This window comes from Vulpes lagopus, chromosome X, assembly GCF_018345385.1.
Source record: "Vulpes lagopus strain Blue_001 chromosome X, ASM1834538v1, whole genome shotgun sequence".
In the NCBI taxonomy this organism is placed as follows: domain Eukaryota; kingdom Metazoa; phylum Chordata; class Mammalia; order Carnivora; family Canidae; genus Vulpes; species Vulpes lagopus.
In genome coordinates this window covers 88,874,893-88,943,212 of record NC_054848.1, presented here as the reverse complement: position 1 = coordinate 88,943,212, position 68,320 = coordinate 88,874,893, and the positions used below count along the sequence as shown (strand labels likewise).

General features: G+C 37.6%; 2 protein-coding genes across 4 annotated transcripts; one reads left to right on the top strand and one right to left on the bottom strand.

Moving 5' to 3' along the window:
• Positions 1-21,953: 21,953 nt before the first annotated feature.
• On the top strand, positions 21,954-38,459 carry CT83 (cancer/testis antigen 83). 2 transcript variants are annotated; one of them, XR_005985592.1, is made up of 3 exons: positions 22,059-22,142; positions 23,204-23,248; positions 38,191-38,459. XR_005985592.1 is itself a non-coding variant. In XM_041740223.1 (2 exons), exons 1-2 carry the CDS (start codon positions 22,074-22,076, stop codon positions 23,480-23,482), a joined length of 348 nt encoding a protein of 115 aa, XP_041596157.1. In that variant the 5' UTR covers positions 21,954-22,073; the 3' UTR covers positions 23,483-24,628. The 2 variants fall into 2 exon arrangements, 1 of the variants encoding a protein (XP_041596157.1); XM_041740223.1 differs by lacking the exon at positions 38,191-38,459 and having other exon boundaries at positions 21,954-22,142; positions 23,204-24,628.
• On the bottom strand, positions 25,131-51,163 carry SLC6A14 (solute carrier family 6 member 14). 2 transcript variants are annotated; one of them, XM_041740221.1, is made up of 14 exons: positions 50,557-51,159; positions 49,353-49,518; positions 45,998-46,129; positions 44,509-44,670; positions 43,042-43,180; positions 41,783-41,915; positions 39,708-39,848; positions 34,381-34,609; positions 32,413-32,538; positions 31,130-31,248; positions 30,321-30,420; positions 29,972-30,081; positions 27,470-27,637; positions 25,135-26,302 (listed from the first exon to the last, which is right to left on the bottom strand). In XM_041740221.1, the coding sequence occupies exons 1-14, from the start codon at positions 50,602-50,604 to the stop codon at positions 26,156-26,158; spliced, it is 1,920 nt and encodes a 639-aa protein (XP_041596155.1). In that variant the 5' UTR covers positions 50,605-51,159; the 3' UTR covers positions 25,135-26,155. The 2 variants fall into 2 exon arrangements, with proteins under 2 accessions (XP_041596156.1, XP_041596155.1); XM_041740222.1 differs by lacking the exon at positions 27,470-27,637 and having other exon boundaries at positions 25,131-26,302; positions 50,557-51,163.
• Positions 51,164-68,320: the final 17,157 nt, after the last annotated feature.

The following is a 68,320-nucleotide window of genomic DNA, read 5'->3' as shown; positions in this document are numbered from 1 at the left end:
TGAGCAATGGCAGAAGCTCCATACCACAACTAAAAAGGGGCAAACAATTTAAATTACATCAACACTATCTTAATATCATTTGATATCCCCTCTGTCAATTTCACAACTAGAGAGATAATGAGTTACTTGTTAATGGACCTGATGGTGAACATTGAAAGATTTACTATGTATAGTAAACTGCTGCCGAGATATCTCAATTTATTCACCTTCTTAACATAGGAACAGAAAATTAATACCATAGACTATTTAACTTGTGATTCTTCTCTATTTGGGGATAAACATATGGAGACAGTATGATGAGAGGACCCCAAGTTAAGAGACCTGGTTCCTGGTTCCCAGTTAACTGGGACTATTTTTTTTTTAACTGGGACTTGTTTTGTTAAAAAAAATTATTTTTATTTGAGAGAGAGTGAGCAAGAGAGAGCACAAGCAGGGGAAGGGGCAGAAGGAGAGAGAAGCAGACTCCTCTGCTGAACAGGGGGCTCAATGGGGGGGGTGAATGGAGAGCTTGATCCAAGGACCCTGGGATCATGACCTGAGCCAAAGGCAGACGCTTAACCAACTGAACTACCCAGGCGACCCTGATTCTGAGACATTAAGCAAAGCAATTAAATTACATCAGCTTCCTCTGCCGTAAAATGGGAATTACACTTGTCACAGCGACCACACAGGATTGTTGGGAGGGATTAAATGAAATCATGTAAATGAAGATGCTATGGAAATCATAGAAACGGTAACCAAATGTAAGAGCACTACCTTTTTATCCAGGTTATTAGAGATAGCAAACTGTTTTCATGAATAAATTGATCATGTAACAAAATACACTTATCCAACTTCGATCACCATAGAAAGCACTGTCAGTGCTCCTACTAGAATGTAAAAATCACACCTATTCAAACACCAGCCTTGGAAACACTCATCAATCAAATATTTCATAATAATATACAAAGGGCTAAGGAATCTGGTATGTTCAAGTTTAATATTGTATGACATATATGTCAGGACTTGGGGAAAATTTTAACAGAATTTATACATGATGTCCTCAATATCCTTTTTTTCCTTGATTCTATCCTATTCCCTACCCTCACACAACTGTTAAACTTATTTTCTCATTATACCTCCTTCCACGAGCAGAAACCCATCAAATAACTAAGGTAATCCAAGTATTTTTTAAAAAATGATGTCATGTACATCTTGGCATAAAATAAATTCTTTGGGGGCACCTGGGTGGCTCAGTCAATTAAGCATCAGCCTTCAACTTAGGTCGTGAACCCCAGGGTCCTGGGATTGAGTCCCACATCTGGCTCTCTGCTCAGCGAGGAGCCCGCTTCTCCCTCTCCCCACTGCTTGTGCTGTCTCTCAATCTCTTCCTCTCTCTCTTCCTCTCTCTCTCACTCTCTCAAAGAAATAAATAAAAACTTTAAAAAATAAAAATAAAGTCTAAGGAGGGAAAAATATTTTAAGCTTTATCTCTACAATGGGGAGTAAACAAAAGCTTTCACAACTTCCCCCTAAGAATTTCAGCTCATTAGTACGGAGATTAATCTTTTCCTGTGTAAAAAATGAAGTGGCAAAGGACCAGCCCACGGATTTGAAAACTACATTCTGTAAGCATATGAGATACTGAGGACTGTTCCCTCTATCCCAACACTTTGAAGAGTCTTGATCAAGAATGGATGCTGTTTTTTGTCAAATGCTTTCTCTGCAGCTATTGAAGGATCATATGGCTCTTGTTTTTTCTCTTGTTGATATGATCTATCACGTTGATTGTTTCACGAATGTTGAACCACCCTGGTATCCCAGGGATAAATCCTACTTAGTCATGGTGAATAATTTTCTTACTGTACTGTTGTATCCTATTGGCTAGTATCTTGGTGAGAATTTTCACATCCATGTTCATCAGGGATATTGGTCTACAATTCTCCTTTTCGGTGGAGTCTTTGTCTGGTTTTGGAATCAACGTAATGCTGGCCTCATAGAATTGGTTGGAAGTACTCCATCCCTTTCTATCCTTTGAAACAGCTTTAGTAGAATAGGTATTATTTCTTCTTTAAATGTTTGATAGAATTCCCCTGAGAAGCCATCTGGCCCTGGGCTTCTGTGTCTTGGGAGGTTTTTGATGACTGCTTCAATTTCCTCCCTGGTTATATTTCTTCCTGTTTCAGTTTTGGTAATTTGTCGGATTCCAGAAATGCATCCATTTCCTCCAGATTGCTAATTTGTTGTCATATAGTTCCTCATAATACATTTTTAAATCATTTGTATTATCTTGTTATTGGTTGTGATCTCACCTCTTACATTCATGATTCTATTAATTTCAGTCTTTTTTCTTTTTAATAAGACTGGCTAGGGGTTTACCTATCTTCTTAATTCATTCAAAGAACCAACTCCTAGTTTTGTTGATCTGTTCCACAGTTCTGGTCTCTATTTCATTGAGTTCGGCTCGAATTTTTATTATCTCTCTTCTGCCTGGTGTAAGGTTTTTTGTTTGTTTGTTTTTGGTTTTGTTTTTGTTTTTTGTTTTTTGTTTTTTGTTTTTTTTTTTTGCCTGGTGTAGGTTTTACTTGCTGTTTCTCCTACAATTCCTTTAGGTGCAAGGTTAGCTTGTGTATTTGAGTTTTTTCCAATTTCTTGAGGGAGGTTTCTATTGTGATGTATTTCCCTCCTAGGACCGCTTTTGCTGTATCTCAAAGATTTTGAACAGTTGTATCTTTATTTTCTTTTTTTAAATAATAAATTTATTTTTTATTGGTGTTCAATTTGCCAACATACAGAATAACACCCAGTGCTCATCCTGTCAAGTAGCCCCCTCAGAGCCGGTCACACGTTCACCGCCACGCCACGCCCTCCTCCCCTTCCACCACCCCTAGTTCATTTCCCAGAGTTAGGAGTCTTTATGTTCTGTGTCCCTTTCTGATATTTCCTACCCATTTCTTCTCCCTTCCCTTCTATTCCCTTTCACTATTATTTATATTCCCCAAATAAATGAGAATATAAAATGTTTGTCCTTTTCCAATTGACTTACTTCACTCAGCATAATACCCTCCAGTTCTATCCACGTTGAAGCAAATGGTGGGTATTTGTGGTTTCTAATGGCTGAGTAATATTCCACTGTATACATAAACCACATCTTCTTTATCCATTCATCTTTCGATGGACACCGAGGCTCCTTCCATAGTTTGGCTATTGTGGACATTGCTGCTATAAACATCAGGGTGCAGGTGTCCCGGCGATTCATTGCATCTGAACCTTTGGGGTAAATCCCCAGGAGTGCAATTGCTGGGTCGTAGGGCAGGTCTATTTTTAACTCTTTGAGGAACCTCCACACAGTTTTCCAGAGTGGCTGCACCAGTTCACATTCCCACCAACAGTGCAAGAGGGTTCCCTTTTCTCTGCATCCTCTCCAACATTTGTGGTTTCCTGCCTTGTTAATTTTCCCCATTCTCACTGGTGTGAGGTGGTATCTCATTGTGGTTTTGATTTGTATTTCCCTGATGGCAAGTGATGCAGAGCACTTTATCATGTGTGTGTTGGCCGTATATATGTCTTCGTATGTGAGATTTCTGTTGATGTCTTTTGCCCATTTCATGATTGGATTGTTTGTTTCTTTGGTGTTGAGTTTAATAAGTTCTTTATAGATCTTGGAAACTAGCCCTTTATCTGATACGTCATTTGCAAATATCTTCTCCCATTCTGTAGGTTGTCTTTTAGTTTTGTTGACTGTATCCTTTGCTGTGCAAAAGCTTCTTATCTTGATGAAGTCCCAATAGTTCATTTTTGCTTTTGTTTCTTTTGCCGTCGTGGATGTATCTTGCAAGAAGCTACTGTGGCTGAGTTCAAAAAGGGTGTTGCCTGTGTTCTCCTCTAGGATTTTGATGGAATCTTGTCTCACATTTAGATCTTTCATCCATTTTGAGTTTATCTTTGTGTATGGTGAAAGAGAGTGGTCCAGTTTCATTCTTCTGCATGTGGATGTCCAATTTTCCCAGCACCATCTATTGAAGAAACTGTCTTTCTTCCAGTGAATAGTCTTTCCTCCTTTATTGAATATTAGTTGACCATAAAGTTCAGGGTCTACTTCTGGGTTCTCTATTCTGTTCCATTGATCTATGTGTCTGTTTTTGTGCCAGTACCACACTGTCTTGATGACCACAGCTTCGTAGTACAACCTGAAATCTGGCATTGTGATGCCCCCAGATATGGTTTTCTTTTTAAAAATCGCCTGGCTATTCGGGATCTTTCTGATTCCACACAAATCTTAAAATAATTTGTTCCAACTCTCTGAAGAAAGTCCATGGTATTTTGATAGGGATTGCATTAAACGTGTAAATTGCCCTGGGTAACATTGACATTTTCACAATATTAATTCTGCCAATCCATGAACATGGAATATTTTTCCATCTCTTTGTGTCTTCTTCAATTTCTTTCAGAAGTGTTCTATAGTTTTTAGGGTATAGATCTTTTACCTCTTTGGTTAGGTTTATTCCTAGGTATCTTACGCGTTTGGGTGCAATTGTAAATGGGATTGACTCCTTAATTTCTCTTTCTTCAGTCTCATTGTTAGTGTATAGAAATGCCATTCATTTCTGGGCATTGATTTTGTATCCTGCAACGCTGCCATATTGCTGTATGAGTTCTAGCAATCTTGGGGTGGAGGCTTTTGGGTTTTCTAGGTAGAGTATCATGTCATGGGTGAAGAGGGAGAGTTTGACTTCTTCTTTGCCAATTTTATGCCTTTAATGTCTTTTTGTTGTCTGATTGCTGAGGCTAGGACTTCCAGTAGTATGTTGAATTGCAGGGGTGAGAGTGGACATTCCTGTCTTGTTCCTGATCTTAGGGGAAAGGCTCCCAGTGCTTCCCCATTGAGAATGATATTTGCTGTGGGCTTTTCGTAGATGGCTTTTAAGATGTTGAGGAATGTTCCCTCTATCCCTACACTCTGAAGAGTTTTGATCAGGAATGGATGCTGTATTTTGTCAAATGCTTTCTCTGCATCTAATGAGAGGATCATATGGTTCTTGGTTTTTCTCTTGCTGATATGATGAATCACATTGATTGTTTTATGAGTGTTGAACCAGCCTTGTGTCCCGGGGATAAATTCTACTTGGTCATAGTGAATAATTTTCTTAATGTACTGTTGGATCCTATTGGCTAGTATCTTGTTGAGAATTTTTGCATCCATGTTCATCACGGATATTGGACTGTAACTCTCCTTTTTGGTGGGGTCATTGTCTGGTTTTGGAGTTAAGGTGATGCTGGCCTCATAGAATGAATTTGGAAGTACTCCATCTCTTTCTATCTTTCCAAACAGCTTTAGTAGAATGGGTATGGTTTCTTCTATAAACGTTTGATAGAATTCCCCAAGGCAGCCATCTAGCCCTGGACTTTTGTGTCTTGGGAGGTTTTTGATGACTGCTTCAATTTCCTCCTAGGTTATTGGCCTGTTCAGGTTTTCTATTTCTTCCTGATCCAGTTTTGGTAGTTTGTGGCTTTCCAGGAATACGTCCATTTCTTCTAGATTGCCTAATTTATTGGCGTAGAGCTTTTCACTATATATTTTTAAAATCGTTTGTATTTCCTTGGTGTTGGTAGTGATCTCTCCTTTCTCATTCATGATTTCATTAATTTGAGTCTTATCTCTCTTCTTTTTATAAGGCTGACTAATGGTTTATCAATCTTATTAATTCTTTCAAAGAACCAACTCCTGGTTCTGTTGATCTGTTCCACAGTTCTTCTGGTCTCGATTTCGTTGATTTCTGCTCGAATCTTTACCAATTCTCTTCTTCTGCTGGGTGTAGGATCTATTTGCTGTTTTTTCTCTAGCTCCTTTAGGTATAAGGTTAGTTTTTGTATTTGAGTTCTTTCCAGTTTTTGGATGGATGATTGTATTGCGATGTATTTCCCCCTCAAGACTGCTTTTGCTGCATCCCAAAGATTTTGAATGGTTGTATCTTCATTCTCATTAGTTTCCATGAATCTTTTTAATTCTTCCTTGATTTCCTGGTTGACCCTTTCATCTTTCAGCAAGATGGTCCTTAACCTCCATATTTTCAAAGTCCTTGAAAACTTCTTGTTGTGATTTAGTTCTAATTTCAAGGCATTATGGTCTGAGAATATGCAGGGGACGATCCCAATCTTTTGGTATCGGTTCAGACCTGAATCGTGACCCAGTATGTGGTCTATTCTGGAGAAAGTTCCATGTGCACTTGAGAAGAATGTGTATTCAGTTGACTTTGGATGTAAAGTTCTGTAGATATCTGTGAAATCCATCTGGTCCAGTGTATCATTTAAAGCTCTTGTTTCTTTGGAGATATTGTGCTTAGAAGACCTATTGAGGGTAGAAAGTGCTAGATTGAAGTCACCAAGAATAAGTGTAATATTATCTAAGTATGTCTTAATTTTGGTTATTAATTGATTGATATATTTGACAGCTCCCACATTCGGGGCATAAATATTGATGACTGTTAAGTCCTCTTGTTGGACAGATCTTTTAAGTATGTTATAGTGTCCCTCTTCATCTCTCACTACAGTCATTGGGGTAAATTTTAGTTTATCTGATATAATTATGGCTACCCCTGCTTTCTTTTGAGGACCATTTGAATGGTAAATGGTTCTCCAACCTTTTATTTTCAGGCTGCAGGTGTCTTTCTGTTTAAAGTGAGTCTCTTGTAGACAGCAAATAGATGAGTCCTGCTTTTTTATCCAGTCTGATACTCTGAACCTTTTGATGGGGTCATTAAGCCCATTCATGTTCAGAGTTACTATTGAAAGATATGAGTTTAGTGTCATCATGATATCTATTCAGTCCCTGTTTTTGTGGATTGTTCCATTGGACTTCTTCTTAAAGGGGAATTTTGAGAGTCCCCCTTAAAATTTCTTGCAGAGCTGGTTTGGAGGTCACATATTCTTTCAGTTCCTGCCTGTCTTGGAAGCTCTTAATCTCTCCTTCCATTCTGAATGAGAGCCTTGCTGGATAAAGTATTCTTGGTTGCATGTTTTTCTCATTAGGACCCTGCATATATCCTGCCAGCCCTTTCTGGCCTGCCAGGTCTCTGTGGAGAGGTCTGCTGTTACCCTAATACTCCTCCCCATAAAACTCAGGGATTTCTTGTCTCTTGCTGCTTTAAGGATCTTCTCTTTATCTTTGGAATTTGCAAGGTTAAATATTAAATGTCAAGGTGTTGAACGGTTTTTGTTGATTTGAGGGGGGGAATCTCTCTATTTCCTGGATCTGAATGCCTGTTTCCCTTCCCAGATTAGGAAAGTTTTCAGCTAGGATTTGTTGAAATACATATTCTGGCCCTCTGTCCCTTTCGGCGCCCTCGGGAACCCCAATTAAACATAGGTTTTTCTTCCTCAGGCTGTCGTTTATTTCCCTTAATCTATCCTCATTGTCTTTTAATTGTTTGTATCTTTTTTCCTCAGTTTCCCTCTTTGCCATCAACTTGTCTTCTATGTCACCCACTTATTCTTCCACCTCGTTAACCCTCGTCGTTAGGACTTCTAGTTTGGATTGCATCTCATTCAATTGATTTTTAATTTCTGCCTGATTGGATCTACATTCTACAGTCATGAAGTCTCTTGAGTCCTTTATGCTTTTTTCTAGAGCCACCAGTAGCTGTATAATAGTGCTTCTGAATTGGCTTTCTGACATTGAATTGTAATCCAAATTTTGTAACTGTGGGAGAGAGGACTGTTTCTGATTCTTTCTTTTGAGGTAAGGTTTTCCTTCTAGTGATTCTGCTCAGTGCAGAGCATCCAAACACAAATTGTATTGGGAAAAGGAGAAAAAGAGAGGAGAGAAAGATGGAAAGAAAAGAGAAAAAGTAAAAAGAAGAAAGGAATAAAAAAAGATAGAAAACGAAAGAAAGGAAAAAAAGGGTGGGGAAGCAAACAGAAATCAAAAAGAAAAAAAAAAAAAAAAAAAAAACAACACGGGGGAGTATCTTCTGATTCTGTATACTTTAACTCCCTTGACTTCCCCTGGAACTTGTCCGTCTAGCTGGTCTTCTGGGGGAGGGGCCTGTTGTGATGATTTTCAGGTGTTAGCACTTGGGGGAGCTGCTCTGCCCCCTGCCTGGTGCAGGGCTCAGTGGGGGTTGTTTACCCCATGAGGCCCTGGGAGGAACAACCGCAGGGGCGGGGTCAGCTCTGGGAACCTGGATTCAGCCCCCGCAGTAACTCCGGGGCTCTCGGTCTGCAGGGGCCTGGAGGCTCCGGGGCGGGGGCGCTGATCTGCTCAGCTCGGGGCAGGAGCGTCCTTGTGGTCCTGGGCCCTCCTGGCCTCTGCCTGTCCCGGGGGGGAGGCCAGATCGTGGGCTGTGTCCCGGCGCCCTGTGCTCCGGGGCCTGCGCTGTTGGATTCACGTTCCTGGCCCCGCAGCCCCCTCCGCAGAGCCTCCCCCGAGCCCCTCCAAGCTGCTCCGGGTCCCGCCGTGCACGCTGTAGCCCTTAGGGAGCTCGGTGCACTCTCCCCGGGGTGCAGGTGTCTGTTAGTGTCCAGGGAGCCTGAGGGCATCTCCGCCCGCCCGGGTCCTGCTCTAACTCCCTGCGAGGCCTTCCCGCCCGGGAAGGTTGGTGCAGCTCCTGCTTCTCCGGGACGGGGCTTTCCTGTCCTGGGGACACTCGCCCCGGCCTCAGCCCGGCTCCTCGCGGGGCCCCTCCCCCTTTTGTTTCTTTATTTCTTCCCCCCCCCCCCCCCCGTCTTCCTACCTTGATAGAAGTGTGAACTCTTCTCACTGTAGCATTCCAGCTGGTCTCTCTTTAAATCTCCAGCCGAATTCGTAGGTTTTCAGGTTGATTTTAAGGTTATCTAGGTAATTTGGTGGGGCAAGTGACTTGGGGCGCCTACTCTTCAGCCATCTTGCCCCTGTATCTTTATTTTCGTTAGTTTCCATGACTCTTTTTAATTCTTCTGTAATTTCCTGGTTGACCCTTTCATCTCTTAGTAGGATGCTCTTTAACCTCCATGTGCTTGAGTGTCTTCCAAATTTCTTCTTGTGATTGAGTTCTAGTTTCAAAGCACTGTGGTCGGAAAATATGCAGGGGACTATCCCATCTTTTGATATCGGTTGAGACCTGATTTGTGACCCAGTGTGTGGTCTATTCTGGAGAAAGTTCCATGTGCACTTGAGAAGAATATATATTCAGTTGCAGTAGGATAGAATGTTCTGTATACATCTGTGAAATCCATTTGGTCCAGTGTATCATTCAAGGCGCTTGTTTCTTTGGTGATGTTCTGCTTAGATCTGTCTTTTGCTAAGAGAGCTATGTTGAAGTCTCCTACTATTAATGTATTATTATCTATGTATCTCTTTGGTTATTAATTGATGTACTTGGCTACTCCCACATTAGAGGCATAAATATTCAAAATTATTAGGTCTTCTTGTGGGATAAACAAGTATGATATAATGTCCCTCCTCATTTCTTACTACAGCTTTTGGTATAAACTTTAATTTATCTGATACGAGGATTGGTATCCCAGCTTTCTTTTCAGGACCATTTGAATGGCAAATTGTTCTCCACCCTATCATTTTCAGTCTTGGAGGTGCCCTTAGGTTTAAAATGAGTCTCTTATAGATAGCATACAGATAGCTCTTGCTTTTTTATCCAGTCCAAACCCCTGCATCTTTTGATGCGATCATTTAGCCCATTCATGTTCAGGGTAACTATTGAAAGCCATTTATGAAAAACCCACAGGGAACATCATTCTAAATGGGGAAAAACTGAGAGCCTTTCCCCTAAGATCAGGAGCACGACAGGGATGTCCACTCTCACCACTGATATTCAACATAGTACTAGAAATCCTAGGCTCAGCAATCAGACAACAAAAAGAAATAAAAGGCATTCAAATAGGCAGAGAAGAATTGAAACTCCCTCTTTGCAGATGACATGATATTGCATGTAGAAAACCCAAAAGACTCCACCTCAAGATTGCTAGAATTCATATAGCAATTCAGTAGTGTGGAAGGATACAAAATCAATGCCCAGAAATCAATGGCATTTCTATACACTAACAATGAGACTGAAGAAAGAGAAATTAAGGAATCAATCCCATTTACAATTGTGCCCCAAACCATAAGATACCTTGGAATAAACCTGACAAAGAGGTAAAGGATCTATGCCCTAAAAACTACAGAATATTTATGAAAGAAATTGAGGAAGCCATAAAAAGATGGAAAACCATTCCATGCTCATGGATTGGAAGAATTAATATTGTGAAAATGTCTATGCTACCCAGGGAAGTTTCCACATTCAATGCAATCCCTACCAAAATACCATGGACTTTATTTTAAAGATTTTATTTATTTATTCATGAGAGACACAGAGAGGCAGAGACATAGGCAGAGGGAGGAGAAGCAGGCTCCATGCAGGAGCCTGATGTGGGACTTGATCCCAGAACTCCAGGATCACATCCTGAGCCGAAGGCAGACACTCAACTGCTCAGCCACCCATGCGACCCTATCATGGACGTTCTTAACAGAGTTGGAACAAATACTCTTAAGATTTGTATGGAACCAGAAAAGATCCCGAATAGCCAAAGGAATGTTGAAAAAGAAAACCAACGCTGGGAGCATCATAATGCCTGACTTCAAGCTGTATTTCAAAGCTGGGATCATCAAGACAATGTAGTACTGGCACAAAAACAGACACATAGATCAATGAAACAGTATAGATAACCCAGAAATGGGCCCTCTACTCTATGGTCAACTAATATTCAACAAAACAGAAAAGAATATCCACTGGAAAAAGGACAGTCTATTCAGTAAATGGTGCTGGGAAAATTGGACAGCCACGTGCAGAAGAATGAAACTAGACCATTCTCTTACACAATACACAAAGATAAACTCAAAATGGATGAAAGATCTAAATGTGAGACAAGAATCCATCAAAATGCTAGAGGAGAACACAGGCAGCACACTTTCTGAACTTGGCCACAGCAACTTCTTGCAAGATACGTCTATGACGGCAAGGGATACAAAAGCAAAAATGAACTATTGGTACTTCATCAAGATCAAAAGCTTCTCACTATGAGATACCACCTCATACCAGTGAGAATGGGGAAAATTAACAAGGCAGGAAACCACAAATGTTGGAGAGGATGCAGAGAAAAGGGAACCCTCTTGCACTGTTGGTGGGAATGTGAACTGGTGCAGCAACTCTGGAAAACTGTGTGGAGGTTCCTCAAAGAGTTAAAAATAGAGCTACCCTGCGACCCAGCCATTGCACTCCTGGGTATTTACCCCAAAGATAGAGATGTAGTGAAACGCCGGGACACCTGCACCCCAATGTTCACAGAAGCAATGTCCACAATAGCCAAACTGTGAAATGAACCTCAATCGATGTCCTTCATCAGATGGATAGAGAGTGATACACACACACACACACAATGGAATATTACTCAACCACTAGAAATAATGAATACCCACTATTTCCTTCAACATGGATGAAACTGGAGGGTATTATCCTCACTGAATTAAGTCAATTGGAGCAGGACAATCATCATATGGTTTCACTCATATGGAATATAAGAAATAGTGAAAGGAATTACAAGGGATAGGAGGGGAACTGAATGGGGAAAAATTAGAGAGGAAGACAAACCATGAGAGACTCCTAACTCTGGGAAACAAAGGGTTGCAGAAGGGAAGCTGGGTGAGGAGGTGGGGTAACTGGGTGATGGGCACCAGGGAGGGCACTTGGTGGGATGAGCACTGGGGGTTATACTATATGTTGGCAAAGTGAATTTAAATGAAACAATTTTTTAAAAACTACATTCTGTAAGCATATGAGATTAAACCTCATTCTGATAGGAAATCAAGGTCAAAGCATACTTTTTCCATCATATCCCAACAAGAAGATAGACCTCTGTAATTCCAATCTGAACCATGGAGCTTTTACAAACTAGAGCTTATAAGACTGCACCAGTTTAGCTTGTTAACAGCAATTAAATAAGCAGGTTATTGCTTGCCGGTTTCCTATATTTCCTTTATTCTGGATAATTTGAGCTACCCCCCCCCCAACCAACACACACTTGTAACCTCTCACCTCTCAACCACACTAACTTGACTTATTTGCTCCTAAAGTGATTAATTTTTCCTGTTATCCAATTCTTTTGTTTTTTAAAGATTTTATTTATTTACTTGAGTGAGCAAGAGAGAGGGGGATCACAAACAGGGGGGAGGGACAGAGGGAGAAGCAGACTCCCTTCTTAGCAGAGAGCCCGACCAGGTTGGATTCCAGGACCCAGAGATCATCACCTGAGCCGAAGGCAGATGTTTAACTGACTGAGCCCCCCAATTCTTGAAACTATATATGCATACTGGATGTCTCTCAATGCCAGCTATCTGCTTATTTCTAATGCCTACTATCATACTTCCTAATATCAAACATATCCTTTCTGAGATATTCTAAAAATTAATAGTATTACTAAAATATCAATAATCTTTCACATTTCATAAAATTGAGCACATCAGTAATATTCCATATTTTACAAAGTTTCTGGTAGTCACAGTACTTAAACAACAACCAAAAGGATGAGATCTTCATTGACTACACTGATTTATAAAGAGGTACTTGAAAAAGCATGTGTTCTACATAATATCTTCAAATTGAACTCATGTTGTTGGGGTCTCAGAGAAGGAATAGTCATTAGCAGAGAGAAAGATCTGGAAGGCACCTTTCTCTTCTGTTTATAATACCTTTCCTGCATATATAAATAGGAAAAGATACTGACAGGAAAATGCGAATTTTTCTTTTTATTCACAGTTGTTTGCAAAAATAACAGATTTGTCAGAAACATCATTACATAGCACAAAACAAGATTTTTGGGGAGAAATACAATTGATTTTTATTTATGCTATCATGAAAGATAAAAATCCTTATAAGGGGAGAGAAGTAGTAAAGAAATAGAGGTATATGACTACTAAATTAAATAAATTTGCAGCAAAGACCATTGAAACAGCATTTTATAATTGAACAAGCACATTCCTGCCCGTGACCAAGATGTACAAATTTTGTAACATTTGTAGCTAATATTTTGAAAACACAGCAATAAGCAACACTAATTATTAGGAGCTTAACTTTTTCCCAAAATAAGAAAGTTTTAAAAAGATGATTTAGGGGCACCTGGATGGCTCAGTGGGTTAAGCATCTGCCTTCAGCTAGGGTCATGATGTCAGGATGGAGCCCCACATCAGGCTCCCTGCTCAGTGGGAAGCCTGCTTCTCCTTCTCCTTCTCCTTCTGCCTGCCACTCCCCCTGCTTGTCAAATAAATAAATAACATTTTTTCAAAAATAATAAAATAAAAAGATAATTAAAGGCCAGAAGCACAGAGAGTTTACAAAATATTTCAATAATAAAAGTAACCTGTTTGGGATGCCTGGGTGGCTCAGCTGTGGAACAATCTGCCTTTGGTTCAAGGCATGATCCCGGGGTCCTGGGATCGAGTCCTGCATCTGGCTCCCTGCAGGGAGCCTGCTTCTCCCTCTGCCTATGTCTCTGCCTCTCTCTCTGTGTATCTCTCATGAATAAATAAATAAAATCTTTTTTAAAAAGGCAACATGTTTCTGTGTACACAATAAGTTGGTCTTTGAACAGAAACTCAAAATCCAATTTTATTTTCTGTATATTTTAATGTAATACTTTCCAGTAAAGGATTCATAAACCACCTTTCTTTCTAATCCTAACATAGCTGTATATGAAAGTGTTTACACATATATAAATGTATAGTTATATGATAATGTAAATCTTTCCATCTTATTTTAAAAGATAATTAACTTTATAGGTATATTAGATAAGATAATGTGCAGTATGTTGAATTTATTATCTTTATAAAACTAATATTTTTTCTGATAAATTAAAATATTAATTATATACTTTATCTCATACATGTTCATTTCTCTATAACTATTGTATCTAGTCTAAACTCAACCATTTATTTCTGCCAGAACTAACCATTAAAACTTATTTCCTTAAGGAGAAAACTAGAAGCCAGGTAGTCAAGAACTGCCTGGCTATTTTTCTCACCACCATACATTTCATATTACTTATAAAACTTATAAATTACAATAAAAATATATGTTAAAACTATCCAACGACTTCATTTATCCTATTAATGTATAGCCATTATAGAAATAAGGGACAAGAGTAAATAAAAAATTCTGTGTAGTGACCAATGCTTTATACACTTTTCTTACTCAAAAATTGTCCCGATAACCAAAGAATATTTACTTATTAGCTCAATTCAATATGAATTTAAGGACTTAAAGTTAACTAAGGACTGGAACTAGAATTTAAGCCAACACATTAAGACTTTATGATTTTAGCATTATAAAAATTCACAAGACTGATCTTTTTATTTTTTATTTTCTTTAAGATTTTATTTATTTATTCATGAGAGACTCAAAAAGAGAGGCAGAAAAAAAAGAGAGAGGCAGAGACACAGACAGAGCGAGAAGCAGACTCCATGCAGGGAGCCCAATGCAGGACTCGGAATCATGTCCTGAGCCGAATAAGGCTCAACCACTGAGCCACCGAGGCATCCCAAGACTAATTTTTTAATATACTCACTATTGCAAATTCATTTAGTTCACAAAATTTTACATTTTAGTAATTTTAAATTGCTTGTGGAAACAATAATGACAATTTATTTGACATTTAAAACAAAGTAGGAAATTTAAATAGTTTAAAATGTCATAAATTAAATTCTTAAGCTATCTAGACTATTATATCTTTATTATTTTTCCATGGTGGTGAAATCAGAGAGAAAACACAAAATTGTCATTAAACTATAATTAAGTCACTGTTATTTGTCCAGTGTCATCTACTTATCTGGAATATTACATGAACTATTTTCTGATAAAACTCTTTACTCTTGAAATCATCCCCAAATCTGAGTGTCTCATTTTTCTCCTTATTTTGTTACCTACCAGCGTATCCAATCAAGAAAATCTGGCATCTGATGAACAGGAGAAAACAGGATTAAAAGTTAATAATATGTGTCACATTCATTTCATTATTTGTTTTTGTTTTTCTGTTAGTTTCTCACAGGAGGAGAGACTCCACACTTTTTCTTTCAAGATTTATTAATTTATTTAGATGGGGGAGGAGCAGAGAGAGAGAATCTTTCAGTCAGACTCCTCCTTGAGCACAGAGCCCAATGTGGGGCTTGATCTCATGATCCATGGGATCATGACCTGAGCAGAAACCAAGGGTTGGACGTCCAACTGACTGAGCCAGCCAGGTGCCCCAGGACTCTATACTTTCAATTATTTCTACCAGCTGTCATATTTTAAAAACCAATTGTTATGAGTGATATCAACAAGATGGTAAACTAGGAAACCTCAGACACCAGACCCTTTATCCCTCATGGAAATATCAAACAAGTATAGACTGACTAAAATAACTTTATAGGAACTGCAAAAACCAGTGAAAAGTCTATAGCAACCAAGTGATTGCCAATTCCAGAAAAAAAAAAAACATGAAAAACAGTGGGAAATTTTGTAGCTTTTTTGCTCATTTTTGCCTCACCCCTTCCTGATGGGGGCATGGTTGAAAAATACCAACCCAACTCCTGGTTCCATTCATTAAGCAAAAGTAGAATGCAAATTGTTTACAAGGATTTGGTCTGTTCTTCGGCTGTTTGAGTGATCGGTTTATGTCTTGCCTGACTCAAAGCTCACCTGAAGAACAGCAGAAAATCTTGGATCTCAATCTGGAAGCCATGCATGACAATGAAGAGTATCTTGGTGTGAAAACACTACAGAGGGTGTTCACACCTGTGGATGCCTACGAGCAAGAGATTCTAAATTAGAGGAATACAATAGAACCTCTAAGGCCCCAAGAAGCTAGAGTGAAACTTTGGGGGGAAATTGAGACATTTAAAAGCGGCTGGGAAATAAAAGGTAAAATTTAAGAAAGCACACACAGAGACTCATAAAAAACACATGCCTAGAGAAGACCCTGCACTGATCCCAAAGCTCAGAGTCCCTTTAAATAGTGAAGGCCTTTTATGTCAGTCTTTAAAGACTAGAAGAGGTGGGCATTTTTTCAAATGCCTGATTTTCAGCAAGGCATCAAAAAGCATACAAAGAAACAAGAACACATGACCCATTGAAAGGAACAAAATAAATCTCCAGTGATAATTCTTAAAGAACATATGCTGCAGACTTACTACACAAATATTTTAAAAGAGTTATCTTAAATATGCTCAAAGAGCAACGGGAGGCATGGACAAAACCTACAGGAATTCAGAAAAAAGATATATAAACAAAATGAGAATATCAACAAAAAAATAACAAAATATAAAATTCTGGAGCTGTAAAATACAATAACTGAAATGAAAAATTTACTAGAGGGGGGTTCAAAAGAAGACTCAAACAGGGAGAAAAAAGAATTGGCAAAGTTAAAGATATTAGAAAATTGTTGAATCTGAGGAGTAAAAAAAGAAAAAGTGATGAAAAGTAAACAAAGTCTAAAGGACTTATTGGACACAATGGAGTCCACCACTACACACATTAGGGAAGTCCCAGGAGAAGAGAGAAAGAGGCGAAAACACATTATTTGAAGAAATAATGGCAGAAAATTTATTAAATTTAAAGTAATATGTGAATATACAAACCCAAGAATCTTAACAATTCCACTTAAGATTAACACAAAGAATCTTTGTGTGGTCTGAGGGGCAGTTGTTCTGCCTTGAGATCCTGGAAATCTTCAAAGAAGATTCTTCCATCCTGCCCAGACTACTTCTGTGAGCTCCAGAAACACCTATCCAAGCATTTATTCAACATCTTTGCTATCTCGAAGACCTCTCAGATTCACTGCTTCTCTGGAGTGAAAACCATGCTTTGGAGCCCCACCCTTACCCTGACCCCACCATAAAACTCAGTTCTATTACAGGTCTCCTGACAGAGTGCATTACATCCCTGTCCACTCAAGCATGGCCTGGAAGCCAGCAAGTCCCCTTGATGCCTCCATTTCCCAAGACCTCCCACTGCCCTGTGTCCCCCACCTCTGCCCCTCTTAACCTGACATAGCTCTTAATCCTCCTCAGCTTATTTACATCAGTGACCCAGCCTAGCTTTAATAAAGATTTTTTTAAGAAAAAAATTACCATTATAATTAAATGGTAATTAAACTGTTGAAAGCCAAAAAAGAAATAGTGAAAAAAGCAGGAAAAAAAGTGATTTATCATGTACAAGGAATCCCCAATAAGATTATGGGTGGATTTCCCAGCAGAGACCTTGTAGGCCAGAAGGCATTGGGATGAAATATTTAAAGGGCTGAATGAAATAAACTGTCAATTGAGAATTCTACATCCAGTAAATATGGCTATCAATAATAAGCAATAAATTCAAAAAATTTCCAGACAAGCGGTCTCAAAAGAGTTCATCACAAATAAAAATGCTAAAGGGAGCACCTGAGTGACTCAGGTTAGGCATCCAACTACTGACTCTTGATTTCCGCTCAGGTCATGCTCTCAGGGTCATGGGGTCGAGCCCATGTCAGGCTCTGAACTGGGTGTGGAACCTGCTTTGAGATTCTCTTCCCCTCTCTCTGTCCCTCCCCCTTCTCTAAAAAATAATAATAAATAACGCTAAAAAGAAATACTAAAAGGATTCATTAAAGTTGAATTAAAAGGACACTAGATAGTAACTCAAAGCCATATGAAAATACAAAGAGTTCTAGTAAAAGCAAATGCATGAGCAAATGAAAAAAAAAACTGGTATTATAGCGATTTTGGTTTCTAACTCCACCTGCTATTTTCTCAGGATTTAGAAAGACAAAATCATTTAAAAAATATAAATCTATATAAGGGGGTATCCAATATATAAAAGATGTAGTTTGTGACATCAGTAATGTAAAGTGGAAGCAGGAAGCAAAGTTGTAAAAGAATGAAGTTTATGTATGCAATTGAAGTTGATTTGGTATCAATTTAAGACAGATAATCATAACATTAGGATATTATATGTAAGTGCCATGGTAACCGCAATAAAATAGCTATTGAATATACACAAAAGGATACATGAAAATAATCAAAATGTGTCACTATAAAAAACTGAACTAAAGATAAAGGAGGTAAGCAGTTGTGGAGAAAATGAGGGACAAAAAAGCTAAAAGAGGTAGAGAAAACAATCAATCAATCAATCAATCAAGTGGTAAAAGTAAATGCTTCCCCACCAGTAATTACTTCAAATGCAAACAGATTAAATACTCCAATTAAAAGACATATATTGGCAGAATGAATTAAAAACCGAATTCAAGTGTATGTTTTCTGAAAGAGTAATTTTAGATAAAACATGCAGAGATTGACAATACAAAGTTGGAAAAAGATATTTCTATTGAAATATCTTTCTTATCTATACTATCTGAAGATAGTAATCAAAAAGGAGTGTAAAGTTAAGTTGTTGATTTAGATCCTTTCTTTTTTTAAAAGAAAGCATTTAAACCTATCAATTTCCTGCTCAGCAGTGATTTTGCTGCATCCTATAAATTTTAGTGTATTGTATTTTCATTTTCATTAGTGTTAAGATAGCTTCTAATTTCCATTCTAATTTCTTCTTTGACCCCTTGGTTGTTTAATAGTGTGTTAATTGCCACATATTTGTGAATTTCCCTGTTTTTCCTTCTGGTGTTCATTTCCAGTTTTGTGGAAAAGATATTTTGTATGATTCAATATTTTTACATTTATTAAGATTTGTTTTGTGGCCTAATGTATGGTATGTCTTGAAGAAAGTTTCCCCGTTAACTTGAGAGAGACATGCATTCAGCTATTTTTAGGAACAATAACAGAACTAGAAAGAGAACAAATTTAATTCAATATCATCAGAAAGGTGAAAATAAGATGCATTGGAACAGAAATAAAGGAAATAGAGAAAATTAAGACAATAGGGGGGAAAACCCCCCAAAAAGAGTTGCTAATTTGAAGAGATCTAGATGACCCTGGAAAGGTGATAGTTTTTTAGATCTAACACCAAAGGACCTACTCATGAAAGAAAGAATTGATAAGCTGGATTTCCTTAAAATTAAACATTTCTGCTCTGTGAAAGACATTGTCAAGGAAGTAAAAACACAAGCCACTCACTGGGGGCAAACATTTGCAAAAAAAAAAAAAACATTTTATAAAGGACTGTTCTATCTAAAAGATATAAACAACTCATCTTCACAGCAGCATTATTTACAATAACCAAAAAGTGGAAGCAACATAATGTCCATTGATGGATAAATGGGTAAACAAAATGTGGTATATATATGTATACTGTTTAATATCGACCAGCCTTAAAAAGGAAAGAAATTCTCACACATGCTACAGTATGGATGAACCATGAAGACATTGTGTTAAGTGAAACAAGCCCCACCACATGACAAATATTATGTCATTCTACTCCTATGAGGTAACTCTTCTACCTAAATATGTAGAAACAGAAAGTAAAATGATAGTTTCTAGGGGCTGAGTGGAGGAAAGAATAGGAATTCAGTGTTTAATGAGTATAGATTTTCAGTTGGAGAAGATGAAAAAGTTTTGGAGATGGTGATGATGAGTTGCACAACCATGTGAGTGTACTTAATCCACAGACATGTGCAGTTAAAATTGGTTAAAATGTTAAAATCTATATTTTGTATATATATATATATATATATACACAATATACAATAAAAATAAATGAAAAACTCTGTGGTTAGCAAGAGTACTCTAATGTGCTTGATGAGAATATTTTCTTTTTTTAAGCAGCTTTTTAAAAAGATTTTATTTATTTATTCATGAGAGACAGAGAGAGAGAGAGAGAGGCAGAGACATAGGTAGAGGGAGAAGCAGCCTCCCTCCGGAGAGCCTGATGTGGGACTCCATCCCAGGACCCTAGGATCACGGTAAGTCGAAGGCAGCCGCTCAACTGCTGAGCCACTCAGGCGCCCTGATGAGAATATTTTCTATGGTCTTTGCAGCATTCCCTTGGATACCAGTAGGATCAAAATTCAAAGTGCTTTTGTTAATGAGAGACTCCCAACTCTGGGAAACGAACTAGGGGTGGGGGAAGGGGAGGTGGGCGGGGGGATGGGGTGACTGGGTGACGGGCACTGAGGGGGGCACTTGACGGGATGAGCACTGGGTGTTATGCTATATGTTGGCAAATTGAACCCCAATAAAAAATAAATTTATATAAAAAAGTGCTTTTGTTAGAGACAATGTTACTGGGCCGCACTCCATTTTAGTTGATGAAAAACGTTAGATGTTAACATAACCACAATAACATACCAAAGGAAGTGTTATCACCCAGCCATTAAATACTGAAATCCTTCCATGCTCTATTCTTTGTGTTTGTATTTTTAAACTGACATGAGGCAATTTATTCTGTATCTAGAGCTTCAATTATCATTTATATGCAGATGCCTCACAACTCTGTCCTCAATTATCTCCCTGAGCTCAACTGCTTCATGTCTCAGTATCACCTCAAACTCCAAACTCAACATGTCCAACACCAAATTCATGATCAGTAGTCCCATACATGGTTATTTCCCACTCATCTAATTGAATAAGCCATAAAGCCAGGAGCTTCATTTTCCTTTACATCCCATATCCTATTAGAAGCTCCTGTGCCACCATGTACCTGTTGCTACCACTTATCTCAGCACTTTTACATTCATTTCTCTGGGTATTTGACTAATGTCTGTCTCCCACCCCACAGTGCACACTCTGGTGAACAGAGACCTATTTTTGCTCATACTCATATCCCCAGAATACATCACAGTATCCACCCTTCCAGGTTTAATAAATGGTTGTTGAATAAATAAATCTTTAAGGTTTGAACTCATAACTGGGAAATAAGCTTGATGTGAAAACTTATAAATAATTCCTCTCCTTCCTATCTATATGAAGATGTGAGTTATTTCCCCAAGCAGTAAGAGGTTGTGGTTTGACACTCATCTTGAGATCACCCTGAGTTTTCAGTTCAGTGCCACCTTGTACATCTACCCGAATTTCTTGAACATTTCCTGTTGAGTACAATGACTCCTGTATCTGCTGCCTCTCATTAATATTAACCCAAATATTGTTAATTTAATATAACAATATAAATATAATATATTTATATTATATTTTATATAAAATATATAAAATATATATTATTTTTAATATATTAATATATATTAATTTTAATATAAATATATTGTTCAGTTCCTGAGTGGGTAATATTAAATACTTGATGCTCACAAGTCAGCAAGTGCAGATAGAGGTCCTGAGGATGGGGATGAGGGCAAGGGAAGGGCGGATTTTATCTCAGAATTCATCTTTGTGGATTGGAGTCCAGCTCACGCTGTTAGTTTCAAATGAGTTTACTTAATACCTGCCTCTGTTTCTACATTTCCGAAAGTGGGCACAGTATTAAAAATACGTATAGCACAAAATTATTGGGAGAATTATATGGAAGAATGTCTTTGGAATCACTTTTTAAACTGTACAGTGACACAAATGTTATGTAACGAGCCCAATGTGAACAAGGTTAGAGTGAATCCTAAAATAGCAATGGGACTGTGGAAGTTTCTGGCAAAGACTTACACGGTTAGGGTAACTATCTTTCACAGCACATTTCCATCTTGTTTCTGAACTTGTTTTTGAAATGAATAATGGAGTGCTTGCGGCAAAGACAAACATAAAAGAGAAAAAAAAAGGAGGGACGCGCACTTTTAAAATCTTGGATTTAACCAATGAATTTGGAGGCTGTATTTCCACCGTGTTTCAGCTTCCAGGAAACCCCCGCCGCCCCAGCGCCTCCCGCCACCCTAACGGCCGGACAGCGCAACACCGCAGGCCTTTGTAACGCCGCTGGTTCCGGGTGCACGTCATCAGATTGTGACACAGCGCCTTTACGTGGGTGCTCAGTTGTTACGTCATGCGCCCTCTGCACTATATAAAGCTGAACTCTGCAGCTTCTCCCAGTTGTACCGGACAGTGCGGGAAGCGCCGCGTCGTGGCCCGTGGCTTCCCGAGCTGCGGCGACCAGTGTCCCCCTGGTTCCCAGCTGCCCGCCGAGTGCCTCCGGGCCGAAGAAGAAAGAAGACGCAGAGGAGGAAACTCAAGCATGCTGTTGCTTCTACTGAGCGGCATTCTGTTTGCTTTTCTGTTTGTCTTCTGGAAAAGCCGCTTTCAGGTAAACGTATAAGAGAAATTGGAATTAGATGAAGTTAGATGGTTCCTGAAGGGGGGGGCGGTCTGAGAGAGTAGAAACATACTAAAATAGTAAAATAAGAGTAAGGAGAGGTCATTTCATTCCTTCTCTTGCAACAGCCTCAAATGTTTACCCCCAAACTTCCCTTTCATTGACCAATGATTCAGCAGCTGTGGCCCCCCGGTAAAAAGCCCCAAGTCGCGGAGTAATATGGTCAGCTTTGCACCCACTTGAAAAGTAGAACTGAAAGGGCCCACCCTCCACCACCACCTCCTATTTTAGGAATCTATACCTTCTCTATGTTCTCTAGCTTCTACTATTCCTTATGTTTGTTTGCCGCTTTCACCCTGGTTTCAACCATCTTTAAAAAGAGGTATTTGGGTATTCACAAATAATTCAGGTCAAAATGTGGGTTTCCTGGTGATACGGAAAGTTGCAAGTGACTTTTGATCTTCAGTGATCCTCAGGGTCCAAGTATAGACCTACTGTTCGAGAAATGTAAGCCAAAGATGTGACATTTTGATATTAAATAGCTATTCTCATATATATATTTTTTGAGTCTTTGAGAAGAGCATATTTCTGAGTCAACATTGTTGTTCAACAGATTTTCAATCTCTAATTCTAAGGAGAGGATAATCAGCTTATTTTGATAACCAAGACTAAGCATGTTATTTGGTCTACTCTTGAACAACGTAGGCTTGAACCCCGTGGGTCTTATACTCTCATTTTTTTTATACAGTCCAGTACTGCAAATGTATTTTCTCTTCCTTACGATTTTCTTAATACCATTTTCTTTCTTACATATGCTATGTAATACATATACAAAATATGTTAATCGACTATGCTATCTGCAAGGCTTCTGGTCAACAGTAGGCTATTAGTCTTTAAATTTTGGGAGAATCAAAAGTTACACATGGGTTTTTGACTGCACAGGGAATCAATGCCCTTAACCACCAGCCCCCTGCCTTATTCAAAGGTCAGCTTCTTTTTTGGAAATGTTTAAACTCAATAAACTACATATGTATAATTTCCTTCCCTTACAGAGCAGCGTTGGTGAAATGTCATCAAATTCGACTTCTCTTGCACTAGTAAGACCAACCTCTTCTACTGGGTCAACTAAGAGCAATACTGATAAGAGTCTTTCAGTCAACAGCCTCTCTCGGGAAATCTTAATTAATTTCCCACACACGATAGCCATGCAGAAGCAAATATTGGTAAACCTCAGGATCGTGGAATACAAGCTGGCTGAATTGGAACTTTTCCTAGTTTTCAAGGATTTAAATGGTGCATTAGTTAACTGGAAATCTACTGACAGAGATTAGAGAATGTAATGACAGTGGAGGCAATCATTAAAGGCACTTTGAGTGAATTCATTTGATTATATGTGTTTATACCAAATGAATTGTTTAAAAGGGGAGGGGATGCCAAGTCAGGTATGAAATCCAGACATTTATCAATTTGCTTTTACTGATATTTAAAGAATTGATTATATGTTTTATATATTTATATATTTTTATATATACAAGTTTGACAAGTTTATATATATAAATATATATTTAACTGCGGAAGGAACGAAAGCACAGTAGACAAAGAAACAGTTCCAAAGGTTTTCTTTAAAAAAAATAAGCACAGTAAAAAGAGTATAGTTGAGATGTAGCTATTTCAATTTCACTCACATGTGAAAAACTTTTTTGGTGTACAATACAATATTGCAAATGTCTTTTTGTGTTAAAGTAAATGGGATTTGATAGAACTTTTTCTTTTATACAGAATACTCTCTTACACTGTTGAATCTGTGTATTAAGAGCTATCATTGAGCACCCTAAAATATGCCAGGCATTGTTAAGATCTTGCTGTAGACACTTGTGAAGATAGTCACATAAATTCTTCCACTTTGTAGTCAGCTCTTGAAGGGGATTTCTTACCTGTCACCCTGTCCTCCATCAATTTCATATTATCTCATTAGAAATATGCCTAAATCTTCCCTGAATTGCAAAAATCACCTATAGAAAAAGGCATGGTTTTTTTTATTTGGTGAAAAATGGACATCTCACATAGCACCAAAATATAATGATAGAATGCATTTAATGTAATATGGATTAAAATTAAGAAAAAGTATTTCTTGATTTTAATCAGTCATCTATTTCAAATGTTTTATGAAATCCAGTGTAACTGAGGAATTAACAATCTGTTGAAGTTCACTAATGGCATTTGACTTATCCACAAAGAAAATCCTCAAAATATCTATCACAAGTTCATTTTATATATATGTACGTGGTTCACTGAGATTGTTCAATTATAGCCCCATCTGTTTACCTACTGTAATGCCGCAAAATAAATTACCAGTATAAATTAAATACCTTAATCCCTTAATCCTTTAATCTTCAATCAAAAGGAAGAGGAAAGGAATTTTAAAAGTATTAATTTAGGAACACCTGGGTGACTTAGCAGTTGAGGTCTGCCTTTGGCTCAGGGCGTTATCCTGGAGTTCCGGAATGGAGTCCCGCATTGGGCTCCCTGCATGGAGCCTGCTTCTCCCTCTGCCTATGTCTCTGCCTTTCTCTCTGTGTCTCTCATGAATAAATAAAATCTTTTTAAAAAATTAAATGTATTAATTTAAAATTAAGCATTAAAATGATTCCTTTTATTTTTCATTTGCTGAGAACAAAAAGCCAAAAGTAGTAGTGTATATGGTTCTTAAGCTTTTTTGAGTCACAGATCCCCTTTAGTATTCTTATGAAACCTATAGACTCTCTCTCTAGAAGAATGTATGTATACATACACACAGAATGATATGTATAATGTCAGTTTCATATGTTCTCTGAAGCCCAGGTTAAGAACCTTAAAAATAACTGAGAAGTTTCTTACATATTTAGGCAATGTTCACCATCCCAGGCTGTGATGTTTAAATTAGTAGTCAATAATCAATGTATAAGCCTATTAATGATATGTTTTTATTATCCTTTGTAAGGAAACTGGGACATAGGACTTTCTAATTTGCCTTCCCTTATTCTTGACAAATTTATCTTCTATAAGTATGTAAATAGGTTATCATCTGTAAGTAGTAACTTAACTCAAGACAAAAATAATTTTACATGATCTATTAAGTATGTATTACAATCCTAAGATCTTAGATTTGATTGAAGCCATTTCCTCATTAGTATTTTGTCCCGTGTTCTATTTGAAAATAAACCTAGATTTCAGAGAATATAATGAACAACTCTTAATTTTGTGAAACACAGTAGAAATTAGGTGGGAGATATTTTCTTCCAAATATAACCTGAGGAAGATACTATATGGAGTAAGTATTCAAAGCTTCTGGATTCCATTTTCTAGATTTATCATTTACTGGCCATAGAATCCTGATTTTTCTGCCTTATTTCACTATTTGTAGGTGAAGAACATAACCACTAAGTTCACATAGAAAAAGAGACCCGTAAATACATGAAAATTTTATATATATATATTTGGATTAAAAGTATTAAAATACAGTGCTCATATACACAATCCATTTTTTCATATATGCATGGCATTTCTAGTTAAACGAGGCCTTCAATTTTAACACTTTCTTTTAAATATACTGATTTATTTCCCCCAGCTTTATGGAAAAGAAAGTTTGTAAACTAAGAAAATAAAAGCAAATAATATTTTAAAACTTATATAATAGAAAATATAACAGTTTTCTAAATCACTGGCTCAATATAACGTCTTCAGCATATTAGAAAAATATTATGATAATATTTACAAAAGTGTTGTGACATAGAGACAGCTGTGTGTTATACAGATAGATAATCTAAAAAGAAATATAATAATCACATTGTTAAATAGTAGTAGATTCACATTATATTACATTCCTGCTTAAATGGGAAAAAAGTTTATACTATCATGAATATAGTATAGACGTTTTTCTACTCGGCCAGCATATAAATAAATAAAATTTTCCTCTGTTCTAAAATAATCACATTGTATGACCACATATTTTTATAAATTAGATCTCATTCTGGTTTTCTACTGCCACTAACAGTAGGTATTTCATGGTCAGTCTCTTTTTTAGGGTCTACCATGTCTTTATATCTCTCCCCACGATGTCGTTCCAGGTATGGACCCCAGTTAGAAGCTGGTCTGCAGCAGCTTACAAAGCGCTGAAAAGAAAAAAAAAAACTTGTTTTAGACCATAAGTGCTACATCTGTAAACAAACAGATATCAAACCATATTTTCATTGCAAAATATTAAGTTTTTTTGCTAACCAAAATGAAATGGGAACCATGGAAAGGTAAAAGGTGGTCATCAAAAATTCTTAGTACAGTGTACTAAAAAAATGATAGTGGGAAGCCTAGGTGGCTCAGTGATTGAGTGTCTGCCTTCGGCCCAGGACGTGATCATGGAGTCCTGGAATTGAGTCCCGCATCATGCTCCCTGCGTGGAGCCTGATTCTCCCTCTGCCTGTGTCCCTGCCTCTCTGTATGTGTCTCATGAATAAATAAATAAAATCTTTTTAAAAAATTAATTAAAAATTAAAAATGACACTCAAATTTAACTGTTAATAGAATTATATTAACTACAAAACCAAAATAAGTGAGTATGTAAATAATTTGAAAAGAAAATGTTGGGCCTGTTTGAACAATGGAATCACTCCGTGTTTTTCACTGAATTCTCCGACATTTTGGTCCTGCCCTTAGAGGGAGGGTTATGTGAGGATTTAAACCAGTGTATACCTGGGAGGTTCCAAGAACCAAATAAAAAGAGCTCAAGGATCAAACCACTGATTGGAATGAGCTTGGGAAATTACCTAAAATCTGACTGGAGATTTGTCCTAGTCATTATCCTAATGAGATGTCATGATCAACTGCATCCCCCTATGTCTCCGTGCAAGAGGGATCACTCAGGGTCTAGACTGGGTTTGAAATAATTTAGCAGGCTTTTTCCACCCTAAACAAACTATTAGCACATGTATTATAACCAGACAATATAAAGTAAGGATTATAGATATTAAGCAAAAAGGTCATTTGCTTTGTGTCATCTTCAGGGACAACTCAGTACAAGGATAAAAATCACAATTTCTTTGTGCTGAGCACTCTAATAGGAACTGAGGATATAGCAGGAAGCAACAGAAGACTCCTCCCTAAAGAAGCTTATAGTAGAAGACACACAAATATATATATGATATAAAGCTATGTTATGCACATAGTAATCTGAGGATTGTATCAGATTGTAACCTAAAGGTTCATAATCCTATATTACCACCATTTGAGTAATCACCATTTTCATCATAAGTACTTTCTACAAAGTGTAATATAAATGTGCTTACTTGAAAGATACTTCCTTCAGCTTGAATTATTTTTACTATGGCCATAATTGGAATCCAAATAATGCAGAAAATAATCATACACCAGCCTAGAGCAACTCCCCAGTCAGGATATGGAATTTGGGCATAATCAGGTCTATGAAATTTCACCAATGACCAGATCAAAATTGCCTGTGAAAGTCAAGTATGAAAAGACAATTCTAAAGATTAGACTTTATTGCACTAACGATTTCAATTGCACTAACTGTTAGGAATTTGATCCCATTCCTTAGAAATAATCTATCAAAAGCAATTAAAATGAAGGTACATTCAAACAACTAAGATAATCCAGTAACTAGCCAGAAGAGAGTACTAAATGAACTCATCTAAATAACTCATATTTGGCTTTGAATAGATTCTTCCAAAATGAGCACCTCCATATAGTTATAAAAAATACAAATACTGGTCCAACATGTTTTTCAATAAAATACTTTACCATGAAATATTTCAGATTGGAAACAAAATAATATCTGAAAATTTCCATTACTGACCTTTTAACTTTAACTTACAATAGTATGATTTTATCCTATGCTATCCAGCTTGCCAGCATAGCACTTAATTCAAAGAGAATGTAAAGTACCTTTTAGTGAACATGCTTTGCACCTTGCTTAGCAGTTGCTTCTATTATTTCCCATGGCATAGAGCACCCCTTACTCCATACCCAAAACCCACACATTCACAAACTACTGGTATATATTTGCTAAAGTACACTTCACTTCTAGCCTCTCTTTGAGAAAGGAAAAACAAACTCAATGTGTGTTTGGGTAAAACAGTGAAATCTGAATCTTCACAAGGAAAACACCTAATGGCCAAGTTAAAAAAAAAACTTCTTAAAAAACCTATTAGATATGTTGCTGCATTAAAAGTAATTATTTAGAAACTTGTAAGGCAGACAAAACAAAAACCAGACTCACATAGTAGCTTCTCTAAACTACTTAGCTATCTTTTACTAAACTCATGGAGATGGAATGTAAGAATTTTATCAAATAGGTATTCAAGTTTAATTTTAGAATTAAATAGTTAATTCCATCAATTTAATACATTAATTCCCAGTAATTTAAATGTATTTCCCAATTATCATAATCTTTTACATAAATACGAGAGAGTGGATGAGGATACTGGAATATCCATGACTTCATATAACTTTATACAAAATAGATGATAATGTATATCATTTAATATTTAATACTTTTGCATTTTAAATTAAATCCAGTTGTCAAAGCTATTAATCAATGAAAACTCACTGGCTAAAAAAAAATTAGTGAGAGCTTCTTAATTGATAAAGGGCTTATTTTATTATGGAGACTTGTCAAAAGAAGAAAACAGTATTTAGTAGTAATGTCAAAATCATTTTGCTAGAATATGGAGCATCCAAAATATTTTAATTCAGTACAGTCAGTCCCAAACTGCTCCCTACTTGAAATTGACCTTATAAAATGTAAAAAATAAAACTTAACATTCTCTAAAACAAACATAATACTTCAGATGTGAAGCACATTCTGGATCAAATTATTTAACGCCCTTTCCTAGGAAAGACTTTTTAAAAAATTTTTATGATAGTCACATCAGAGAGAGAGAGGCAGAGACACAGGCAGAGGGAGAAGCAGGCTCCATGTACCGGGAGCCCGAGGTGGGATTCGGTCCCGGGTCTCCAGGATCGCACCCTGGGCCAAAGGCAGGCGTCAAACTGCTGTGCCACCCAGGGATCCCCCTAGGAAAGACTTTGAGACAAGGAGGCAATGAGGACCAAAAGACATCCTCTATGAAGCTTTGCCGCTGCCCCCACCTTCACCATTACAGTAATTCTCCATCCTATTGTTTATTTTGTCACTTACTGTCCTGAACTGATATTTAAAGGTATGTCTATATGTCATGTCTCTCGGGTAAGATAACTTTTGCTTTCCCTCAGTTCCTAAATAGCACCAATTGTTGAATTTAACATAAACTGTTGCCTCTGTTGACAGTGGTGAATTTATTTTAGTAATTTTGGATAGTAAATACCTCCCATAAAGAAAAATGTGCACTTAAATCTGAGTGTTGTTTCTTAGCAATTAGTGTATTGAGATCATATTCCTTGCAGGCAGAATCTGGGTCTTAGCAGAGAGGTTAGGGACAGTGTAGGTTGTTCAGGATAATTTTTAGGGAACTAGCAAACGAATGACTTATTTTTATTTATTCTATTGATAATTCTTAAGTACATAGGACTTTTAAGTCTATAAGAGCCTGTTCATTTTCTCAAATGGTAAATGTTTAAACCTATAGCCTCAAAAACAATACTGCAAAGATATTTTAATTTAGGCAACTTGCAATCATAAAGCAAAAGTTGAAAGTCATTAATTTATGACAGTTTGCCTTACTGTCTCTCACATGAATTATTCAAGTTTATCTTAGAACTGTTTTATAGATAGATAGATAGATAGATAGATAGATAGATAGATATCAAATTCATAGCATATTAATACTTACAATCAGAAGAAGAGGAGTAATAACAAACCAGCAAGCTCTCCACCATAGCCAGAATATCCACCTTTTTGCTCCAATCATCATTTCTATATCTTCAATGAATCTGTTCCCACCTTAGAAAAAAAGAGTGCATTCAGTCCTTGCTTACATTTTCCTCCATTAATCATTGTGGCCCCAAATTATCTGACTGTCTAAAAATTTTCCTATACTATATCAGTGAAGTATACACCTTTAACTACATATTATTCTTAATCAATTTTCCCAGGAATATTATACTTTACTATTTTTGTGAAAAGGAATCACACTAAATTAGTTAGTAAAATAAGTAGATAATTCTGTAGTTACTATTTACCATAAATCCAGATGATTCCTATGATTTCCAGTATAGCTGCAATCAAAATACCCCATCCAGCACAGAAGTGGTCAATCAAATGAACCCAATAAATTCCAGCCTACAAAAAAAAAAATTACATCTAAGTATATTTTTATTTTTATGATTGATGAAGTCTTTAAATATATGCTCCCTGGTTTCACCTATGCTAAGATATGATAAAGGAATGTTTCCAAATGTAAACACAAAAGTGGCTTTAAATATCTCAAAAAGGATGCACTTTCCATCCTATACTGAGTCACTGTAAAAAATAAGCATTTAGAATACTTGATTATCAAAATTATATGCAGTGTCTGTGTGCTCTGTAGTAGCTGCCAAAAATATAGCATGTGTTCAAAGTCTATACAACTTTCTTGTATTTGGGGAAATTTTCCATTATTGGATCACCTCCCCTCTTCAAAATATTATTAAATTTCAAAACTGTGCTATAATGGGAAAAAATTTGGGCTAAAACCCAGAAAACCTTGATCCGAGTCAGACTTGGATTTGTCACTAAACATCCTCTTAAACCTTTGTTTGCTTATTTAGATTATAAGGTACATTCCAACTAATAATTTGTCTATGAAAAAAATACTATAAGGGGCACCTGGGTGGCTCAGTGGTTGTGTGCCTGCCTTTGGCTCAGGTCATGATCCCGTAGTCCTGGGAGCGAGTCCCACATCAGGCTCCCTGCAGGGAGCCTGCTTCTCCCTCTCCCTATAACTCTGCCTCTCTCTCTCTGTGTCTCTCATGAATAAATATATAAAATCTTTAAAAAAACTGTACTATACCTGAGTCACACAGACGAGACCAAGGAGAAACAAAACCAAGCAGCACCCCAAAGTTATAGGAACCCTCATTTTCTTCATCAATTTGGGAGATAAATCTTGAATCGTTGTTGTAATCGTTTCTTCAGAAGGGAAAAATGGCAATGTTATATGTAAACTCATTTGCCAATAATTTTAATCAAAGAATTCAGCTTCTAATCAAATTTACAAATATATGCTGAAAATATACTCTGGGTCCTAGTCCTTGCTTTTTTAAAAAACCCATAGGATCCTTTCTTTTGGCAGTTACCACCTGTTGGTTCTGATGAAAACCAAATGCAGCTCTCTTTATTTGTTATTTTTAGTCTGTTTTACAAGGTTTTTCATTGGTAGTAACTACAAGTTAACAGATCCCTGAAGGCTGACGTAGTTTGAAAGAGGGTTATAGGTAAGGAAGAATTCTAGAACTTTTAAATAAAATGAACATTTGAATAAATGGCATGGAGACAGAAAGGCCTTCTAGGTTTAAGAAAGAAATGTGTTCATGATACGCAGTACTGGCTGAAAGTAGAAGGATGTATGGGTGAAAGGATGAAGATACAGGTTGAAAATTTTCAAGGGCTTTGAAAGCCAACTAGAGGAGGCCAGACGTTACACTGTATATAGTCAACTATAAAAGTGTATTTATGTAAGAGTGATATGATGAAAAAGTTTCCAAATTTCTAGGTGTGTACCCCAGGGGAAATCCCTCTGTGTACATAGAGCCACATGCAAGAATAATCATTGAGTAGCATGTGTAATTTTTCAAAATTGGAAATAATCCAAATGCCCATCAGTATGGCAACAGATTGTGAATTCGGTAGATATATAGGAGTATATATCAACACAGATTCACAATACACGTAAAAAACAACTGTCAGAATGATATGTATGTTATGAAACTTCACATTGATGTGACAAAATTCATGTGTTATTTATGGACATGTATATAATGTATCAAGCATGGACTGAATAACACACATAATCCATGGTGACAGTTGCTTCTGGGAAGGAAGAAATGTGAATTGTATTAGGGAGAGAAACAGGGGACTTCAATTTCATTTCTGAAGCAAATATGAAACATTCATGTCTGTTCCTTTTGGGTATCTACTGCATGAGTGCTTTGTATTTTTCTGTATTTAAAATTTAGTTAAAAAGAATGTTCAGATTCTAAGGGCAAACCTAATGGGGGCAACATGTTTTTAAGTAGAGGAAACATGAGTAAAATATAACAAAATATAAAATATAACACTCAGAGTATTACTTACCAATGGATGCAAACTGAGAGTCGAGACCCAAAGTCAAAAGCATGAAGAAAAATAATATGGACCAAAATGGCCCACCTGGGAGTTGGGCTAGCGCTTCTGGATAAGCAATGAATGCCAAATCAAAACCTAAGAAAAATGTATGACATTTAATTTAAATCAGTTGCCAAAAAGTTCATATATTTGAACATTTCCAAAATAAGATACTAGAAAAAATCATTTCAATTTAGCAATGCCATCCATAATGCACATTCTCGAGCAACTCTTTCACTTGTACTCTTAAAAATATTCGACTTGGTTATTCAACAAAATGATAATGTGTGCATGTGTGCATGTGACGTGAATTAAGCTATGAGATGAATTTTGTAAATTACTCACATAGGAGATCTTAACTATTTCAATGATTTTGTTTAACTCTTTCATTTTTTAAAGATTCATAAAGAATAACAATTGTCTTAAACTCCAGAAACGTAAATTATATTAGCCTAGAAATTCTAAAAGAATTACACTATCAAGAAAGATATGCTTATGGAATGACTGTTGTAGTCTTTAGCCATCTCTCCAAATGTTCATCCAGAATGTGTACTGCCATTTTAACTAGTATATGCACACTTGCAAACTTGTATATAACAAAACTAAAAATTGAATCTTATTTTCTGTTTGATGTATATTATTGTTGGAGGTGCTTTAAATTTTTTCAATTATATTATATGATACTTAGTTGCCTTAAGTATTTTAGGTTTCTCCCGAGTCCTAGAAGACTGACCTAGGATTCAGCAGAATTAGCTTCTGACCTAGGCTCTGTCACTTCCTAATGATTTTATCTATCTACTATAAGACATAAAATTTCTCTGCATCAGTCCACTTCTCTGGAAATGAGAAGCTAGATTATCTATGAGGTCTCTTCTAGTCCTAACATTCTATTCTCCTGCATTGGTTTCTCCATCAAATGATACTGGCCATAAATAAATTTTTTTATTTTTTTTATTTTTATAATAATAAATTTATTTTTTATTGGTGTTCAATTTGCTAACATACAGAATAACACCCAGTGCTCATCCCGTCAAGTGCCCCCCCTCAGTACCCGTCACCCATTCACCCCCACCCCCCTGCCCTCCTCCCTTTCCACCACCCCTAGTTCGTTTCCCAGAGTATTTTTTTTTCCAGAGTATTTTTTAAATATTATTTATTTATTTATTCATGAGAGACACACAGAGAGAGGCAGAGACACAGGCAGAGAGAGAAGCAGGCTCCATGCACAGAGCCCAACGCAGGACTCGATCCCAGCACTCTAGGATCACACCCCGGGCCGAAGGCAGGCTCTAATCCACTGAGCCACCCAGGCGTCCCCATAAATAAAAATTTAATGAGGAATTCCTACCACTAAGAATCCTGGAATTCTTTTCCTAAGATTCTTAGTCAGATAACTAAGCATCCTTAGCTAAAGAAAGTTAGGAAGTTCATTAAATAGATTCCTTTAAAGCTGGACATAGCTGGATACTCAAAGTTACTTGGGTTTCTATCGATATGACACTGATGTGTTTTAAAAATTCAGACCCAATACTGCACTTGTACATGGAGGAATACACAGCCACACTCCCACACATATATACTCTTATATAGTCATTCATATGAATACATGCATGTATATATGTATATATACACACATAAATGAAGATAATATGTGTAAAGGCACCCATGTACAGTAGGCAGTTCATATGAAGGACTATGTAAAATTCAGACAATTATCTTCTTAAACAATTGTTCCCTAATATAGTCCTGTTTTCTCAGACAATCTAAGAATTATTACATGATTAAAGCAAACAAATTATATAAGATGAAATGAGAAAGAAAATGCAACACCCTAAACCTTGCTTGAGTGCTTTAAGTAAATTGCTACAAAATGTATTAGTGTTTCTTAAAAGAGCTATACTGAATTAATCAAAGTTATTAACGTAGAGCATCACATACCTGATTTTACGACTTGAGAGACTTCCTTTCCAGATATGTGAGCCATGTGTCCCAGTATAGAAAAAATAGCAAATCCAGCAAACACACTAGTGAGGCAGTTTGTCAAACAAACTACAATAGCATCTGAGAAGCAGTTGTTATTGAACTTATTGTAAGATGATAGAGCAACTAAGCCACCCCAAGCCACTGAAAGGGAGTAAAATATTTGAGTGGCAGCATCCTTCCAAACCTATAAGAGAAGATAATTCAATTTATAAAAAGACACACTTTAAATTTTTTACTTCTATAAAATACTTCATATATACTAATGAATTAATATGAATAATAATGAAATAAACACCAAACCCACTACTCAGCTTAAAAAATGAAATGTTGTCAGTCTTTGGAAGCCATCCAATGCCCCTTTGTCATCATATCACCCTTCAACCTCCAGTGGTAACTGTTATCCTGACTTATGTGTTTCTCATTTCCTTGTTTTTCTTTATATTTTTACCATAAAAATATGTAAACCCAAACAGTATGGTATTTAGCTTTTCATGTTATTGAGTTTATAGAAAAGCTTTCCTGATGGATGTAAGCCTATGCAACATGCCTTTTTTCATTCAGTATTGTATGAGATTTATCCACGATCAATTTGAACCACATTACATTTCAACTTTATGTTGAAAATGAAAAAATATGGGCAAATTCATATGGTTTAGTTAAATATCTGTAGTTTTGAACATTTTTTTCACTGCCGTTTGCCCCACTATGTATACCACAGGTCATCCTTTATCCTGCTGAGGGACATTCAGGCTGTTCAATATTCTGCTATTAAAAATGATGTAGCTGTAAGTATTCCTGTGCATGTCTCCTCATACCTAGTTGAGGAACTGCAATGTCAAAGAGTATATGATGCGTCTTCCCTTTTACTAAATATTGCCATATTATTTTAGCACCTACTCTCACCAGCTAAGTGTGAGAGCTCCCATTCCTTCACATGCTTGCCAATATTGGTCAGAATTTTTAATATGGTCATATCTGGTGGCTGTCGAATGAGAGTTTTCATTACCCTAATTACTTACAAGGTTTAGTTTGTTTTTATGTGTTTATATTCCATAGGGTTTTTTTTCCCTGTGAAATTCCTATTCATGCCTTTTGCCAATTTATTGTTTGGGTTATTTGTCTTCTTTGATCTCTAGCAATTCTTATGTAATTTGGATTCTAATCCTTTGTCTATTATATATGATAACTTTCCTCCCAATTTGTGGTTAACTCTTTTCACCTCTTAACATCATGACCTTTGATGAGCCAAAGGTTTTATTGTTGTTTTAATGTAACTAAAGGTGTCCATCTTCACTTTCATGTATTGTCCTTGATTTCTCTTACTTAAAGAGAAGTCTTAGCCAAAGGTCATAAAGATACTGTCCTACATTTTCTTCAAAAGGATTTAAAGCTTTGCTCATATTGTTTTCAATTAACCTAAAAATTGATACAGTATATATTAAATTGGAAATCCCAATTCATTTTCTTTTCTAGAGTATCATTTGTCTAAAGATGATTTATATTATCAATTATATCAATTGGATGTCAATTATATCAATTAGATAGTCCATCCTTTCCCCCATTGATCTGCATTGCCACCTCTGCCATATATCAAGTTCCAAATGTTCATGAATCTATTTCTGAGACTACTGTTCCACTGGTCTGTAAGTCTATACCTATGCTAACACCACTTTATTTTAATTCCTATAGCATTATAATATTGTTTCATATCTAGTAGGACAGGTCTTCCTTCTTCAAAAACACCTTTTTTTTTTTTGCCTTTTTCTCTTATACGTAAATTTTACAATCAGTTCTCAAGATCTAAGAAAAACTGCTGTCAATCTGATTAAAATTTTATTGACTCTGCATACCAATTTGGGGAGGATAGATACATATCCATTCTTAACAAGGATAGTAGTAGGCAATTTTTGAAGAATGATGATATATTTAGACATCCCTTAGTTGGTTTAGAGCCCCGCATAGCTGGCCTCCACTCTTTAAGCAGCCTCCCACTCACTGCATCCAATCTTACCCCTTTACTAGTGTCCCTTTTATAATTTGCCTCTCCTATATCTTTGCTAAAGGACAATAATCTTAGAAACTAATCTAATCTATGGAAATTCATGTTAACAGTGAAATTCTGTAGATAAAGCATTACCCAAAGTAACCTAATTGTGTAGATTTCAAGGAATAAGACTGGCAAAGATTTGGGCAAAAGTGTTGTTTTCGTTTTGTTTTGTTTTAGTCCATCTAAAAACAGGACTGCTCAGTGAAAGGCAGGCAATATAAAATGGTGACAAAGAGCTCTAGCTCTGGAGTCAAAGAAAATGAAGTTTATATCCAATACCTCTTATTCTCCTTGCCTTCAATTTATTTAACATTTTTAAGCCTGTTTATTCATCTGTAAAATGGAGAGGATGAAGAAAATGATGATGATGATAACTATTATTATTACAAGTGTACTCGGAATGATGTGAGAATTGAATAAGATAGCATATGTAAAGCAATTAGGATGCTCAATGGTAGCTATTGCTGTTATTGTGGAAAATAATCATAAAATGATAGTTTCTTTTATGGAAATTAAAAACTGTAATTTTCCCCTTGAAAGGTATGTAATCTATTTCCAATTTAAATCGAAATAAAAGTTGTTAGGGAATAAAATTTGCTAGATCTTCAGAATACAGCTTGATGTTAGATTATTATTATATTATAATTGCTTTATAATGGCAGGCAGCCAAAAGAAAGCAAAATGGATGGATGAGATAGGCATAGATAGATAACGGTTATTTCACTTATTGTAACAAAATCATTAGAAATAAAATGCTCTTATTTTTTAGGCAGCTGTACATATTAAGAGATGAACAACATGCTTATGTTGATCTCTCAGCTGCTTTTACTTGATACATTTTTGTATGCATATGTGAATTAGGGGGAGCTGGAAATTGGTGTGGCAGGTCTGGTTTCTATAAAAATGCTACTGCATACTATGATGTGTATCTAGGTTGCAAGTAAAGTGAAGCAAAATTCCAAATGTAGTTATAATATCCATATCTATCAACTCATAGCTATATACAAAATTATTAATTTAGGGATTAAGAAATCTTCATTCAAGATGCACAAACTGGCTGTGTAAACTTAACTAAATTTGAATCTTTCTGGGTTTCAGTTTCACCATTGTAAAATGAAGGAGTTAGTACGATAATCACTGAAGACTGGAAGACTCTTCTAGCTATAAATTTGTATGGTCCTCTGCTCTCCTACAGATTGCAACAAAGTTCAGATACCCAAAGAAAAGGAAAAAATATATATTTATGATCCCATACTCAGGATATGGATTGTGAGAGATAAAAAAAAATCTAAGAAAAAATTCTCATTACCAGCAAACCCAAAGAAGGGTGGGGGTACTGTTTCTACCACATTGAAGAGGAGGAAGGATTAAATTGTATGTTTCATAAAGAGCTTTAGGTTTAGGTCTGATATTTTAAAGATAATAGAGACATTGAAACAGACAAATATAAAATAATCATATAAAATTTTCAGGAACTGTAAAGCTCAGGTGATCTCAGGCTTGTAAAAGTCAAAGAATATTAAAGGGGCTTTTCAACTGTGCTCAAAGTTAAGCTTAAAGAAAATGGAGGATCTACTTCTTAGAGAAAATGTTGCATCTCTAATAGTATAGTATAACATGACAGCAATAATTGAAATCAGTGTGCTCATATTCATTTAACAATTTACCATTTTGAAAGCGCATTAATTAATATTTCATCTTGCTTAACAACCTGACAGAGAGAAGATGATGAATCCCAACTTCCATTTTATTTGTTTCTGATTCATCATCGAAAATGGTCTTCGAGTTGGGAAGATATTAACAAACAAGGTTAAAAGATGTGAGGCCCAACATAAGTGAAGAAATAAGCAAATGGCCTGTGGACACATCAAACTATATTAATTTCCAAGACTAAAATAATAAAATTTCATAGTTCTGAAATAATTTAAGGCTGTTCTAGTTAATTCCTGAGTGAAAATTATTTGGGTACAGGAAACTAAAGGCCAGACACTGACATCTCAATTTTCAGAAAAGGTAAAGGATGGATATCCATGACAAAAAAAACTGATAAATTTGACTTGCTTACCAGAGAAATTCTACAACAAATAATTAAATGTGCAGATTGTGGGGTGCCTGGATGGCTCAGTGGGTTAATCATCCAACTCTTGATTTCAGCTCGTGTCATGATCTCAGGGTCGTGATAGCGAGCCTGCACCAAGCTCCACACTCAGTGTAGAGTCTGTTTGAGATTCTCCCTCTCCCTCTCCCTCTGTCCCTCCCCCTGCTTGCACTCTCTCTAAATAAATAAATAAAATCTTCTTATAAATATATCCATATTGTAAGTATTTAGAAAATAACAAATTGCTGGAAATTAGCATGAGTTCCTCAAAGAACACCACAGCAAATAAACTAATAACTATTTTGGATAGCACTGCTAATATGGAAGATAATAGTAACATAGTGTTTCTTGACTTCAACGTAAGACTTGGGGTTTTAGCTGGCCAGAAGCTTGATGTGTGCCAAAAATGTGACGTGTTTACTGAAAAAGTGAAACCATTCATAAGCTATGTGAATAGACGCATCCTATATACAGTCCACTTACTGTTAATGCTCTCTGCGATCAAAAATGCAAAAAATTTTATGTATCCATGATACACACAGCCATTATCTAGTGATAGACTGAAAAGAAGGTTACCCAATTCATATTCATGGCACACATTTATGTTTACAAGTAACAGTTTTGTTAATGGAATGCTTCATTCATTTCAAATTTGTGGTTTAACTTCATAATCCATTAGGTACACTTTGATCTTAATTTGGGGATATTAACTTTTGAAGCAATTAAAATGTGTATTAGATCATTAGACTTTCACCTATAATCTTGAAATCTATGAGTTTATCCTAGAAGTCTTACTGTTCTACTCATCAACTTGCAGGTAGGTATCCAAACATGACAAGTTCTTTTTCAGATTAATAGGCCCCAAATCCTTTTGGTCAAATAGAATCAGTTGTATGAATAAGATGACTTTTAAAATTTTTCTGCTAAAATGACCATCTCACTTCCAATAGGAAAGCACTAGTGTCATGTTAAATGGCTACATTAGACTTCCCAGTGAACAGAAACACTAACAAACTTAACAGCGTATTCTTTTACAAGCCACTACATTATGATACTCTTACCTGCAACCAAAGATTTTCAGTGTTTGCTTTTATGGTTTACCTCCTCAGATAATCTAAAATCCAAATGAAGTCTTACCTCTGCTTCCCTAAGTTTTGTAAAATTTGACTGTGCTCCAATATAGTATGAAATGCCTTTTGATGCACCCTCCAGAGTTGCACCTCGGATTAGCAGGATGAGTAGGACAACATAGGGGAAAATAGCTGTAAAATATACCACCTAACAAGAAAAACAACCAGAGGTTGATAAGTTAAATTTTTAAGTCATGTTACATAATTGTATATGAACAAAATTGTTAGGCAGTTGACACTAGTAAAAGTATTAACGATTTCATACATTTTTAATAAATCTGGTGATACCAATACCAAAATTGGCATAATTTTCTCTTTCTTTTCCCACTCTGAGATGATCCATTTTCAAAATGTATGTATGTACACTGTGTACATACACTATGTATGAAGCACTATTTCCTGGGTTCACATTGTAAATACACAATACATCAGCAGTGGTAACTGGGAATCAAGGTAGAGTACCTTCCTAAATATGTCTTTATAGATGTCTGAGGGGACAGATATCACTTCTTAGTGAATTACTGCATTGAGGTGGGAAGGGAATGATTTTATAACTGAAATAACTGAAATAGTATATATTGTCCCCAAGGAGAAGGAAAATAATCTCCTAGTAGACATCCAAATCCCATGAAAGCTGATTAAAGTGAATACCCAACACTTGATATTATTATCCTTAGAGCTACCATTAAGTGAGTTTGATAGCACACATACATGTGCACGGCTTGTATCCTGGATAACACATAGTTCCAGATGAGCAGATTGCTTTTGAGGCTGGCTTTTCATTAATGTGGATGATTTCTTTGATCCATAGATGTCCTATGTTTGATAATATGCCCAAGGAGACAATTTAAAGTCATCCAGAGACCAATAAAAATTAATTGCCTAGACAAATGGCCTTTAATGGATTATTTCAATATTGATGTCGAAAAGGAACTACAGGTTTCAAAAATGTGCAATTGAAACATTATTTTGGAAAGTTTTCACTGGCTTTGCAATATTCACAGTATTTTTGTGATCTAACAGAGGGTCTCATTATAGTTTAGCATTAACAATGTGCTAGATATTATACCAGGAATACAAAGATAGTATCCACAGTTACCCCTGTCTTCTGTATATAAAGAGGTTTCAGTCTAGTAGTCATACATAAACATTCACTTTTCTGAGTACTGTACAACTGTTCACGAAGAAAATTCCACGTTGTTCCCTGAAATGCCATGACGTTCTTGGGAAAGTTTTAAAAATAAAACAATAAAGGGAGAAAATACAGTGTTTTTCAGAAGAGGACTCTTCACTTAAAAAAGAGGGTTCTGAGTCAATTTTGGCAAGCTTTAAGAAAACGACTGCATATTTGATTTTTTCCCTCTCCCACAAAAGGAATCCTGACACTGTCCCTATATAACTAGGATCTAGAGTTTCTAAACCAGACATTCCAATATACAATTCCATTCAAGATGCTTCTTTATATAATAGGACAGACCATTTTAAACACACACTCAAGCTTCAGAATGCTATATAAGCTAGCAGGGTCCAGTTTGAGTACAGTTGATCCTTGAACAACACAGGTTTGAACTGCATGGGTCCACTTAGATGAGGATTTTTTCAATAAATTCAAATACTATAAATGTGTTCTCCTATGATTTTCTTAATAACATTTTCTTTTCTCCGGCTTACTTTATTATAAGAATACAGCATATAGTACATATACTAAAATAGGTGTTAATTGACTTTACATGATCAGTAAGGCTTCTAAGGGAACAGCATGCTGTTAGTAGTTGTGAGGGAATCAAGTTATAGCTGGATTTTCAACTGCAAGGAGGGAGTTGGCACCCCTCACCCCCACATTGTTCAAGGGTCAGCTGAAATTGCACAACCCTAGTACTAGTTTTTGCTTGTTTTGTTTTATTTGTACCAATAGCAGCAATCTTATGTATTTTCCTACAGCCAGGCTGCCTACTTAGAAAGCTTTTCACACATTTGAATATTCCCATTATAGAAAAAACATGCATTTGATTATGCTTGACACTGAACTGCAATGAAATTGGAAAAGAGCTACATCACTATCTAATGTGTTTTCCAAATTACCTTGCCAGAAGACTTGATTCCTTTAAATAGCGCTGCTCCAACTATGAGCCAAGCCAGAAGAAGACAAAGTGCTAAATACCACACAATTACTCCAGTCTCATCCATTCCACTTGACCGCTGGAGCGCCACTTTACTGAAAACATACAAGTCTTTTTATGAACACAGAATCACTTGTCTTAACACATTGAATTTTGTAATATCTACAGCCAGGGAGATGTTCGTGAGTATTCCATAATATTAATGCATCAATGTCATATGAGCTATAGTACAGAGGGCAAAAATAGTTCAATGAAAAACTAGGCTCTGAACTTTAGGGTTAACTGTAGCCAATCCAAAGTTCCAAACCCTAGAATAAAAGATCTACTAATTCTTTTAGCTATGATTTGCCTCCTAGTATTTCAAAGCTTCTTTATGTAAAACAAAAATTAACCTTACATCAGATTATTTCTTTTATTTGTTACAGTATTTTTCTCAAGGTAAAATGATGAAGAACACATCTAAAATTAAATTATTCATCATACTTGTAGTTAGCATCAAACCTAAATGGTCCCAATTTTTAGACCTTTTTCAAAGGCTTTCTATAAAAATCAATGATTTCTATTTAGGACCTGCATGGATCTAGGGTTTTTATTCTTAGTTTGATGTTTGGGAACATTTTAAGTTCCAAATTTTTAAAGGGTCACACAGAGCATTAACGCGTAGATGTAGAAGAGCTCATTACAGCAAGAGTCAAGGCAGTTTGGTAAGGGTAAAATGTAGGTATAAGTAAGGAAAATAAAGTGTAATCAGTTAAAGTTAATACAAGTAAATATAACCCCAAATATCTATTTTTATCATATAATGATAATCATAAGCAAAATGGATAATGAAGAATGGCAGCCTTAAATAGCACCAAATATTACTCACTACCCAACAGTTTACTATTAGAATTTGCTGAGTATAGTCTAAAATTTGAGATTCTTTTTCTTCAAAGAAATGCCCTAAATTATACATGACAAGCACTGAACAAATCATCACCAACAGTATTGTGCTCATTTAACAAACAATTTATAAATGGCAATTTGTTGACTATGAGCTGATCCTGCAGGTTACTACCACTCACATAGGTAGGTAAGCATTTGAGTCATGTGAAGTATAATTGGCTCTGATTCCCCTTTTTTCCTACTTATACAAGGCAAGGAACAAGCTGATCAATATTTTATTGTTAGTTCCAAAAACTTAAATAACATCTGTTTAAATAGATTATCTAGCATACTTACTTCCAATATTGTTCACTGGGAAGTTGCCCTGGCTGATAAGCTTCACTTCCATTGATGCAGGTTAAACTGTTGTTGTATACCCAGCTTCTATTGACTCGGATGATCTCCCCCGTAATTGTACTGACATTACAATGAGTAACTAAAAATTATATATAAAAAAAAAGAATACACACACAGAAACGTACTTAGTTTTAGAAGAGTATTTTCCTGAAAAAAAAAGGTGTTTTTTTTTAAAGATTCATTTACTTATTTTAGACACAGAGCACATGAATGGAGAGGCGAAGGGAAAGAGAGAATCCTGAAGCAGACTCCCCACTGAATGTGGAGACCTATGTAGGGTTGGATCCCAGGACCCTAAGATCATGACCCGAGCTGAAACCAAGAGCCGGCTGCTCAACCAACTGCATCACCCAGGCACCCCCTCCTGAAAAAAAGTTTTCATGGTAAAATAATTAAACCATTTAGATTGTTACTTGGTGAGGGCAGAGGAGAAGTCTTAGAAATAGAACAAGCCATGCACATTCAGCATCTTAAATCCTCTCTACTAGTAAACTAAGGGTGAGTAAACATCATCCCTTTTAAACTGGGATTACGTGTATAGTAATAACCACTATAAAGTAACAATAATTTTGATTGTGATTTAGTGCTCTAAAAAATTTTTGGTATGTGGATTTATTTAACTTATATAGACAAATGACACCTTTAAGTTGCTAAGAAGCATTAAAGCTTTATTACTTTATTCTCCAATATACATAGGCAATCCCTGCAGTAATGGTCTACAATATCAATTTGACATGATCCCAAAGACCAGCAACTTATGATGTGGATGACTTTCACTGGCTCCTGAAATACCACAGTCCTGTCAGTCCTGTCATGGATAGTGCTGGTCTCTACCACTTTCCCACTTTCTTCCTTCTCTCTTAGCTACTCCTAAGGATGGTTTGGCTTTACTGGCAGCCCTCAAAAATTAACATATTGCACTAATCACTTTTCAAAGTTATCCATGCTTTATCCTGCTTTCATCAATAACCTGTGGCTCACTGTAAGATTTTATTTTTTTTAATTTTTATTTATTTATGATAGTCACACAGAGAGAGAGAGAAGCAGAGACACAGGCAGAGGGAGAAGCAGGCTCCATGCACCGGGAGCCCGACGTGGGATTCGATCCCGGGTCTCCAGGATCACGCCCTGGGCCAAAGGCAGGCGCTAAACCGCTGCGCCACCCAGGGATCCCTAAGATTTTATTTTTGAATAATCTCTTAACACCCGACGTGGGGCTCGAACTCACAACCCTGAGATCAAGGGTAGCATGCTCTACTGACTGAGCCAGATGGGCATCTCATTCTTGGTTTACTTTAAATTGCCCCTATATTGGTGAGAAAATCATGTAACTTTTTAAGCTTATGAGAAAGGATGAACGAATCATGCTCTGTTCACAATATCTTTTAAGAAAATAAGCAAAGTTACCTATAGGTGACCTGCTACAGTTCTGATCCGCCCAAGATGAACAATTTTTCCACGGCAGTTCACTTTGGAAAGAAGCAAACATGTAATAAAGACTGTAGGCAATTATGACATTGTAATAGATCGTCACAAAAATGGATATCAGGACCATCGTAATTCCCACACCTGGAAAAAGAGAACAGTTGAAATCAAAAACAAAAAAGTGCAATTTCTTTTCCTAATTCATAAAAAAAAAAAAAGCTGCATCTCAATTTCCACAGAATCTATTTTAAAACGAGAAGGCAGGTTCAAACAACACTGTCTATCTTTTCTTGTTTTTTGTTTTGTTTTGTTTTGTTTTTTGTTTTTTTTTTTTTTTTTTTTTTTGTTTTATGTAGGGGGAGAGGAGAGGAAGTACTACTGTCTAAACAGCTTTTTTTTCAATTTTAAAATTATTTTGGTGACTTTCTGAAACCATTTCCTTTTAGTTAATTAGAAAATGATACTAAGATCAAGGGCAGAGGACCTGTATTGATCTGTCAAGTTCACATAAGGAATCACCCATGGCTATTTCTCTCTTATTATGTCTGAAAGTCCTTGTCAGAGTGAGTCCTGTTCTTGAAAACAAACAAACACTATTCAAAACTCGTATCCTATTGATCCTCTGACCAGTACTTGCATCTTCATCTATAAGCCAATATTTTGACAAGTAGCAGATAAAGGCTCTGAATTAATATACAGGATTTCTACAAGTGCATGTAAAGAAAATTCAATAGTTCAGTAACAATCTGAATTTAAACTGCCAAAGTTTCTTGAACTTGTAATATCAAAATGTAGTTTAGCATACCGAATACAACTCGTATGCTCAAGACTGGCTTTTGAGGTGGCTTCCTTAATATTCCCGCACAATGTTCTATTCACCTCACTACAAATTTATTTTTGATGCTGCATTGAGGCTTTTACAAATAGTTTGCAGCAGCTAGCATATAGCAAAATGATATCTTACCTTCAGACAGGAAGTCTGTTTGATGTTTAATAATAATCAAGGCACTTTGAAAAGCTTTGCCAATGTCCTATTCTATTAGTCATACCCAAGAAAACAAAGTGACCTGCCCTTCAACTTTGCTGAATGAGGCATTGTAAAAGATATGCAAAGGCAAGAAGACAAAAGACTGCATATGAAGTAGAAAAAAGCCAGAGCCATGCAGGTAATGCACAACAGGACTATAACTATGCGCCAAGGGATTTTAAAAGCTGAGTGTAGGAAAATAATGACATCCTGACAACCCCCTCTAGTATCCTCCAGAACCCCATCCAGATCTTCAGCCCCAGAGAAACAGAAATACAAATTAACATTTGGTCTTTCAATTTTACAGTAGCAAAAATTCAGAGAAACAATGTATGTTTCTTTGCCTTTATCATGTCCAAATATGAAACACTTTCCTGCTACATAGTGGGAACAGCTCTATACACAGACCAATAGGCATGGAAAGAAATACATTTTAATACCAACCTTGAAACAATGGAAGAATCCTCCAAATTGAAACTGGACTTAAGCTAGCAAATTGTCCCAGTGAACACTCTAGGAAGAACAGAGGCAAACCAGCCAGGGCCAGCATGATCGCATAAGGTATCAAGAAGGCGCCTAGAAAATGCAAAATAGAAGCAAAGCACTATTATGTCCCAAACCTCTGATGGCCCTTCGATAACCAGTGTAACATTGTGAAAGCCTTCTGATAGAGTGGAGTCAGAGCACTGGGTTCAGGCCCCAGATTTATTACTTTCTGTGAGAAAGTAATTGATTCTCTAAACCTTGGCTTCGTCTGTGAAATGGGATTCTAGTATTACCTAAAGAGGTTGCTATGATTATTAAAAACAATAGCCTATAAAAGAGCCATCCTGAGGACATGAATGATCACAGGCTTTGGAGCCAGATACACCTAGATTTATATCCTGACTCCACCATTTGCTAGTTATGCGACCTGGGGCAATCTACCTAACCTCCAGACCTTGGGTTCCTCATAAATGGGGAGAGTGATACCAATTCATCAGTCTGTGCTAAGGGTTCAATTATAGAGCCTATGTGAAAACCCTTGGCAAAATGGCAGGCATGCAGTCTATGTCCAAAGTTAGTTTCCCTCCTTTCTCCTTTCCAAATAAGCAGTCTATTTTTTGTAAGACTTCCAGTGTAAATGCTAAATGTGGTTCAGAGTGGAAGCTATTGCAGCTGAGTGGACTATTCTCCAAATGGTCATAAGGGTCTTTCCTCAATGTCTGTAAGAATTTTTTTGGTTTTGTTAAGAGATTCTGAAGTTTTGAGATACATTCAAAGTTAACTTTCCGGGATGCCTGGGTGGCTCAGTGGGTTCGGTGTCTGACTCTCGATTTCGGCTCAGGTCATAATCTCAGGGTCATGGGAACTGCTACGGCTCCACTGCTGGCACAGGGCTGGGTTGAGATTTTCTCTCTCCCTCTCCCTCTGCCCCTCCCCCCACTGTTTGTGCATGCACGTGCACACACACACCCTATCAAAAAAAAAGTTAACTCTCTATTTTATAAGGTAGGACTAATTCTCCTGCATTTAGATTATCCAGATCCTTTTTTAAATTTTTTTTGACCTTCATTATTTCACTTTTTTCTGCCCACTTTTGGGACATAATTGCTCATTCGAACTTTTGCCAGGTTGTAGGTAGAAGCACGACAGAATATTAAACTTATTGATCAAGTACGTAGCAGTCTTAACAAAGTTTAACAGGAAAACGTGGGGATCAGTGGATAAAAAAATGGGCTTTTGGATTCTGTACATTTCACTGGCCCACACTGCACTATTTTTCTCACGTATTTTCCATACTATGATATTGTAACATCATACCTGGGAATTACATTTTTCCCAACCCTCAAAATATATTCCATTAAAAATAATGACACAATAAAATACTTGTTATGTACACGTCACTAGGTACTAGAACATAGAGACAATATGTTTTTATAGATGTTGCAATGTACATACCTTCATTACTATGACTAATTGAAGTTTTAGTCTTACCATGATAAATACGAAGAAAAGTAATATAGACTCTCTCTGTCTAAATACAACAAGGTAAATCTTACTAGCCCATTACAAATAGGGTGGGATGGGTTGTTGTTGCTTTTTTTTTTTTTCAAAAAAATATGATTTTCCTTAGTGGTATACTTAGCTTTTTACCCATTATATTATTTTTTATTGATAACAATCATAATTGGTAAATTGCTAACATAATACACTGGTCAAAAACTGTTGATACTGCTATCTCAGACCCTATGGTTATATGATACTTCTTCATAAACTAGTAAAAAGAATCCTAGATAAAAATGATTCCAAATTTTAGCAACAGTTTTGCAAACCTGACCATATTTAAAAATCTGATCAATTAACACTTGACAAATCTGAATTTCATGTTCTTCTCCTACGCTTGGACAGAGGAAAAAAAAACAATCAAAAGAGCGTAGGCTATTCATTACCTAAATGATACAATCTTTAAAAACTAAGAATTAATGTGATATATTAATTTTTAGAGGAAATCGTGAGAGAGATGATAGCATATAAAGAATAATAGCATTTAGTGTGTGGGGGGGGGTACGTTTAAAATTCTCTATTAAACCTAGTTTAATATAGTTCCTGGAAATTTATGGCCACCCCTGGGCCACTATATGATGGCAAGTCACAGGGAATCTCTGAAACTGTGGTTTTTCTGAACCTGAACACAAGACGCTGGAAAGGAGTCTGAATGCTCTTCGCTACACTAGACCTCAGGAATGAGACACCCAAAGGACTGTAATTCCTAACTCATTTTCCAGTTCAAACTTAGACAAAATCCCTGACTAAACGATATAGGCTCCAGAGAGGGGAATTATTGCCACCAACACTTAAAGTGTTTGATAAACAGAGCTTCTCTCTTAAGTCTCTAAAGGCCAATATGAATGTTCTAATGCAACCAATTAACAAGGACTATAAGATTGAAACATCACCACACAAAATCCTATTATACCAAGAAAAATAATTATAGTGGCACAGTTTCACTGGTTCCCAATTATGAAATCTAAGGGCATGTCACCTCTACACTTCTAATAGAACCTGTAATTACAAGTAAATAAAATATGGTGTAAGTGAAAAGTTGTTTCAACACTACTAGGGAATTGTGCAATTCATTTTGTTTCCTTTTGTATGTCACCTCAGAGTTAATTTTTTTCTCCTTGTTCTAATGAGTCTTCCTTAATGATCTCTGAAGCATAAACAGTATCATTTTGCAGAAATTAAACACCTAGTCTTGAACTAAAGTCTATTGCATTCTAGAAGGATCCTCCGTATGGTCAATTCAATTAGGAATACGTCTAACTGAATATTGCAGCTTAAAATACTAGACCTTTACTTTTTAATCAACTCCTTCCAAACTTGTATTTCCACAATATAATACCTTATGCTACTTAAGCAATGTATTTGGGCTTCATATTAGAATGAGAATCCCCTGCCTTTTGCTTTGATTTCAGTCTTAAATGAGGCCCAACATAACTTGAGTCTGAACAGATTATCATGGCAGCATGTATATAAAAGAGAAATTGGAAGATTATATTGCATCTTAAATCAAAAACTCAGAAGTGCTAAAAGGACAACTTTTATCAAGTTTATACCTGAGGATTTTGTGAGGCCAGCTTCTTAACTTGAGCTAGCAACTCATAGTCTAATGATGGATGCAATATGCTTGCTTCCCATTCCCCTACTAACCCAAACTGGCATATACCTCTGCTTAGTTCTTAAAATAGCCTCAGAGGCCATAGAGCACACCATTTAAAATGAAAGAGGAAAGAAGTTGAGGGGGAGAGGGCAATACCTCCACCATTGTTGTAGGTCAAATAGGGGAATCTCCACACATTCCCCAATCCCACTGCATATCCAACCATAGATAGAAGATAATCCGATTTTTTGGACCAGTTACCACGGTCCTGATTCTCATCATTTTCACCAACATGGAAATTCTCAGATGAAGCTGTCACTTTCTGGAGAAGAGAAAATATCAAGAGTTTGTCTTTCTACTATTAAAAATCCACAGAAGCATAATTTCACACGTGTGTGTGTGTGTGTCTGTGTGTGTGTGTGTGTGTGTGTGTGTGTGTGTGTTACAGAGAGAGAGGTGGGGGGAGAAAATGAACCCTGAAAGCTGTAGCCAAGGAAAAGGCTTTCCAAGGGTTGAGGAGATTTCTGCTAGTGGCTGCTTCCACTTTACAACATTTACCCCTTAAAATGGGGGGAAAACACCCGAACACCTCTTTAGATGGATATGTTTGCTACTTCTTTGGGTGAGATCATCCAAATTTTGCTAGAAAAGTTACATGTGGTACCCAGCATGAAAGGGAAATGAGGGCAGACAAGTAAGGCTTCAAATACTAGTCTTAAAGAAGACTGGAATGAAATCAACGTTCTTGAGATTGCAGGAGATCTTTGAAAAGAAGGATACAACATAGCTTCTACTAAAACAAAGAATTTACAGACTCCTTTTGCTATCCGCTGATAGTTTGGGATGTTCGGAGTTAAGGGAAGTTTGACTTCACTCCCAATCTTGGAGAATAAAATCGGGGCTTCGCTGGAAGCCACAGAATAATACTCCTAGACAAATTCTCCTGTCCCACCAGGTGGAGCAGCTCTTTCTGCACCTCAGAGGGAAGGGGTTCTCTCCCAACCTGTTAGCTGCTCTGGGCTATGGAGGGTTCCAGGTCAGATCAGGACACTGCACTTTCTCATTTCTCTCCATATGGACACAGTCTGGTCAGGGACAAAAAAAAAAAAAGCCCCAGAATTTTGTGGGCATACCCAAGGCAGAGGTTGAGGTGACCCTAAGTCTTCTGGCTACCCAGGAAGAGCTGTTGTCTTTTTCTTCTACTCTTGGGGACATCTCAGGCACACTGAAGGTAGTTGAAGAGGAATGTGGAGAACAAGGAGCAGCCAGCAGAAGGCAAAGCCTGAGACTGCCTCCCCCGAAGTTTACCCTTCCCAGGCGCCCCCCTCCGCCACGCCTCCCACCGTTTCCAGACCCCTACCTCCTTCCCTCTGCACTTGAAGAAGCTCGGGCACTTCAACTTGTCCATGGTTGACTCACTCCCTCAGTTCGCTCCGCCTCGTCTCGAAGTCTGGCCGAGCTCGCCCGGCGGCAGGTGCACACTCCCCCGTTGCTACCTGCCTGAGTGAGCCACCTTGCCCAGGGGTGGGACCATTTATGGAGGGAGCTCTCCCCTCCCCCTTCAGGGCGCCCTGTCGTGTCAATTACCGGAAGGGACTAAAGTGAGGCTCTGGTTTTCCCCCGGGGAAGCTGGCATGTAGCAATCCCCGGCCCCGGCCCCGGCCCCGGCCCCGGCCGAGGGCTGGGCTGGCGCGAGCCGAGCAGCCCGAGCGAGGGGACTGACAGCCCTGACTCAGAGCCTGGAGGTGCCTTCGCAACCTCGCCTCGGTCCGGCTTCCCGGCTTCCCCCTGACGTCCTCTCTTACTCTGGTCTCTGTCCTGACGCCAAGTGCTGATCTCCACCGGCGCGGGGGGCGGGGGGTGAAGGGCACGGTCTGTGGGGCCCGCCCCGTTCCCCAAGTTTCTTCTGAACAGACCCCGTCGTCCCGGGCCCCGGGGTTTCGCCGAGTTTTGCCCCACTAGTCAGCCCCCGGTGCCCCGGGGCGAGCGCCGCTCCCGGCGGGAAAGCTCCTGAACCGGGCACCTGGCAAAGCAGCTACCTGCGATAAGGTTACTCAGCTGGCTCTGCCTGAAAAGAGCGACTTGGAGCCGCTGTCTCGGGGACCTTCCTCAGCCTTCGGGACAGCGTTGCCCTTTACAGGGATTGCTTTGTGCCGCATTTCAAAGAGGGCAAACAAAAACAAATGATCGAGCGGGTTTGTGGGAAATTCTAACCCTAACAAAGGACTCCGCTTTGCAAGAGTAAGGCCTAGCAAGTAAACTATGAGGAAGCATCCCAGCTTGGCCAGGGAGGAAAGAATGACCGTAATGCTGTTTACCAGTGTATCACCTTTTCATCCAAAAGCTCAATGGATCATCTGACTCGGGTCAAACATGGTGGCAGTTCTCTGAAACACAGTCCGAATGGGTGCGCACAGGGGAGCCAGCAGAGAGTCAAATTCTATACCCTAAGTGCAGCTCCTTTGCTCTCCATCCACCCGATGGGCATTTCCCATTTGCAACACAAATAGACCCCCGAGGAGTCTGGGCAGGCAAAGCAGAGAAATCTCCAGAGGGAAGTGGGAAGGTAGGAAAGTAGTCATGAGAAAGCATTAATGAATTTCATCTTCGTCTTGAACATAGCACATGCTGGTGTGCGTGTGCACCTCTTAGTATTATATGCACACTACTGGGGGGGGGGCTAAAATGAAGGAATTATTAGCCTGTCTCAGACATAGAAGAGAGGAGAGGAAAAGGGACATATAACCCTCTGTTCAAAATGATGAGCTGAAAAACAAATCTAATCGCATTTGCCCAACTATCAACATCTCACAGAAATTAAAGGGGGCACAGAAAACAGACGGGGACTTTGGGACTAGGAAGAGAATAGGACTCTTGGGAATACATAGATTATGGGAATATCAAGGCAGGGGTAGGGGGGAATGCAGAGAACACAAATTGCAGTTCTCCCTGCCTGTTACACAGTAGAGAAGCGTCTAACAACTTAGAGCATCAGAGGCATAACACTTAAAATGGAAGGTATTCGAGAGAAAGCATTGTTAGTTTATGTGTTTGTTTGAGGGATAGTTTCCCCGTTGTCTTGCATCTTTTGCCATTCTCTGCCTCAGACTCGTAAACTTGCATGTCCTCCCCCACACAGGCACATGCATGCTGGTTCCCACCTCTGTGCCTCTGCTCATGCTATTTCTTCTTCTGGAAATTCCCACCTTCCTCATTTGGTTAGCTACTACTCATGCTTTAAGACTCTACTGAGGTGTCACATCCTCCAGGTCTTTCCACAATGGTTGCACCTCAATGACTGCACACCGGGCTTAGTTGCCTCTCCTCCATAGTTCTATGCTGCCCCATACTCATGTTACGTCATGTGAAATTATTTGCTTACAGTCCTCTAGACTGCCAGCTCTCTGCATGTTAATCATTCCCGTGTTCCCAACACCTAGCACAAAACCTGACATGGACAGGCACTCAGTAAATGCTGATTAGAAATTTTGAATCAGAGAGGCCACTTAATAACTCCATGGTCAGAAAAGGGAAAGTACACCTGGTCTACCATCCCTCCCCAAGAGATCATAAAATACCAGGACTGCATTTCCTTCTCTTTGGGTTCTGATTTATTATCTCACAAACAAATGGTGTTTGTGGATTTTTTTTTTCATTTATTTGAGACTCGAAAGAAGTATGGAAGTTGAGTGGGCGTAAGAGAGAGGGAACTACATAAACTCAGCCAAAAGGGTATGAATGAGCATGGTGTCGGAGACTATGAGAAGAGTCTGCTAATTGACAGGATAATAAAAAATAAAGTTGGGGAGAGAAAGTGTGGCCATTTATATGCTTTGAAATCCAGGCCTAAGCCACGGTCTCGTAGGCAATAGTAAAGTGATTGTTAACTTGGGAATGACACATAGTACACTCTACTTTAGTTGTACAAAACACCTGAAAATTATAATTAACAATCTCCATGCACCAAGTTGTGCAATGCTGGACTTTTAACTATGGGTCATCTATTCCAGGACACCCACACCACAGCCATGAATCTGCTTAGCTTAAGACAGAAAGAAAGAGAAAGAAAGAAAGAAAGAAAGAAAGAAAGAAAGAAAGAAAGAAAGAAAAAAAAAAGAAAGAAAGCATTGACAGCAATTTAAAGATTTATTTAGTAAATCACCAGCAACTAAAGATCATAACTGTAATTTGGCCAGGAAAAAAGTTAAAGACCGATCCAATAGTTATATCCCACGTTCTTTGCCTGTAGTATTGAGATTCAGTTTATGTCATTATTCATGGAAGTCCCTTCGATATTGTTTCTGGTCACTAAAGATAAAGGAGACTCATTACCTAAAGCTTTCTTCTAGCCTGGATATGAAATTTTTCACTATTTAGATGTGAAAATTTTGCACTACTCAGAAGGTCTTTGAACAATTTCAACAAACCCAGTGTCTTTTTGAGCAACCACACCGTTCTGTAGCCCTCTTCTGGAAGAACCCCAATAAACTTCATCAGCTAAAAACCTTAAGAAAAGAAACCCTACTAGTCTATCAGCAGGAAAAATAAATAAATATATATATATGAAAAAGAAATATATATGAAAAAGAAATAAATAGATATATTTTAAATATATGCATACATACATATATATACATTTAAAATCCTATCATAGTAAACGTGCATACATGAATTATCCCTTGAAAGTCTATAGTTTCAAGGGTGCCTGGGTGGCACAAGTTGGTTAAGCATCTGACTCTTGGTTTCAGCTCAGATCATGACCTCAGGGTAGTGACATTGAGCCAGCCCCATGTTGGGCTCTGCACAGAGTCGACTTAAGACTCTCCCTCTCTCTCTGCCCCTCCCCACCACACTTTGGCTCTCTCTCTAAAGTAAATAAATAAACCTTTAAAAAAACATTTAAAGTCTATAATTTCAGACATTAAACACTTGATGAAAAAAATCAGACTCCACCCATAATCAAAACAAATTAATAAATAAGTAATAAATTATTTCTTTTTTAATAAAGTGTCTTTCAATTCCAGGAAGCAAGACTTACTTATGAAAGACAAATTGCATAGATGTTCTTGCTGCCAGCCAAGGAGGTGATGATTCTCTAGCTGGGACACCTACTGAAGGGACAAAGAAAATGCAAACTCCTTTCTTACAGAATACTAGAGGGTGCTATGCCAGAGAAACTTGAAAGAAAATGATAGCCCTTGGTGAATAATTTCATATGGATGGTTTCTAAACAGGAAAAGTTAATCTGTCAAGTTTCATAATTTTTTAAAGTAGGCTCCACACCCAGCAAGGAGCCCAACTCAGGGCTTGAACTCAAAGCCCTGAGATCAAGACCTGAGCTGAAATCACAAGTCAGTTGCCCAACTGACTAAGCCACCCAGGTGCCTCAAATTTCCTAATTTTTACATTCACTATAGCATACCATACAGCTTTTCTTAAGTGTACAAATTAGAGGTGTACAGCTTGATAAATTTTCACAAATATAGCACTCCCAAGCATCTAGTTTCATGTTCAAGAAACAATAGTACCAGGACCTCAGAAGACCCCTTCTTAATCTCCTCAAGGTTAATCACTATCTTGGATTTTTTTAACACCATAAAGTAGTTTGGGCAGGTTTTGAACTCCATATAAATGGATATTATTGCACATATACATTTATGTCTGACTTCTTTGGGCTCGGCATTATGTACTGGAGATCCATATTGTAACATGCACCTGTAGTTCATCTATTGTCGTACTACATGGTATTCCAATGTATGACTATACCATCATTTATTGATTTGTTTTACTGATGGACACTTGGGCTGTTTCCAGATCGGGGCTGTCTTGAAGATCATGGCTATGAGCTCTCCTGTAACAGGTCTTCTGTGCATACTTTTGTTAGGCATAGACCTAGTGTGGATGTTCTGGATCACAAGGTATACCCTGTTTAGCTTTAGCCGATGTTGCCAAATACTATTCCAAAATGATTCTCAATTACATTCCCTCCAGCACTACCATATCGATTTTAAAGGCCACGTGGAATAGAATGGGCTTGTGGAAGGAAAAGAAGCAAGATGGAAGGAAGTAAACACTTGATGGGCAAAGAGGAGAAAAACTTACTGAGCCAGGTGCTGTGTTAAGTGAGCCACATTTCTGATCTCATTTAATTCTCATAGAACCACTTTGAGGTAGGAACAGCCATTTTACAAATGGAGAAACAGAGGCTCAGAGACATTAAATGATTTGCCCAAAGTTACATAGCTAGTAAGTAATGGGTCTGATATTTCAACCCAGAATGTCTGACTCTCCAGGCTATGTTCCCAAACCCCCTTACTACAAGAACATGAGCACAAGATGTTAGGAAATGCTTTATTTGTGGGATTACTGCAGCACATGACTTGACACTTCATCAGCAGGAATGATGATATGGAACAATTAGGCATCATTTGACCCTCCATAGCCAGTAGAACAGTCCACAGAAATGACACTCTCATCTTTAGGAAGATTGAATAAGCTTTTCCATATTGCCTCCTTGAAGGAAAAGTCACAACGTGAAACATTTGTGGCACCCTCCCAGCTGAGTCTAACACTGTCAATTTGCAAGGGTCACCATTGAGAGATTTGGATTCAGCTGATTCATAGTGAGGTCAATCAGCAGTGTTCAGTGTTCAGGGTGAGGGCTGGATTTCAGTAACCAGAGCTTAGAAACAAAGAATGACATGCAATGCTCTTTCTATAACACACATAGGACTTGGAGCCTGTGAGGCCAAATCCCACACCTTGCAGCTTTCTTTTTAAAATACCTTTAACCAAACCAAACTTTTTTTTAAAGATTTTTATTTATTTATTTGAGAGGGAGGGAGAGAGAGAGAGAAAGAGAGAGCGCATGAGCAAGCATGGGCAGATGGAGGGGCAAAGGGAGAGAAACAGAGAGAGAGGGAGAAGCAGATTCCCTGCTGAGCAGGGAGCCCAATGCAAGGCTCTATGCAAGGCCCGATGTGGGGCTTGATGCCAGGACCCTAGGCTCATGACTTGAGCCGAAGGCAGATGCTTAACCAACTGAGCCATTCAGGCACCTCCTAACCAAACCAATCCTTAATATAAGAGATATCTGAATCAAACCACGCAATAGAGCTAATGTGAATTTTTAAAAATCTTTATTTATTTTGTGCATAGGAATAAACAGATTAAGAATTTTCTCTCCCAGGACAGAGAAGGCCTTTCTTCAGTACATCAGTATTCATCCTTTCTACTACCCTGAAACACTGACTGTGTAGCCACTAGAGGTACTCTTTAAATTGTTAGCAACAATTAATAAACATTTTAATCTGACCTACTTATCTGATACTATTGTAATGATCCACTAAAGGAGAGAAATATTTAGGCTTCACTCTTGATACACTGGTATTTATCCTTTGAAAAGCATTGCTGTGAGGCATGCTTACTCTCAGTTTGTATTTGTAATAATAAACTGTATCAGACTATATCAGAACTAGCTCTCAGACACTCAGGCCCTTTAGAGATCCAGGTGTCCAATCTTTTGCTTTCCCACCTAAGGAAATCACTCACTTTATAGGAGTCACAGGAGGATTGCTTTTGTTAGTTTCTTAAATAAAAGCAAGCATTTAAAAAAATCATTTCATTATGAGGCCTAACTGGAATCTATGCACAAAAATCCTTTGAGAAGATAAAATCAACTAAAAAATAGTTATGTTAGTACTATGTTCATGTGCAAGAATTTTATTTTTTTTAAGATTTTATTTATTTATTCATGAGAGACATACACAGAGAGGCAGAGACATAGGCAGAGGGAGAAGCAGGTTCCCTGAGGCAGGACTCAATCCCAGGACCGCAGGATCACAACCTTAGCCAAAGACAGATGCTCAACCACTAAGCCACCCAAAGTGCCACATGTGCAAGAATTTTCAATATCTTATTCTAATTAATAAAGATCACATGGGAGTTGCTACATCTTCTAAAGAATTTGAAAATGAAGTACTATGCACAATGCCGATTATGTGTCTAAAATACAGCATTTTTTTTTCTTGCTTGGCTGATGTCCTTTAATGTAAAAGTAATGTGTAGTAGAATGTCTAATACGTGAGTAATATAATGCAGTTCTTTTTCTCCTTTCACCAACACAGTGATGTTCTAGCTTCTGTTGTTAAAAACTCACAACTGGAGGGCTAGCAGACCTTCATCTATGCACTTTCTTTTATTAATGAGTGTCATGGCGATTGATTTGTGCTTTATTACCATCAAACAATACCATCACTATCAACAACAATGCTACTGCCTCTAAGAGAAAGAAAATAATCATCACAACGGTAATAATATCAGCTACCCTTTGTTGAGTAGCTCCTATATGTCACGTACTTTATGTGCGTTCTTTTCAATCCTTACAACTCTACCAAATACGTACTATTATTATCCCCATTTTTAATAGATGAATAAACAGGTACAGATGGGAAAAATAACTTGTCCAGGGTCATAGGGCTGGAATATGCAGGCGCTGATATTCAAACCCTGTTCCGTTAATAAAATCTGAGCTTTCCCTGGTGATAGTACTGTGGGGCTTCTCCTTCTCACTTCAGCCTTTCTAGATTATTCCTTTAAAAAAAAAAAAAAGATGTTGTTTATTTGACGGAGAGCACAAGCAGGGGAAGGGACAAGGGGGGAGGGAGAGCCAGACTCCAGGCTGATTAGGAAGCCCCATGCAGCACTTGATCCCAGGACCCTGGGATCATGACCTGAGCCGAAGGCAGACATTTAACCACCTGCACCACCCAGGTGCCCCTCTGGATTATTCTATAACTTCTTTCCCTCTTTCTAACGTTCCACTCTTTTGCTATTTACTTCTCTTACTCCTTCCTTTACCTCCTATCGTGCCTAACCCAATCCTTCATACAAATTATATTCCCATTCTTGGCGATCTCCATCTTCTGATACCTCCCCTCTCAGTTGGTCTCTTTTTAAAACACAAACAAAGGTTAATCAGTATTCATCATCAGCCTAAACAGACAACACCTTAACACCTGCCAGGTATCTCACTTCTCCAGGCTGGGGATCCCTTTTGGGAGACTGCTGAAAAGAGGAAGGGTGATTCAATGTATAAGCCTATTGGATCAGTTCCATGGGCTTCCTACAATCAGAAATCAGTTTATGAAACCAGGACCAAGACCTCTGCCAATACCCATGGAAGGAAGGGCTTATAAATAAAATGGAGTCCAGCACCATAATCAGTTTTCTTATAGTTATTAACATCAGTGGGGTGCAGCAACCAGTCCCTGGTGGTCAGGATTTCAGGCTGCCCGTGACCCTGTGTTATTGGGATGCTGTTGTTTTCAGGCTTAGGAGTGGTGATACATCTGTTTCATAATTACACAACACCAACTAATGCCTCAGTGGGTTACAGACTGACTCATTTGTTTAGATCTTTTGTGTCTAGAAATGAAGGGAGCTATATGATTAAGACTTACTGGGAAATATTATTGAAAAGTACAGGAAAAATGAAAACACAACCTTTTATGTAATACCTTTCTGTTAAGTCATTTTACCAATTTGAATTGCTCATTCCAATGAGGTATACCAGGTGGAATAGGTGCAATGTGTATTAGTCTTATTTTTCTAAATAGTTAACAGAAAAACACTCATGTTGCTGTTGTATAACTTCATGATGCCAAAAAAAATTTGTGGGGCTAGAAAAAAACTAACATTTCCTGAGATAGGTACTAAATCCTATTACCTATTCTGACTGACATGTCCTTTAAGAAATAGAAAATAAAATCCTATTGATATCCAGTTTATCGAACAGTGTTGTGAACACATGTAACTTTTTTTTAATTACTGCCTTTAGCCATAGTGTGTTGAATCTCCATTTTCTGAACCTTAAAAACACCTCAGGAGTAAAGATTTCACTATTTACAGATGACATGATACTATATATTTAAGAAAACCCCAAAGACCCGCACACACACCCAGAATTGTTGGGACTAAAAAAAAAAAATAATTCAGTAAAGTTGCAGGATAAAAAATCAATATACAAAAATCTCTTGTTTTTCTATATACTCACAACAAACTATCAGAAAGAGAAATCAAGAAAAGTTTCCCAGCTACAATTGCATCAAAAAGAATAAAATACTTAGGCATAAATTTATTCAAGGATATAAGAATTCTGTACACTGAAGGCTATAAGTTGCTGATATAAGAAACTGAAGAAAACACATACAAATGGAGAGAGATATTTCATGTTGATGGATTGAAAGAGTGAATATTAATAAAATGTCCATGCTACCCAAAGCAATCTACAGATTCAGTGCAAACCCTATCAAAATTCCAATGGCATTTTTTTTTTACAGAAACAGAACAAACAATCCTAAAATTCACAAGGAACTGCAAAGGACCCTGAACTACCGAAGTAATCCAGAGAAAAAAAAACAAAGCTGGAGGCAACACAATCCCTGATTTCAAATCACATTATGAAGCTCTAGTAATCAAAATAGTGTGGTATTGGTATAAAAATAGATGCATAGATCAATGGAACAGAATAGAGAATCCAGAAATAAACCCATGCATAAATGGTCAATTGATTTATGACAAAGGAGGCAAGAATATACAATGGGGAAAAGACGGCTCCTTTAGTAAATGGTGTTGAGAAAACTGGACAACCACATGCAAAAGAATGAGACTGGACAACTTTCTTACATCATACACAAAAATTAACTCAAAATAGATTAAAGGCTTGAATGTAAGACTTGAAACCAGAAAATTCGGATAAGAAAATATAAATGGTAAGCTCCTTGATGTCAATCTTAGTGATGATATTTTAGACATCAAATGATGTCAAAAAGCAAAAATAAACAAATGGGACCACATCAAACAGCAAAAGGAAAGCTTCTGTACAGCAAAGGAAACCATCAACAACAACAAAAAGGCAACCTACTAACTGGGAGAAGATAATTGCAAATCGTACATCAGTTAAGAGGTTAATATCCAAAATATATAAAGAACTGATACAACTGAATAACCAACCAACCAACCAACAATCCAATTTTAAAATGGGTAGAATATCTAAAAAGACATTTTTCCACAGAAGACCTACAGGTGGCCAACAGAGACATGATTAAATGCTCAGCATCACTAATCAGGAGATGCAAATCAAAACCACAAGGAGATATCACCTCACACCTGTTAGAATGACTGTCATCAAAAAGACAAGCAGTAAGTGTTGGTGAGGATGTGGAGCAAAGGGAACTCCGTGTGCTATTGGTGGAAAAGTAAATTGATGCCACTTTGGAAAACAGTATGGAGTTCACTAAAAAATAAAAATAAAAACAGAACTACCACATGATTGAGCAATTCCACTCCTGGATATTTATCCAAAGAGATGGAGAACACTAGCTCAAAAAAGGTATCTGTACACCTATGTTCATTGTGGCATTATTTACAATAGCCAAGATTTGGAAACCATGTTACTGTCTATTGATGGATAAATGGATAAAGGAAAATGTGGTATTGGGGCACCTGGGTGACCCAGTCAGTTAAGCTTCTGACTCTTTGTTTGGGCTCAGGTCATGATCTCAGGGTTATGAGATGGAGCCCTGAGTTGGGCTTCACACTCAGCATGGAGTCTGCTTGAGATTCTCTTTCCCTCTCCCTCTACCTCTCCCCCTGCATGCACATACACTCTCTCTCTCTAAAATAAATAAATCTTTTTTTAAAAAAAGAAATGTGGTGTGTATATATGCAATGGGATATTATTCAGCCATGAAAAGAATAAAACCATGCATTTGCTACAAAGGGTGGGTCTTGAAGACATTCTGCTAAGTGAAATAAATCAGAGAAAAACAAATACTGTATGACATCATGAACTCACTTATATGTGGAATCTGAAAAGCTCATAGATGCAGAGAACAGATTAGTGGCTACTAGAAGTGGAGCATAAAGAGGACAGGCGAAAAGGGTGAAGGGGATCAAAAGATACAAACGTCCAGTTATACAAATAATAATTCATGGGGATGTAATCTATAGTATGGTGACTATAGTTAATAATACCATATTGCGGGGCACCTGGGTGGCTCAGTTGTTTAAGCATTTGCCTTTGACTCAGGTCATGATCCAGGAGTCTTGGGATCGAGTCCCACATCAGGCTCCCCATGGGGAGCCTGCTTCTCCCTCTGCCTATGTCTCTGCCTCTCTGCGTGTCTCTCATGAATAAATAAATAAAATCCTTTTTAAAAATACCATATTGCATATTCAAAAGTTGCTAAGGGAATCAATCTTAAAAGTTCTTGACATAAGAAAAAAACTTTTTAAACTATGTATGTTGACAGATATTAACCAGACTCATCATTTGGGAATACATACAAATATCAAATCATACTCTATGTCTGAAACTAATATGGTATATGCTAATTATACCTAAAAAAAAAAAGTGAAGGACACACGAGGAAAAGATCCCCAACCTAAGGCATATAACATTGCTTTCTGGTCACTTTAAGGTATTAAAAAATCCAACCTAGTCCAACCCATCTAAAAACTTCAATTCACTGCCAATTTCCTCTTCACCTTCTTTCTCCTCTCAGTAACAGACTTCAGCTGAAGGGACTTGGAATAGTAAAGAAATACAACTGGCTCTTATTCCTCCCCTCTCTTTCCAGAGTCCCTTTCTTCTCTGCAGCATTGGAGATGGGAAGAGCTCCTGGTACAACCTGAATTCAGCTGTCACTGTCACTGCTTCCTTGACTATGAATGCCTGGCCATCAATGCCCTCTGCATGACAGGGAACCAAATCACAGGTGCCTCTGGGATCTTTTGGAAATGTATGGATGTGTGGCTCCTCCCTCCCACTATCCTTTGACATCCAGTTGCCACCTCTCCCAAGCCAACATCTGTAGTTCACTTCGGAGCCTCTGACTACTGGGAAAACCCTCACCAACTGGCAGCCCTCCTGGGTAGTATCCTGGTGAGATGACTCAAGCCTGGCTGTTTCTGGTGGCATCTGCTTGACCAAAGGGAAACACATACCCACTTTCTATGCCAAACTGGGAGTTCAGGCTGTTCCACAGACATCTCCTCTCTTTGCCCTGCCGTCTCTCTTCTATTATTTTCTCCTGCTGCTCAAAGCATCAGAAGGGACAGATCAGATGGTCCACTAGATAAGCAGAAGTTAAAAGGAAAAAATAACAGGCCAGTGTCTCTTTTGGCCAGACCTGCGCTTTGTGGCCAGCAGTTACCTTGGAGTCCTCTCCACCCTAACTTGTCATTGGACCGTGCCTCCTCTTCCTCTTTAAGAAGAAAGAGGACCTATTGTGGTAAGCATGTCACAATATCTACAAATATTAAATCAGTCAGTATGTTGCACATGTGAAACAAACATAACATTATATGTCAATTATATCTCAATAAAAAAATCTAAGGAAAAAGAGAACCATTAACACTTCACACATACAACTTTTTACATCTAACTTCTTGTATGATTCGCCTAACAAGACGATAAAATGGGTAACAGATATATCACAGTCTCCATTTTACAAAAGAATCTAAAACACAAGAAGTATATGACTCCCTCAAGATGTGTTTTCAAAGGAACAAACTGTGGTTCCCCAATTCGCAGGCCCATGCCACGTGCTGGAGCCCCACACTAACACTGTCCTCAGGGACTCTGCTTTTTATTTGCAGCTAGACTGACGTGGAGATCCTTAGGACCTCGGTAATGAAATCTCCTGGGGGGTGGATCCAAGGCAGAGCAGCCTTATTCCGAATTGCATCCCCTTGACGAGAACCCAAAGTTCTGGTAAAGAAGGGGTTATTTGGTGCATACACCACACTAGGTGCAGTGGGGAAGCTATGCTGAGCTTGCAGTGCAGTCCGTCTCAGGGAGGGGAAAAAGGAGTCAAGGAAGACAATGAAGAATCAATTGTGAATACAGATTCAAGTGCTCGAATGAGAGGAATAGCTGGGGAGAGTTTCACAGGGGACTTAGGATAAGCCTTGATTGTAAGGACTAGTGCTCATGGGGCAAGATAACTGTAATCGGGCAAGGATGAGCATACAGCAGCTCAGATACAAGTATGACTAGAGCAATAGATTTTGTGTTGGGGAGGGAGAGTAGAAGAAATAATTGGCTCAATTCAGACTGCGAAATTCACGGAGGGACCTTGTCTTTATTTTGCGGTGCATCCCTAGTGCTCTGAAGGAGGCCTGGAGCACAACGGACCCAATAAATATTTATTGCTTGCTGAACCTGAGCATAGAGGTCCTTGAATCTGGATTCTATCCGGTAGGTAAGAGAGAGCCTTCAGAGTTATCATCAAGAACAGAACCACTTGAGCATTTTCCCAAGTGCCTTTAGAATTATTTCAAGACTAATCTTGTATCTAGGCTTCATCATCCTGCTCTCTTCTTATTCTAACCAAGGCTACTTCAAAGCAAGTAAGAGCAAACCAGCAGTCCCAGCCCAGGAAAAAAGGCTGAAGGATGACCGAAGTAGTGTTCATTTTTCTCTCTTTGGCTGCCATCAGAGTAGAGTTTATGATAACATTTGTGTTATTGCTTGTGGTTTGCAAATCCAGATTCACGTTCATTTGCATAATTGATAGGACTGTACAGTTGTGTAAATTTCTGAAAAACAAAGTGGCAGCATACATCAAGAATTTGAAGAATGTTCATATCCTCTGACCTGGTATTTCTTAATGCTAGCAGTGGAGACTAAGGAAACTAAGATGTAAATAAAAAATTTAGCATAATCGAGAAAAACTAATAACACTCTGAGTAACTCAACATTTGTGAATGTTAAAGTAAGTTGTATATTATTCAACCAAGAGAATTTCTGTTGTAAAATAATGACGTATAAAAATGTAAACATATACACAAATAGATTGGGAAAAGTCTGGAAAAAATTACACTAAAATATTAGAGGGAGATTTCTCTAGGCAGTGAGATTATTACTAATTTATATTCCAAATTACCATGTGTATTTTTTATAATCAAAGAAAAGCTACACTCTGAGTTTATTTCAGACTCTATCTTTGATTTTATCTTCTCGTACCTACTGCAGAGGCCAAAAAATGAAAAGGGACAGAGAAACAGAAGTAACAATAAATTCAATGCAACTTAGGAACATACCAGTAGGTATTTAGGGACTATGCATGGGTGCCCTAAATCCATTCCCAGAGCAATCCTGCAAACTCCTCCCTTCCCCTCATTTTCTTGCCCCAGTATAACCATCCATGCAAATAACAAGAGAAATTTTGTTAAAACAAAAACAAAAACCACAGTTCAATTTAGATGGTTCTCTGCTTTCTGATGTAACGGGGAGGAGAGAGAGAGTGGTATATGTAGCTCTAAGCCTGGGAGTCTCTTTGAATTCTAGTCTGAACCTCCATTCTTCAGCTTCCTTTTCATAAAGTTGGCCTAAGAGTTTTTAAAAACAAAGGAAATAGAGGTTTTGACAATGTTTACTATACTTCCTGTCAACTTCGTAGTAATTATGAGTATTAGGAAATAAGGCTACTAACCTCAAATAGGCAGTTCCCTGCTGGCTAACTTTCTGCTGACATCATCCAAGGTAATGCCTGGGTAGCAGCAGGTAGGGTGGTTCTTTTCTGAACTCCATGCCCTATGGCCCACAGTCTTTTCTCTTTCCTTCTCCCTTGGCTTCATCCTCTGCACCATGTCTACTGCTCACACATGCTCAGTCAGCCAGTTGAAGCACAAAACTACTTACAGAGCATGGCAATTTCAGAGTATAAACTATACATAGATTAGGTAAATTGTAGGTACACAGGCTTATTATTTAAATTAGCGAGACACAGCTTACTTGTTAATTAGGCCCTTAAAGAGGCTGTTGCTCTAGATTTTTCTCCAAGGCTGGACAGCTCACACATTTGGCTCTCTTCTTCCCTGACAGACCAATAGGCCAACCCCTCAAGGCTGAGGTAAAACTATACCTTCTTTAAGTACTCCAAAATTGTATAGAATATAGTATTTATTTTACCTACTGATTATAAAAGTAATATTTTTTGTTTAAGAAATCACGAAAGAAGTATAAAGTAAAGCAAAAATTATCCATAATACCTCCATCCAGTTACAACCACTATTGCTTTCTCATTTGCTTTATATATATAGGTGAATGTATATATGTATGTATAAACAAAATAAAATCATTTTGATGTTATAAAAAAGGTTTTAATCCCATTTTTTTGCACGTAGTATATTTTGAGCATTTTTATGTTAACATCTCTTAAAATTGCTCCATGGCATCCTATCACCTGGGTATGGCAATTTATTTGACCTATTCTTGGTGACTTACAAGTTTTCAAGTTTTCACTGCTATAAATGATATTTAGATAAGCACCTGTGTCTATAAATTGTTAATGATTATTTTCCTCAGGATAGATTCCTAGAAGTGTGAATAGAAATCAGAAGGAATGATTGTTTTAAGCTTTAAGACATATTTCCAAATTATCATCCAAAATTGTGCCAATTCACATTACTCCCAGAAGTATATCAGAGAACCTTGGTAATTCTTGGTACTAGAAAACTTTGGGCCAGTATTTTCAGTATAGTTTATACTTTATATAGTTTATAGTTTATGTAGTATAGCCAGGCCCAGATATGCAAGGATTTTACTTATTTATTTGCATCCCACATTTACTGCAATTTACTACCCAGAAACAGAAAAAGTCGCTGTCAATCTCCATGGATCTTTATGACTTTTTGATATGGCCTTGAAGTCCAATTAGTGGTTTCAGTATCTTATATTCCTTAATTACATTTGTCTGTAAACTCCACGTATCTCTGAACTCTCACCAGAATGTAGTAAAAATTGCAGGAGCGAGCAATGTCCATGTGAAAATCTTTACCAGCTGCCACTGTGATTTCAGATGGCCAAGAAGTCCACCAAATAAATGTAAAATTTACATTTTACAGTTTTACCTAATATTTTGTGTGTTAAGTTCTATTCGCTTTAGTCAGTTACTGTAAAAGTTATATGGGAGAAGACTAACATTTTTTTGAGTAATAACATATGCCAGGGAGTGTGTGCTTCTCGTCAATGCATAATCTCGTTTAATCGTCACAAGGCTCTTAGGTGACACTCAGTTTTGCTGATGAGAAAACTGAGGCTTAGAGAAGCTAACTCTCCTCCGACCACTAGGAAATGGCAGAGTCACAGATGAGACCCAGGTCTGTCTGACACCGTGGCTGGAGCTCTCTCCACTTCACCACGCGAAATTCTGAGAGGGTCCGTTGAAACGCTCAATAACCTTCCTCCTCCCCCTAATATCAATACTGCATTTGGTCCCGTTTCCAGCAAAAACCTTCTACCATGAACCATTACTACCATAGGAATATTCTGAGGATGAATCGATAACCGATGGCAGAAATGCTAGCATTCTAAATACAGCCACCTCACAGCACAGCACAGCCAGGTCAGGGGCATGACATTAAAGCCACTGTAAGATGAAATGACTTAAAGCCAGTGGCTCCAATTTTAATGTTATCTATTAATCTATCTGTATGTAAATGTTCACTTCCTTATTTTACACTACTAGGAGAGGATCTTTATCCTCAGACACCCTTAAAGTCACCCTTGCTGACATCTAAGAGTTCCACATAAATATCTGCGGATAGAATTTGACTCTCTGTATGTCAAGGATTAAGTTACTAAAAATGAGGTCACCACTAATCTAATGTATGAATCAACTGCTCTCAGAGCATCTCCCTCCCTCCTCTTCCCTTAAAATTAGGAGTGGCTTGCTTTTCAAGGGTTTGCTTCTTGTTTCTTCGAATAAATTATTAACCACTTGCATGAGAGTCCTATAAATCGTTTGGGAAACAGTCTTTTGAGACCATTCTTTTTGTCCACAGGAGCCATCTTCAAGTACATTCAAGCTCTTGGAATTTACAAGATAGCAGCCGAGTCACAGAACCGGTATCGTCCCAGATAAGCTCATGCAACAAGCCCTTGTAAGGCGATTTGTGATTATCGCTCCAAGTCAGTTTCTCAACAGTAACACTGTTGACATTTGGGGCCACATGATTCTCTTTTGCTGGGAGGGATTCCTGTTCATCATAGGATGTTCAGCAGCATCCCTCGCCTCCACTTAGCAGATGCCAGAAGCAAGCCCCCACCCACGTCGTGACCATCCAAAATGTCTTTAGACACTGGCAAACGTGCCCGGGGGTGGACAGTCATGGGCAAAATGTCCCGCAGTTGAGAACTACTGCTCTCAGCAAAGGGTTCATAACTTCTTTGTAGTGAGGTTGCCATTCTACCTTCCACATGAAGCTTGAGGCTGGGGTAAAGAAGAGAGAAATGGCTTTTGGAAGGAAAATCTTTGAGTTGGGCAGAAGCAGTATATATGCAATATTAGCCTCTCCTCTACCGGATCGTTCTAAAGAAGAATCAAGTAAGGTATTATTTGCACAATGAGATAGCATGTATTTATGGGAAATACATTGTCACGGTTAAAAATTTAGTGTGTGTAATAAAACGGATTTTTATGTGAATTCCAGTCCTGCCACTTACTGGCTGAGTGACTTTGGACACGTTTCTTAAGCATTCTATCTCTGTTTCCTCATTTGTGAAATGGGGACAATACCTTAGTACTTGTTTCACTGGGTTGTTGTGATGATTCAAACATAGAATGTAAATAAAGTGCTCATCAGGGCAAAAAAAGAAAAGCACCTCAAAAAGGTAACTCCCTTTATGAAAACAACAAAGAAAACCTCTTGGAAAGTTGTCTGGCTAGTTTTTTTCCACCTTGATGTTTTGATTTGGGAAACATAAAAAAAAAAGTGGTACTATATCTATTTTTATGAGCTAATCCATAAAAACTCACCTGAACAATCTTTCTAATAATAATCTTCCCATCTAAACGGAATTTAGCTTTCTTACTTGGAACAGGAAAGCGAGTCCCTGAATTTTAAATCCATGTGTGGTTATAAAAAAAACTAGGCTAGGGGATCCCTGGGTGGTGCAGTGGTTTAGCGCCTGCCTTTGGCCCAGGGCTCGATCCTGGAGACCCGGGATCGAATCCCACGTCAGGCTCCCGGTGCATGGAGCCTGCTTCTCCGTCTGCCTATGTCTCTGCCTCTCTCTCTCTCTCTGTGTGGCTATCATAAATTAAAAAAAAAAA

Bases quoted from the DNA above. Each gene is read 5' to 3' on its own strand.
- CT83 (XM_041740223.1), top strand. From the start codon at position 22,074: ATGCTGTTGCTTCTACTGAGCGGCATTCTGTTTGCTTTTCTGTTTGTC. The intron at 22,143-23,203 runs GTAAACGTATAA...CTTCCCTTACAG, and splicing joins TCTGGAAAAGCCGCTTTCAG to AGCAGCGTTGGTGAAATGTC.
- SLC6A14 (XM_041740221.1), bottom strand. From the start codon at position 50,604: ATGGACAAGTTGAAGTGCCCGAGCTTCTTCAAGTGCAGAGGGAAGGAG. The intron at 44,671-45,997 runs GTTGGTATTAAA...CTCTTTTTCCAG, and splicing joins GATTCTTCCATTGTTTCAAG to GTGTGGGAATTACGATGGTC. The intron at 43,181-44,508 runs GTAACTTTGCTT...TATAATTTTTAG, and splicing joins CTGTAGCAGGTCACCTATAG to TTACTCATTGTAATGTCAGT.